A 70,903-nucleotide genomic window follows, 5' to 3' on the forward strand; every position below is an offset into this window, starting at 1 on the left:
CTGGTGAGGCTGAGGCAGGAGGATTGTGAGTTCGACACCAGCCTCAGCAACTCAGTGAGGCCCTAGGTAACTTAGTGAGAACTGCCTCAAAATTAAAAAAAAAAAAAAGGGTTGAGGATGTGTCTCAGGGGTTAAGCGCCCCTGGGTTCAATCCCCAGTAACAAAACAAAACAAAACAAAAAAGAATTAAAGACCAACAAGAAGGACAGACTTTTGAAAGAAAGCGTCGGACATTGTGCTCAGTGTCCTGTGATAGAGGCCAGGCGTGCGTGGGAAGCCTGCCATTTTGGATTCTTGGGTTCACAAATGCCTCGACTGTTTTAAAATCTGGAGCTGTGATTTAGAACCAAGTCCCAAGTCTTCTCATGGCTCAAGAAGGACCTCTGACATAATTAGGAGCTTAAAAGAGCCCCACTAAGTACTTCTTGTTGCTCGGGAAGGGCTCCCTCAATAATTCACGGGGCACTAGAATTGACAGACTTGTGGGCACTCCGGGCTCTCGTTTCTGTTTTGCACAGTTTAAAGCTTTGCTTCCTGACCTCTGATCTCCCCAGCATCATTCAGGTCTTTCTCCGCTCGGTCTTGGGCACTCATGTCGCCCCGTATCCAGAATCAGACCCTGAATGCAGAGAACTTCGTCTGCATTTGAACTCGACCAAGGAGGGCGACTTTGGGACCCTCCCACTTCACAAATCTCGCTCCATCCCCCACGGTGATGTCCCTCCTGTCCGCTGGCCAGTTTCCTTCTCCCCTGAGTCGCCTCCCACCGTGCACCCCCACCCCCCACCCCCACCCTGGGCTGGGCTGGGGCACAGGTTGCCAACAGACACCTCATTATTTACTGAACTTGAATCGGGACTATTTTCCTGTTTCTTGGAAACCTCCTTCTTTCTCTGATGAAAACGTCGTTCCTGCTGGGAGAAGTTCCGCTCATGGCCCCAACACAGCCCACGTTGTTCTCTTTCTCAAAGAGACTTTTTTTTTTTTTACCCCATTTAACTTGTTTTTCAACTGAGCTCAATGGGTTGGACTCATCTATTCAGGAGCCACCTGGTTAGCAGCCGTTGTCTCTTTCAAATAAAATTAGATGCTTTGCTCCAGGGCCTATATTTTGGAAACTGTCAACTCAAATAATCTTGAGGTCACTCTGGGTGGCTATTGAACACCGATGAGTCCTGCCCAACGTGCCACAGATCCGAGTCCCAAACCGCCCGCCATTTCTCCTGTGGCAGGTTTCACCAAGTGAGGCCCAGGGGTCTCTTACTGCTTCCGCCAGGAGGTCCCCCCCTCGGCTGGAGAAGTCTGCGAACTGATCTGCTGGCTCCCCGAGAAAATGCCGGGGAAGCGGGGGCGGGGCTCTGCAGGGGGAGCACCTTTGCCAACAGGGGTGGACCGGCCCCCGGGGCAGAAGAGTCAGAGGATTCTTGCACCGTCATCTCCAGGTGACCTAGATGCACTCAGTCTTCAAGTACTCGGCTCCTTATCCTAAGAATTCTCTCTGGACAACAAGTGGGACTCAAGGTGGTTGGTGAGAACTCAGTCGGCTCACGTCTCAGGAAGCCTGATAGGTCCCAGTTAGCATCTTCCGTGGCTTTAGGAAGGCCTTCCCAGTCTCTCTCTGACCACATTGCAGTCAGCACCAGGGGCTCTGGGTCTGGCAGAGGACCCCACTCAAGTCCCTGCGGGCAGGGGTCTAGGACAACTCTGAGATGGATCCCTGTGTCACTGCTGGAGGGTAGCAGCGGGTTGGGGAGCCACCAAGCTTTGGAGATGGTTTGTGACCTTATCCTATCTTATCTCCACTGATCCCTTTTCAGAGAGACTAAAGGGACCTGCATCATGTCACTACGGAGCATCTTCTGTGAGTCCCCCACCGGCAGGTATCACGGAATCCCCTGGAGCCATCTCGAGAATGTGGGTGTCGAGGACACGCTTCTGTGAGGCCGCAGCCTCCTCTGTGTTCAGCTGGTGAGCAGGTCCCAGTCCCTCCTGGGCCAGCGCGCAGTGGTCACTTCAGATCTGAGGGCAGACCATCTGAGCTCTGCCCCGAGTCGAGAAGACCAGGTGACCTAACCCACCCCGTGTGGCTGATGTTTTGAGATCGCTGTGGGAAGGAGCTCAGGTGAGCGCCCAGGTGGTCCCAGGAGCACAGCAAACCCCTGCTGAGAAGCAAGTTGTTTCTCTTCCCAAACATTCCAGCAACGTTTCGTTTTCACCATCCGAGGCCCGAGCTGAGATTCAAGGGCCACACCAACAGGAGCAGCAGCAGGGAGCCCGCATGCGAACACAGAGCTCTCCCCCTGGCTCTTGGGGGTTGCTGGGCACAAGGGTCACATTTCCCTGTGACCTGAAGACCCAAGGACTCGAGGGCTTGGCAGACGCCCTTCCACCCTCTCCCTGAGCGGGAGGCGCTGCTTCCTTTTGGTGGCGGTGGCTGGACTGGGCCGTCCCTCTGTCCCTTTGGCCTGGGCAGGTAGGTGGCTTGCTTTCACGCCCCTTGTCTACAGAGTCCAGGGCAGCGCGGAGGCGACTCCAGCGCGACCCTAACCCCCGCCACCCAGAAAACAAGCTCCCGGAGCTGCTGCTGGGGAGGGGCGAAGTTCCCAGAACCCAGGCCCTGGGAGAGGCCTCCTGGGCCGAGCCTGACCGGGACCTGCCGTCCCCGTTCCTGCCCTGTCCACGGTGTCCATGGTCTGTGACCGTGACTGAGTTTGGAGAGGCTTCCCACCCACGGCTTCCCTGGCCATACCTGGGGACAATCCTGCGTCTGACTTTGTCTCCCTGTCCAGGAAGTGGCCCTCTGACAGTCTGCCCTTTGGTGAAGTGTGACCACCTGTGATGGGAACGTCACTGCACACGAGTCTCCTCTGCCACCTGCCCTCCATAACAATGTTTCCGGGCCCTTATGGGCCTCCTCTGGCCTCTGCAGGGGTTGGGACAAGCTGAGGCTGATCTGGGCTCGGGTCAGCCCCTCCTTGGGCACCTCTGGCTCCCCGTGGTTCCTCTCGGGACCCCTGCAGGCTGTGGTCCTGGGCAGGCCCTGGGCTCAGGGAGCTGAGCAGGGTGGCTTGTGCTCCTGGTGTCCCGGGGCCCAGAACACTGATGGACAAGGGCTGAGTGAGCCGTGTTCTAGCTCAGGAGTTGGTCTCCCCCTGTCCCCGCTGCTCCTGGTCAACCTGCGCGACAGCCTTCCTCCCCTCCGTCCACGCTGGCTCCGGCCGAGCGGGTGAAATCCACCCTCCCTGCTCTGACAGCTCTCTCCAAGCCGCCCGTCCACTCTGGGGGTCTTAGTACTGGATCTTTCTGGAAAGGGTCAATCCCAGGATCTTGTGTGGAGGTGAAGGGTGAGGATGGAATCAGGGTCGGCCGGCCGCGGGCGCCTTGCTCCTGGACTGTGTGGCTCTCAGGAGGACGGCGGGAGGGACTGTGATGAGCTGTCATCCACCCTGTGGCCAGGATCCAACCCGGGCCAGTAAGCGCAGCTCCGTCTCCGCCTTCTATAAACAGCCTCGCGAAGGAGCCTCGTCTTCAGGAGGGTGGCGCTGCCAGCCCAGCCCAGACTTTCCGACTCACTTCTAACTCCTGTGGCCGCCAACTTTCCAGGTTCAAAGGGGGGGACTTCATCAAAGGCCCCGTTCCCATTTGACTGTGGCGGAGGCTGGAGCTGGGACCAAAACAAGTTTGTAAAAATCCCCGTGAAGCAGAGCTCCGGCGACACCAGCCAGACGGCAAGTGGCAAAGCTGACCCACGAGCGTGGGCAGATGGGACGAGGTCACCTGGGGGAACAGGCCCGGCTGGGACAGCAGGAGAAACCTGGGGACACCCAGACGTGTGGCGGAGGACAGTCAGGCCCCGGGAGTAGCAGATCCTCCACAAGAATGACTTCAAAAAGGTCTGAACGCCGCAGGCTGGCCAGTCCCCCTGCAGGAGCCCGCCTGTCCTCTCCCGCCGCCCAGGGGCACCCAGCAGACAAGAGGCAGAGTCTCGGTCTGTGCAGATGTCATCCTGTACCTGTTAGGCTGTGGGTTTTTCTTTTCAGAGCTCTGTTTAAAAGAACCGACCTACAGATTCCTTACGTTATGCCCACAGAACCCGCCTGAGGGGGCCAGTCCCGGGCCATCCCCTGGGGTTTCTCTCAGCTTTCCGTGTGGTCAGTTCGAGACTAGGTCTCTGCGTGCTGGAAAAGGCCAAGCGTCTCTGTCCCTCAGGGTCCCATCCAGGCCAAGGCCCGGGGAAGCCTGTTGAAAGTTCAGCCACCTGGTTTGAAGCATGGAAGAGCTAGAGGCCTCATGCATGGGGACAGTCGTCCCTCACGTCCCTGGGGAGGGTGCCAGAACCCCAGGGCACTGGAGTCCACCCGGGGATGCTCCCTCCCTTCTAGAGTTGCGGTGTCTGCACAGGACCCTGCCCGTCCCCTGCGTGGCTTGCCACCCTTCCTATGGCACGAGGGCTCTGTGAACAGTGTCACGCCGTGCTGCTCAGGGTGATGACGGGAGCGGTCTCCACGTGTCCCGTGCACACACACACGTTTCCCCTAAAGCCGTGGAAGCCGTGGACATGGGAACCCTGGCCACGGAGGGCTGGCTGTACTTCATCCTGTGGTTTTAATCCTAAAAATTAACAGCATCAAAGGAACTGATTACATAAAGAATAAAATATAGCGTCCCTCCTCCAACCCAAGCTGATAAAATAAAGAGGAATTTTTTTGGGGGGGGATGGAGTAGGGTACCAGGGATTGAAATCAGGGCACTCAACCACTGAGCCACATCCCCAGCCCTATGTTGTATTTTATTTAGAGACAGGGTCTCACTGAGTTGCTTAGTGCCTTGCTTTTGCTGAGGCTGGCTTTGAACTCATGATCCTCCTGCCTCAGCCTCCCAAGCTGCTGGGATTACAGGCATGTGCGACCATGCCCAGCAAAAATAAAGAGTTTTTAAATGAACACATTTATTTATTTTGCCAAGTGGTTCAAAAAAATTAAGGGTGAATAAAACTTTGAATAATATGATTAAGAAGATCACACACACACACACATCCCCCTCAATTATTGAATTCTGTACACCCTTCCCAAGCATATAAAGTACCTGTAGGACATCCTTTAAAAATTGGTCAACTATTAGATTACAAATAAGTCTGATAAATTGTTCGGAACTGATTTAATTCAGATCTTATTCTCCAAACACCGAATAGTTAATTTAGAAGTTTATTTTAAATTATGTAGAAAAATAAATCTCCATAATCCAAAAAATATGCAGGAAGAAATCTAACTAGAAATTAATAAAATGTAGACTTGAAACCAGGCACAGTGGCACACGCCTGTAATCCTAGGGGCTTGGGAAGCTGAGGCAGGAGGATTGAAAGTTCAAAGCCAGCCTCAGCAACTTGGTGAGGCTCTAAGCAACTCAACAAGACCCTCTCTCTAAATAAAATGTTTATGTTTTTAAAAAGGGCTGGGGATCTGGCTCAGTGGTTAAGTGCTCCTGGGTTCAATTCCTGGTACCAAAAATAAAATAAAAATAAAAAATAAAGAAAGAAAAGACTTGTGTTTCCCCTGTTGAATATTGTCTTGGTGCCCTTGTTGAAAATTGATGGACAGTGTAAGTATGTTTTATTTCTAAGCTGTCAAGTGGATTCCATTGGTCTGTTAGCACACCGTCTACATTCCTTTAGTTTTGTAGTTTGTTTGTTTGTTTTTGCACCAGGGATTAACCCAAGGGCACTTCACCCCTGAGCCACATCCCCAGTCCTTTTTACTTTTTATTTTGAGACAGAGTCTTGCTAAGTTGCTGAGGCTGGCTTTGAACTTGTGATCCTCCTGCCTCAGCCTCCCAAGCTGCCGGGATTACAGGCGTGTGCCACTGCGCCTGGCTCAGTTCTGTAGTTTTGAAATCAAGAAGGGCGACTCCTCTCTGCTCTTCTGCTCTTCTTTTAAAGATTGCTTTGGCTATTCTGGGTCCTTGGAAATTCCTTGTGGATTTTGGGATTGGACTTGTCCTGCCAAAAAGGGATTTAGACAGGGATTGTGCTCAGTTCTACTCCAGATGCCGAGAGAATAAGTCTCAAAAATGAAAGCAAAATAAAGACACTTTCAGGTAGATTAAAACAGACAATTTTGCAGCAGCAGATTCACATTAAGGGAATAAGAAGGAGAAAACTTTAGCCAGAAGGAAAATGATCCTAGGGGAACGTTCAGGGATACAGGATGGAACGGGCCGCAACATCAACAACCAAAAGCAAAGTGGATCTAAAGGAACACAGATTCTGTGGAATAAACCACGGTGCGTGACTGGGGTCAAAAGATACGTCATGACAGCTACAGAATCAAACCAGGTGAGGACCGTACAAACAGCAAGAGAAAAGCAGGCCCAGTTAGTGCTTCTAGTACACAGGGAGCGAGGACAGTCACCAGGCCCCCGACAGTGACTCTGCAGGGAAGTGAGGCACTTTTTGCAGGAGTGGAGGTGGAATGATTTTTTTTCCTTTTTTTAAAATTTTAACCCAAAAAGGAAGAAGTGACAGGGAGAGAAATGCCACAGGGCTGGTGGGGCATATTAAAAACACTAAGTCGGAGGACCTCAGCACGACGATACTAGTGATGGTGTCAGATGTGAAACATGGAATACACCTGCAGAAAGACGAGATCGTCAGACTGGATTTAAACAAAAAACAAAAACACAACAGTCCCACATGCCGCTACCGAGACACACACCTGAAATACATGATGCCAAAATACTGACAGTGAAAAGGTGGAGAATGTCCCACGCCAGCCCGAGCCAGCGGGAGAGAGTGCAGTTCTGTCAGTTACCACCGGGGTGCGGCAGCACACACCTGCGATCCCAGAGCTCAGGAGGCTGAGGCAGGAGGCTCTCAAGTTCAAGGCCAGCCTCAGCAACTTAGAGAGACCCTGTCTGAAAATAAAAAATAAAACAAAAATAAAAAGGCCCAGAGATGTAGCTAAGTAGCCAAAAAAAAAAAGTATTTTTTTTTTTATTGGTTGTTCAAAAAAAATTACAAAGCTTTTGACATATCATATTTCATACATTAGATTCAAGTTGGTTATGAACTCCCAATTTTACCCCAAATACGGATTGCAGAATCACATCGGTTACACATCCACATTTTTACGTAATGCCCTATTAGTAACTGTTGTATTCTGCTACCTTTCCTATCCTCTACTATCCCCCCTCCCCTCCCCTCCCATCTTCTCTCTCTACCCCATCGACTGTAATTCATTTCTCTCCTTGTTTATTTTCCCATTCCCCTCACAACCTCTTATATGTAATTTTGTATAACAATGAGGGTCTCCCTCCATTACCATGCAATTTCCCTTTTCTCTCCCTTTCCCTCCCACCTCATGTCTCTGTTTAATGCTAATCTTTTCTTCCTGCTCTTCCTCCCTGCTCTGTTCTTAGTTGCTCTCATTATATCAAAGAAGACATTTGGTATTTGTTTTTTAGGGATTGGCTAGCTTCACTAAGCATAATCTGCTCTAGTGCCATCCATAAAAAATAGTATTAAGAACATCAGAGGGGCTGGGGATGTGGCTTAAGCGGTAGCGCGCTTGCCTGGCGTGGTTGCGGCCCGGGTTCGATCCTCAGCACCACATACAAAGAAAGATGTTGTGTCTGCGGAAAATTAAAATGTAAATAACATATTTTAAAAAAAGATTACAGATCAGGGCTGAGAATATAGCTTAGTCAGTAGAGTGCTTGTTTTTTTTTTTTTTTAAAAAAAAAGAACATCAGAGATTTTATTAATATGAAAATTCATAGAACTCTGTCTCCAAATGCAACACACACAGTCCTTTCAAATGTACGTGAGCTTTGGCAAAAATTGACAGAATGCTAGGCCTCTGAGCAAGTGTTGGTGCATTTCAAAGGATGCTTCATTTTCTTCTGATGCAGGGATTAGATGTTGTATCTTCCTCTGGGTTCTCTCTCTCCACAACACCCATCTGGATGCGTCTTCATCATTTTCAAGACATTCTGAGTTTTGTTTTTTATTTCCCTACTTACTTAAGAGTTCTTAAGTTTCTAGACGAAAGTTTTTTTAAATTGCTGTTAATTTCTAGCTTTATTGTATTAAGATAATTTCACAAATGAGTCTGAGTGACTCAGAGAAGTAAAGCAACTAGCCCAAGGACACACAGGAAGGGGCAGGGCAGGGCTGGAAGCCCCAACGTCCATTTCCCTCGGCTCCCCTCTCCTGCCCTCACGCTTCGCTTCGTACCGAGATGCGCTGTTTAATCACTGCAGGCAAAGTTCCAGCCGCTGTCATCGTCAGACAGAGAAGCTTAACGGCTAAAATCGTAATGAAATATCAAAATTTAATTTCTGTGGGTAGGAACTTAAAATGTTGTTAGAAGTAATAATTAAGTATTTTTCTTTTCTTGAAATAACTCAAATTGCTCTGCCTGGGTTCTCTCCAAAGCAGCCGCGCTGGGGGGCGGGGTGAGCCCAGGGAGCGGAGGTGGGAGCCAACGTGAGCAGGTGTCACCCAGCGGGCCAGGAGGTCCCGTTTACCAGGACCCTCTGAAAAGCCTTATGAAGCGACGTCAGAGACGTCCTTCAGGAGGAGAGTGAGCAAGGCACCCACCAGCTCCCGTCCTCCGTCGGTCAAGGGTGGACCCTGGGCTCAGCTGCTCCACACCTCTGGGCTGGGCATGTTGATGGGTGGGTCGTGCCCCTGCATGGCTTGTGACATGTGCCCCCGGGGGAAAGTGGGCAGAAGCCCTCAAAGCCAACTAGAGAGGACACAGAGAGGATTTGGGTCCAGCAGAGTCTTGAATAGATTCTTCAAAAAATGGTTCTTGATGAAAAATTTCTGACCCACTGAACACGGTGGACCCCCACGTGGACAGGTAAGACTCCCGATGACGGAAGAGCTCAGCTGTTTTACGATGGGGAGGGGGTCATGTGTTTCTTCACCTGAGTGGGCTTCTGCTCTGTGGGTGGGTTCATCAGGGGTGAGAGTTGAGGCCACCACCAAGGAAGCACTGGTTATGAACAAAAATGAACGAAAGTATCAAAGTCTACTTTGAGCCGGGCGCTGTGGCCCCCCTGTGATCCCAGCCACTCAGGCAAGTTCAAACCAGCCTCAGCCACTCAGCAGGACCCTGTCTCACAATAAAAAATAAAAAAGGGCTGGGGATGTGGCTCAGTGCTTTAGTGCCCCTGGGTTTAATCCCTGGTACCAAAAAAAAAAAAAAGAGAGAAAGAAAGAACTCTGGCCATGAGCTGACTGGCCCCTCATGAGCTGGGCTAGGCTTGTCTCTGTCCACGCTTAGCTCCTCCTCGTTGAGTTTTCCTTCTGACAGCACGTAAGATCCACAGAAAGGAACAGGAGACAGAGCTTGTCCACCTGTATACACCTGTCCATCGGAGTCCTTGCTTCTGAAAGTTCATTCTGAGTCCCTAGTTGTACCTTTCACCTTGGGGCCAATGTTTGGAGACCTCCTGTATCTCCATGGTGTCAATGACTCATCTGTACAGTCGATGCAGCTGGTGAAATGAATAATGTCCACAAATGGCCAGATCCTCGCTCCACTGACACGCATTTTCCATTCCGTCCTCAGAGACGCGTCGCAGTTCTGCCTGATTCCCCTGAGAACGGGGTGGCTGACGGGGTGGGTGGCGTTCCATCCGTTATGAAATGGCAAACGCGGTTTTTCCTCCTGGGGTCACTTCCCCCGTGGCGAAGGCTGTTTTTTTCTCCTGACTCCTGCTCCGCCATGGCTCGGTCAGTGCCAGGTGCTGCTGTCCTCAACCAGTGGGCGCCAGAGAAGCCGGCAGCACTCGGGAGGAGACTGCAAGTGCAGGTCTCCCAGGGACACTGTGCAGGGCGCCCAGGGGTCTCTGCACCGGGGCAGCGAGAGCCAGTGTCCGTGTGTGTGGCTCCGAGCTCTCAGGGGAAAGCCACGTGCCAGAGACACGCAGCCCCCTTACTGGACTCCCCGCGGGAAATTAGCAAGGGCCTCAGTGGGGACCCAACAGAGAGGGGGGGGCCTTTGCTGTGGCTATTGTCACGATCACTTCTCAAGAACCTGGTTCCAGAGGAGCAGATGGGATGCTCACGGGGAAAAGGGCGTCCTTCTCTGGGCTTGGTGTGTAGTTGATGACGGTCACCCCACTCCTACCACCGGGACCCCGAGAGCCCCATCCAGAGATGGCCAAGGAGGCGGGAGCCGCCGCAGAGCACACTGCCACGGAGCTGTCCTGGCTGAAGGACAAGAGCGCCCTGTAAGTCTCTGGGTGACAATCACTCTCTGACTCATACACGTCACAGTTAGTATGAATAAGACTTTCCCAGATTAACTCAGATGGAGCCAATGCCCTGCGAGGAGGAGCGATTTTCATACACAGGAACCGTCACCAGCCATAAAGCTCACTGATGGCCGTGGCCTTCTGGTGCCCGCCGCGGGGACCCGCCTTCCCTTCCTCCCTGCACAGGGCTGAGCAGGCGTCTGCTCATCTCGGGGTGGCGTTCTGAACTAGCAACCCTGTCTCTTCTCCTCGGAGTGGCGCTTGTTTTAAAACACACACACGTTCATTCTCAAACTCTAATAAGATGTGTCAGAGAGACTCTGGGGCGCGTCGGTTCTCCCCAGTCCCGCGCCCTTGGCCTGGAAGGGCAAACGCTGGCATTTTCTTCCATTCTACATTCTAGATCCGTGTGGAAAGGACTGTGCCGTCTGCCCTCACAGACCTTCACTGGAAAACACAGCCGTCTGCCTTCTCAAAACCACGCCTGGCTCGCTTTGCACCCTGATGGAGGCTCCTGGCTGCTGCCATTGGGGTGACCGTGTCCACGGTCCCCAACTCCACCAGCTGAGTGGTCTTACCAGGTTCCCTATCAGCAGTCTCAACAGGGACCGTTTCAAATGACATCCCCTTCCTCCAGCTCCTGCTCACACTCTTCCCTCAATCGTACAGGAGTCCTGGTTTCCAATGTTACACAGAAAAATGGCACTTTACCAACTTGGACTGAAACTTCCGAAACCATGGGCCAAAACAGACCTTTTCTCTTTTTCAGTTGCTTATCTCAGGTGTTTTGTCACAGTGATGGAGAGCTGACTAACACAGCTCAGTCAATGCATGCTTGGTCTTTGTGTGAAAGAGAACTAAACCTTCCATCTTGTCTAGGTCGATGTTATCTGGTCTACGAGAAAGTGGCCCAGTCAATACATTAATTAAGATTTTTATCTAGTGGGAATGTAAATGAGTACCACCATTATGGAAAACAATATGGAGATTTCCCCCCAAAATTAAAAATACAACTACAGTGTGATTCAGCAATCCTGCTCCTGGGTATACAATTCAGTTAGTATCTCAAAGAGGTATCTGCACTCCCAGGTCCTGAGTAGGCAAGATGTGGAATCGACCTAAATGGATAAGAAAATTTGGCACCCATACCCAGAGAAATACCATTCAGCCCAAGAAAAAGAAGGAAATGCAGTTACGTGTGACAGTTTGGATGGGCCCGGGGGACATTGTGCCATGTGAAATAAGCCAGGCCCCCGGTCGTGACTCCACGGGACCTCACTCAGGTGTGGGGTCTGAAGATGTTGATCTCAGAAGCGGAGAGTAGGGGGTTGGCAGGGGCTGGGGCCAGGTGGCTGAGGATGGTCCTAGGATACGACTTCCATGGGACAGGAGGACGAGGGGAGGGGAACCTGCGTTCAACAGTGACCACAGCTAGTGACACACTGTGCACTCGGAAACTGCTGAGGGATATGTTGAGTTTTCTCACCACAAAAAAAAAAAAATATATATATATATGGTAAATACGCGAGGTGATTCGTTTCCAGCCACCCCAGAGTGTACTCACAGGCCGGGTCGCACACCGTAATGTGTGCAGCTTTTATTTGACAACAAAATTAAGTAAGTAATGATTTCCCCAAAGCGACTGCCCTGCTGCGTCTGCTCCCAACGCCCAGGGACCGGCTCACCCCAGGCAGAAGGCGCTCCTCCCCTCAGGCCCCGGCTGTCCTCTGGCCTCCACGCCCCTCACTGTCTCTGATGCTGCCACCTCCTCCTGGGTTCCTCACGAGGACCTTCCCAGGGCCGCTCTCTGCCACCCTGTGTGCCACCCCCCGAGACGAGGGCTCTGGCTGGATTAAGCCGATGGAACATGTGAGAAGGACACGGAGCAGCTCATGGCACCGCGGGGAAAGGGTAGAGTGGGACAGCAGGCGTGGCCACCAGCCCTGCCACGTGCTCAGCTCAGGCCATTTAAGGTTTTGTGTAAAGATCCCGATTTGGGGGGAGCATTTGTATCAGCCCTTGGCCGGGCAGGGGGGAGCCTTTCAGGCCAGGACAGATTCCTAAACGTGCTGGCGCACAGTGTCCGAGGACAGAGCCATCGACACCAGGAGGGGCAAATGAGAGGGGGTCATTCAGGTCCAGCCCGGGCTGCCCAGAGCTCCACTCCGTATAGAATAGTCTCTGAACTGCGTTTACAGAGACAAGTAGAAGCCGAGCTCCTCGTCACCAACACCAGGAGCCACACCACAGCACCCAGTTTCCATCGGGGATCTGAGGGCAAGCTTGCTCCTCCTCTCCTTCAACCACAAGCCCTCTCGACCCGAGGCCCACCGTGGTTGACAGGTCAGTTGCTACCAGGACGTGTGCCCCACGCAACATGAAGCAGAGGAATGGGGCAGATGCGCCTCACACCTACCTGCACACAGTCCCGTTCTGCCCTGGGACAGCGTCTCCTGTAGCTCCTACTTCCACGCTGGCCTGGATGACTCAGGTCTCATTCCGGGGAGACCTGTGGCCATGTCGTCCTCCTACCCGGACAAAGTTGTCCCCTGGATGGGACATTCTTGGGACAGTGTTTTGAAGCTATAAACATTTGAAGGGTCTGGACATGACTGAAATTTGGAAGAAATATTGGTAATAAGAAAAGACAAGACTGGAAATTGAAATTAATAATAGCGTCCAGAGCAAAATAATAAAACTATCTTCAAAAATTCAGTCGTAGGGACCTGGGGACAGCTCAGTGGTAGGGTGCTGGCCCAGCACGTAGAAGGCCCTGGTTGGTCGCAGCACGGCACACACTCACTGCAGTAAAGATGTGTCATGGGATGGGCACCTTTGAATGTGGCCAGGGCCTGCAGAGCTAGGGACGGCTCTGTACAGTACCAGGGCCTCAGAGGCCCCAGCTCCAGACGAGGTCTTACCCCTGAGCAGCAGCAGCCTCCTTCCCTCGACAGCTTTGGCCATCTCAGCCAATGTTACAAACCTGCGCATCCGGGGTCTCCACGTTAGGAGTCTGGTCGGAGTCTCAGGGTGGCTCCCTCGGTGTGTCCTTGGGAGACTCCAAGGTGGTCGGCAGGTGGCAGAAGGGACAGGAAGAAAACAACAGAGAGTCAGAGGGTGGAAGAAGAGTCAGAGCCACGTGCACCACAGGGTCCCCTGACACGCCTCCGTCCGCTCCAGGGAGAGCACCGAGCTGGACAGTCCTGCCTCCTGAAGGGCAGCTCCCTCCTGCACTCGCTTCTGGTCAGGCGACCACACACACCTTACCTGAGCTCCTGGAGAGTGCTCCTCAGCACCTGAATCAGAGATGGAGAGACAGACAGGCAGACAGACAGACAGAGACTGGTCTATTTTAAGGAATAAACTCACGTGACTATGGAGGTTGACAAGTCCCAAGATCAGCCGTCAAAAGCTGGAGACCCAAGGTGACGCTCCAGACCAACTCCTCAGGCCTGGGCGGCAAGAGACCCAGGAAGAGCTGAGGCTTCAGTTTGAGTCTGAAGGCAGGAGGAAGACCCATGTCCCCACTCCAGCAGGCCAGGCTGGAGGGGTCACTCTTACTCTCAGGAGGGTCAGCCTTTCACTCTATTCCGGTGAAGTCCCAATCTGTTTGACTCCCTCTGCTGATGTAAATGCGAATCTCATCCCCCAAACACTCAGAATAATGTTGGACCAAATATCTGGGCACCCCAAGGCCCTGTCAAGTTGATGCACTCTATTAATCACAGCATCCTCCCAAACCAGTGCCTTGTGGGGTCTGGTGAGACCCATGCCTCTCAGTGGGTCTTAGGTGCTGAAGGTCAGAGCCTCTGCCCTCTAGCCTGGTCCCACTGAAGGGCCTGCTGTAGTTCCCTGGCCCTCTCCAATCTGGTGGCTTTCTTGTGTCACCCAGTATGTGGGGCAGAATATGTCCTCTGAATGCAGCATATGTGGCCTCCAAATCCATTGGCCTCCTGATCATGTGCCTTTCTTATCTAATGCCGGGTGACCCCAAGTGCAGCACCTGGCCTTTAAGTTTGGAGGGAAGATCCTAGTACACTCCAGGCCTCCAGAGCCCCAGAAAGTTCCCAGAAACGGCATCCTCTGCACCTTCAAGGGAGTTAACCTCCCCCGGATGCCAAGTTTTCCCCCAGTCCCCATCTACACAGGTCCTTTTGCTAAGTTGACACATGATCCTCGTCCATATTTATGAGGTGCATTGCGATTTTTCATACATGCGAACAATGTGTAAAGAGGAAACCTGGGTAAATAACCGTCCTCATCTGGAACTCCTTGCACTGGGAAACTCTGGGCTACCGCTGTTCCGCGTCATCGATGAGTTCCAGGTCAGCAGGGCTCGGGAACACAGGGTGCGGGGACTGTATCACCGACACACTTACGGGAAGAGAAAGAATGGAAAATGCATTGTGAACAGGAGAAAAATCAGCTCAGCGACTTTACCCTCGGAGCTGAAATGTGAATGCACCATGTCCGTGGGCCTTGTGGGAAGCCTGGTGTTTTGTCCATTGACTTTGGCTAATGAGGGTAATGAACTTGGAAACTGAGCAGAATGCCTGCCTGGGCAGCTCCTCCAGTTTCCCCGTACTTCTTTTCATGTGGTCTGTTTCCTGGTGGTAATAACATTTGTTTACCTTGAAAATGAGAGGAGACACTTTTATGGCCGAATGTCTCCATGGTGCTCACAAAGCTCCCCGGGCCCTTCCTGCGAGGGAGGAGCGGGGAGGCGGGGAGGGAGCCATACTTCAGTCAGAGCAAACCAAGGGCCAGATTTATTCTCCCTCCTGTTCTCCAGAGCACTCCTCTCATCAGGATGCAGAGGCCGTGGCCCAGAAGAGGAGCGGCTCTGCTACCCTGAGTGCCGTCTGGGTTTCCAGATCAGGAGATGGGGCTTTAACCCCTCTGTTCTCTGCCAGCAGGTAATGCACCTGCAGTTTTCAAGTTCTAATTTATTTATTTTTCTTGTACCAAGGATTAAACTCAGGGGCACTTGACCACTGAGCCACATCCCCAGCCCTATTTCATATCTTATTTAGAGACAGGGTCTCACTGAGTTGCTTAGCACCTCGCTAAATTGCTGAGGCTGGCCTTGAACCCACGATCTTCCTGCCTTCACCTCCCAAGCTGCTGGAATTACAGGCGTGTGCCACCACACTTGGCTCAAGTTTTAATTTTTAATCTACAGGTTCGGGAATAGCTGCCCTTCTTGAAATAGTTGAGGTTTCAGTGGGTGATTGTGTGTTGAACATGTCTCCACCTTCGTCGTGAGGCTGTTCCTATCACACAAAAAGAGAAAGGACAACACGATTTCAAACACCTGCTGTTTTGAAAACCAAAGTTCTGATATCACGGAACCACCAGTTGGTTCCTTCCCAAGAGAAACACAAACACCAGCAAGAACATTCTCCACCGCCAACTGCCCAGGACAAGTGTCCCGTGGTCCCGTGGTCCCGTGGCCCGTGGCCCCTGAGTTTGTGAGGAGGGTATTCTGGGAAGGGAGGGTGGTAAGACGTTGATTTTCACGATGAGAATCTTTTGAGAGATAGTAATAAAAACCGACAGCTTGCTTAAGTTTTCTGCTTGAATCTTTTCTGAAAGGTTTGTGCTGGTCGCATATAAGGTCCTTTCGAGGTCTGAGGGATTCTGGTTTCTAAAACAGTTTATAGCTGAGACCACAGATAAGGTTTCCATGGAAAACAGAGAGTAGCCAACAAGGGTGGATTTTAAGAGCAGCTAGAAGGGGATAATATTTCTTAAAGGAGGGACAGGCCACCTTTTTTAGACCATTCTTTTTAGAAAAGAATCAAGCGGACAATCCCCTGCTTCCAACTAGAGATTCTGGCACATGAGCCTCCGCATTTGCATGGCAACGTGGCTATAATTCTTCCCACTTTGGGCTCTTTCTCACGTTGGGAAAAAAAGTTAAGAACAGAAAGGACAGAAGGAAGACCAGTTAATCTGATTAGTTGGGGCAATTAGAGAAGAATATTCTCCTAAAGAAGAAAAGCTGCTGGCAGATTGGGGGTGCCGTCTGGAGGGGCTGCTCACGGCAACGGCGTCCCCAACCATCCTGGGCACAGAGAAGCAGACCCTGGACCAGCAAAGGGAGTTAAAGACGACCCGGGGACGGCAACACCAGACATTTGCTTTAAGACCTATTGAGAAGTACCAGAGACTCTTTACAGTGGAAAATGCCCAACATACAAAACCGGTACCCTGATCTTTTATGCAATGATACCCCTCCCTTCCCTCATTCCTACCGCAAGGCAAATTCCAGATGTTACTGCATCAGTGCAGAGTTCGGTATCTACCTCTCAAAGGAAAGGACTCGAACAAAGCAAAAATCCCACAAAAGGTTATTATACCAAAAAATTAACAAGAATTCCCCGGATTAGCTGGGGGCAGTGGCACTGCCTGTGATCCCAGCAACTTGGGAGGCCAAGTTCAAGGTCAACCTGAGCAACTCAGTATGACCTTGTCTGAAGACCAAAGGGCCTGGGCTGTGGCTGGGGCTCAGTGGCAGGGCGCTCGCCCAGCATGTGTGAGGCACTGGGCTGGATTCTCAGCACCAAATATAAATCAATAAAATAAGGGTCCATTGACAACTAAATATAGATATATAAAGGGCCTGGATATGGCTCAGTGGTAGTATACTCCTGGGTTCAATCCCCAGTACCACAAAAAAGAAAAAAAGAAAAAAAAGAATCAGGGCTCAAATTTTACTGCTTACTTGAATCAGAATTTTCAAATGAGATTCTGACATTGCAAACAGGCTCTTCAACATGATTTTTTGGAGGTGGGGCTGGGGCATTTGGGGTGCTTGTGTAAAAACTCTGCATGAATGCACAGCAGGGGTCTCGGGTGACTGAGTCAGAGGTGAGATGGCTCTTGGGCTTGAAGGTGGCAGAGGTGGTGGCTTTAGCGGAGTAGCTTGGGGTCTCCTCTCTCTCCTGGACAAAGCTGAACCGTGGTCGGCTTCTTCTTGGACCAGGGCCTGGAGGAGGGTCCTCCTTCTAGGGATGGGAACCAGACACACGGCCCAGATCCAGCTGTGGCCTTGCCTGGCCACCTTGCAGGCCACGGCATGGCTCCTGCCTGTCTTGTCCCCAAGAGCACTGCCTCCAGGATGGTGGCACATGCACAGCAGCGGCTGCTTCCTTGGGGGCCTCGCTGTCCAAAGGCCACAGGGGTCCAGCACAGGCTCGCTGGCGAGTGGGTCTCCTCCCTCACAGGTGGGTGATCCAAACTGCATCCTGAGGGCCAGCCAAGAAGAGCAGGGGCCTCGCATTCCTAAGGGGCAGTAGAAGAGAGCACCTCCTCCCCAGGATCGCTCTCCACACCCCTGACCAGGTAGTGGCCTGGCAGCTCGGCCTTGTGGCCGCACTCTCCCAAACCATTTTCTTGGAAAGTGAATGCACTCTCCAGTTCTCTTCAGTTATGGCTGGATTTGTGGCCATGACTGGGGGGTGGTGATGAGCACAATGTCCAGGACAAGGGGCTCGGATCCCCACCTCCTACCCCTGGGGAAGCTGCTTAGCTCCCGGCCTCGGCTTCCTCATCCCAAGGAGGGATTTGAGGAGGGTGGACGGGGTTAGAGCAGGAAGAGGGCCTGGTCCAAGGGGGCCGAGGAGCCGGCTGCTGGGACCTGTGGCCTGCCCTGTCATGCACTTCCTTCTGGAACCAAACTCACGGACTTTGCCGGACACCCTGACATGTCCACCCAAGACCCGACCTCTAGGCTGACTGTCTTCCCTGTTCCTAGCTCAGCCTCTGGCTTTCCTCAGTGGTCAGCACTTGGAAGTCTCGTCTGGGCTGGAGGGTAGCTCTGGGTAGAGCACGAGGCAGGCATGGGCAAGGCCGGGTTCCGCCCCAGCGCTGCAGAAAGCCCAAACAGGCAACCCACCACCCTCCGTTATCTGCAGTTCTTCTCTCTCTTTCCTTGGTCCATCACCACAGCCCCCTCATGGATGTTTTCATCTGCAGGACGAACTGCTGTCCCACGTCCCCCGGCCCTGGCTCACAGGCACCTCTTGTGGCTATTTCACAGCTCTGTGTGCCTGGGTTGCCATCGTCCACTAGAGATGCAATTTGCCAATTTATTTATCTCAGCATTCCCGACTTCTGTACCACTGATTCCCTGAAACTGAAAAAACTTCTCACGTTAAACAGGGTCTGTCTGTGTGTGTAGGGGACAGGAACTTAGGTATTCCGCTGGACACAGTTGAAAGAGCGATGGAAGGACCAATTCTAAATATCTATGCTCCTTTATAGAAATGACCTCTTGGAGTATTTTTAGGAAAGATGAACTGTTCTAGACGTTGACTCAAGGAGTACGCAGGGCCCGCGGCTCTACACAATCCCGCGAGGGGGTCCAGGGGCAGGAACCTGGGAGCCGGTGGCTCTGTGCTGCTCCCCATAAAGACGACAGTAACCCGTTTGCTTTGCTGCCTGTTGATGGACGTTCAGTTCTTCCCAGGTTTTCACAGCGGAGGACGACCTCTGTGTGTCTCCTGCTCCGGGGCCAGGGCGCCTCCAGGTTCTGCTGGAGTGGGGGCTGGACAGCAGGACGTTTTAAATGTCCCTGGCTGTGTTCAACGGTCCCCAGTGCTTGCCCTGCCGTGGGGTCAGCCTTGCCACAGCGTCAGTGCCCTGGTCCGTCACATCCTTGCCCGTGATAGGCTTCCTTAGGTTAGGACTTTCCATGACCAGGCACTGTGCGAAGTCAACCCAACGAGAGGGACGCGTGTTCCCAGGACTCACGGTGGGACGAAGGACTCAGATGACTTTCTGGACACCCGTGTGTTGGGTTCCCTCTCCCCCCCTTTCCCATCCTGGGTCCTCCCCAGGGAGGTGCGTGTGGTGGCAGTTATCTGGAAGCCCCCCACTCCCTGAACTCTGGAAAGGTCGGACTCGCTGGGAAGACAGCTGGCTGCCCCTCACTGGGAGAGAGTCCCCGAGACAGGTGAGTGGGGGACACTAGGCTCCATGAGGACAGAAACCCGTGCCCCCTCTTGGTGGCACCTCGGGCTCCATCTGGGCCAAGATTCCAGTGCCAGGGAAGCATCGGGAGCTGGTGGGCTTGAGGGGCATCGGGAGCCACCCAGCACGGCCTTAGTCACAGGGAGTGACGTTTCTCTCCGTCTAGGACATTGGCCCAGGACGGGGAGAGTGCCAGGAGCCCCAGGACAGGAAGGGCACTAGCCTCCGCTTGCTGGGAGGACGGGGCTCAGAGCAGAACTGGCTGAGAGGACTGGGCACCTGTGGGCGGGTGAGGCGCTCTGAGAGGGGCTCCCCAAGGTCACAGTGGGCTCTTGACAGGAAGGCAGCGGCCACAGTGAGGTCGGACTCAGCCCTGGGCTCAGGGAGGCCCGGGGCGCAGGGGACCCGGAGGCAGGCAGCTGCGGGGAGAGGCGAGTTGGGGGAGTGGAACTCGCCGGCACACGTCCAAGAGGCTTGTTTCCTCCCCGGGCAGATTCGCATCCTTGAAAGGTCCTCGGGGCTGCGGTGGGACAGCAGGAGAGTGAGCCTGGCGCCACCGTGAAAGCAACAGAGACCGTGGCACCTGGGCCACGGCCGTAGCCCGGGGACAGCGGCCGCTGCGGGGGAGGTGGTGCCCGCAGCCCAGGAGGAGCCCGGGGAGCGCCCACCCGGCTGGGAGCTGCCGGCCTCTGACTGCAGGGCCCAAGGGGAGGGTCCCCGTCTGAAGCCCAGGAGTGGGACTGGGCGCTGACCGGGCAGCCTGGGGTTGTCCCGCTCTGTGGAGGGCAGATGGACTCGTGGGGTGACGGTCACCCGGGGTAGGGAGAGGCGAGGGGACCTGGGAGGGACGAGGTTGTTCCTAATGAAGCTCTGTGCCCAGCGGCGGCCTCTGCCTTCCCCAGCACCTCACGGCCAGTCACCTCCCCTGCGCTTCATGCAAGCGGCCACCCCAGAGCTGCCTCCTGCTCCCAGTGACCTTCCAAGTCCAAGAAAAGCCGAGTCACGAGGGAGAAGGGCCCTGTGCGGGGCTGGGACGGACTTCCAGCCACAGTTTTGAATATGGAGACTCTTGGCTCGTGGTGAGCTTATGAAGTTCCAGTTGAGTGGGAGGGGAAAGGCATTCACTGTTTATTTACATCAACAGCCTTGACAGCCACGCCGGGCGCCTCGCCACTGGCACCATCCTGAAGCCCGGGTGCCGGCTCCACTCTAGCGCCGCGGGGTTGGCGCTACAACACCCCGAACCTGCGCACGCCCGGCGGGCGCTCCTCCTCAAGGCAGCACGCGTCACCCAGTGGGTCCATCGGAAGGACACAGCGACTCTCCTTTGGGAACAGGACGCTCTTGAGGAGGATGAGGGGGTCAGCCAAGTCACCTGGAGCCAAGTTTGATGAGTGGAGAAGTGACAGAGCTGTCCCGTCCCAGGGCCGTCCCCACCGCCCGACCTGCCAGGTTGTGTCTGAAGCTGTCACCATCCTGCAGCCTAAAAAACGACTTCATTAGAACACCGTTGAACTTCAACGTCCCGCGTGGCCTCTCCCGCCAGCCCCGGCACCCCATCGGGTTAGTTTTCTCTAAGACCCAGAGCGTCCCACTGCACCCCCTCCTGCAGCCCGCGGGCGTCACCGCCTTCGCACAAGACTCCTGGGCTCCCCGCCCGGCCTCCAGGTCCCGCCCCAGAGCGGCCATCTCGGGCCCTCAGCCCAGGGGCCGTCACTGTTACAGGCAGCCAGGTTCCTGGCCAGGCCCGGCCCCTGTCCAGGCTCCAGGGGGAAGATGGGCTGGACCCTGTGGGCTTTGCTTCCATCCCTTCCCTTGCTAAGGTCTTTCTTCCCCACTGCAAATACTGACCCTTTGGCCGGGACCCTTTTCTCCCCTTCCCAGGGCTGCTCCTGTGTGGGTAGGGCTTTCCGTGGCCGCCATGCGAAGTACCACACACTCGGTGGCCTAAGACAAGGGAGCTTCGTTAGTCTCACGTCTGGGGACTGAAGTCTGAGGCTGGCTCCTCCTGACATCTTTGGAGGATCCTCCCGTCTCTTCCAGCCTCTGGCGCGGTTGGCGCCCTGGGCCTGGAGACCTGGTGGAACTGCCTCCCTCTTTACGTGGCCTTCTTTTCTGCAGGCGTCTCTTCTTGTAAGGGCCCCGCGAGACTAGATTAAGGGCCTGGTGTGACCTCACCATGAGGAACTACGTCTGCAGCACCCTCTTTCCAAACAAGGTCACATTCATGGCCCCAGGGTTGGGACTTGGATGTATCTCTGGGGGGTGCAGAATTCAACCCCGAACAGTGTCCTTTAGGCTCAGCATCCCTTGCCCTAGGTGGTGAGCTGCTGGACTTTTGGCTGCTGGCTCTGCCCAGATTTCTTTGGCGGTGCTTTTCCTGTGTCCAGTTGACGTGTCTCCACGTCCACCTCTCACCACAATGCACTCCCTGAGTGTGGGACCCGTGCACCCCTGTGTCTCCAGAAACAGAGCCTAGGCAGAGTGGACGTTCAGTCCACGTTTGTTAACTGGACTTGAGGGGGCAACACAGGCTGCAGTGAGGACTTTATGCACCAAGGCCTGTGTTGCTCGCCTGCAGGACGCCAATCGTCAAAGCCTCCAGTTCTGCAAAAGAGTTTATTCACCAGGCGGCCAAACGTGAGGCAGTAGGAGCCCTGTGCCTAACCGCCTCCCAGGGAGAAGGTTTATTGGGTACAGAAACCGACTGAGGTGTGGGAGAGGTGACTGGAGACAGAGAGAGAAGCCCCTGGTGGTCTGTGCTTGTGCAATCTAACCTCAGGGCTCCCAAGAGAGTCCAGAAAGTGGCCACGCTGGGTGCTCTGAGAGAGCAGGTTGGGAGCTCCTGGCATGAGAAGGTCACCTGCTGGACCCTGGGACTCCAGCCCACCCAAGTGAAGGAGCCGTGGTTTCAACTGGTTTGAGTTGCCTTAAGTTCCCGGAAAACCATCAAGGCAACCGTTACCACGGTGACACCCACATCAGAGGTGTCATCTACAGCAAAGTGGGTGGGACCATTCTGCTTAGCTCTGAAACCTGTGGTCAAAGCAAGTAAAAGCAAGTGTGGCCAGAGGGCTGTTCCGGTTTCCCTCGAGTGTCACCGGGTGACGTAAAAGGACAACTCGCATCCCAATCCACCTTGTGCTCTATCCTTTGCCATTTCACATAATCCACGCGGCCACCCTGCCCGGGAGGCCAGGCAAGTCTGAACGTCCAGGGAGAAGAGCGCAGAAGCCACGCTCCCCACCGGCGGAAGTGCTGTGGCTGGGTGGACTCCTCCAGGTCATGATGGCCAGAGCCAGAGGCACCCTTGTGAAATACATTTCCCAAATGAGGAGACGGGCCACGGGACAGAAGTATCCATGAGCACTCTCCTCACTGCTTACTGCGTTCAAAAGAGATTCCTCGAATTTTTTATCAAATCCCAAGAAAGTAATTCCAAGCATGTTTGGGGAATGGCAGGGCGATTGGAATGAACGTGCCCTCCTCCCCAAACAATGACGTGGTGGGGAGACCGCCTTCTGGAACATGCGGAGCCCGACTGCCTGGGTGGGAACTCTGACACCACCCTCTGGCTTGGTGACCTTGAGCAATCCTGTAAACCAATTTACACTGAGGTGCTGGTGATTGATGGGACATCTCTTCCTGTCGAACCTACTGTTTAAAAGAGAATGCCTGGGGGCTGGGGATATAGCTCAGTTGGCAAAGTGCTTGCCTCACATGCACAAGTCCCTGGGTTCAATCCCCAGCACCAAAAAAAAAAAAAAGAGAATGCCTGGAAATCTTTGGCCCGAGGCACAGACCTCTGCACCGAAGCCTCACGATGTACCCAGCATAGAACCAGCACAGTGGGGGTCCCGAGCATAGAACCAGCACAGTGGGGGTCCCGAGTTGCAGGATCGACCTGCCCAGAACTCCATGCTATGCTCTGCATAGTGACCTTCCTGCGTTTCCCACGTGTGTAGGGATTGTGAAGCCCCCAAACTCATTTCGAGGCGGACAACTTGAATTAGGGAAATGTGGCATTGAAATACGAATTCCAATTAGGATAAGAAACTCTATTGTATCAGTTTCACACAGTTAGAGGGGACTGTTGCAATGGAGGCATTGGCTCAATAGCTTGCTGTGGTCAAAAATTCATAAAATACAGCAAAAAGGATCTTGCAGCCGTTCCTGGTGGTGAATGCCTGTAATTCCAGCCACTCCAGAGGCTGAGGCAGGAGGATCGCAGGTTCAAAGACAGCCTCGGCAACTTAGCAAGACCCTGTCTCAAAATAAAAATAGAACGGGCTGGGGGTGTGGTTCAGTGGTAACAGGCCCCTGGGTTCAGTCCCCAGAACTAAAAAAAAAAAAAAAATGGTGGTGGGGGGGAAGGGGTTGTGCAAAGGATAGCAAGCAATTCAAAAAGAGGAGAAGCAAAAGGTCTAAGAAATTAAATGCAAAACATATGCATTAAATTATGATATATAAATACACGCAGAATTAAATTCAAGTTAGAGTATAACAAGGCAGAGTTGCCAGAAAACTTTTAGAACTGGTAACTTTGCAAGTAGAAGAGGCTCAAATAAGAGATTAAAAATATGTTCTGATCCCTTGAAAATTAGTTTGTGGACAGAGGTTCCTAGCCTGTCAGCTGTTCCCTAACCTGAGATTTCTGTTCTGAAGGTTCAGAAATTCATTGCTGGCATCGTTGTGAGGAGGTAGAAAATGCTGAGCTGAACTGGCGCACAGCCCGGCCGGGCTTCCTTATGTAACAATGACCTGAGCTAGTTAGAATGAGACTTTGCGAAATAAAAGTTAAGAGCGGCCAAAATCAATATGCGGCCAGGTTCCTGCCAACTTGGCCAATGTTTCTCTAACATTCACATTGCACAGACACAGAAAAAAGAATAAAAGAGAAGCCTGTGTTTTTGCCACAAATCATGCCTGTGACCATTGTTCACGGGTCCCCCCTTACAGCATTTCATTTTCACTGTCCAAAGCTGGATAAAATGGTCCCATAAACATTAGAAACACTAACCAAGGCGAGCAAAAGTCACGGATGGAGAAACTCGTGGTCCCTGTTGTTTTCTCTGTTGTAACTAATGTTGGATCTCTCTAGCAGGCGCCTAGAATGCGCCCATCTCCAGGAATCAGGTATGCGGGGGCAGGTGATCTGTTTGTTCAGCATCCCATACTTTGATTCCCAGAAGAGAAGGCATGGGACAGAACACTCTGTCAAATAAACAATTGCCCAAGGTCTTGGGCAAGAGAAATTGGGACAGGAAGCAGACGGTGGACTCTTTGCCCCAGGTAACTGCCTGATAAGGTAAACACGCCCCGTACAATGAGTTCCTGTCCTCTGTGTGATAAATATTTATGTGCTGAGCCCTGTGTTGGAAAGCACTAAGCCACTTCTCAGTGTGAACATTGACCTTTGGATGCAAAACACAGGGCTAATTTCCTAGGTGATGTAATTAATTTTTGTGGCTCAGAGCTGTACTGGGAACAACAGAAATTGTTGTTTGGTGATTGTTTAAAAAAGTGATTCAAGCAGTTGGCACAGCTCTTAGGTAACAGTGTCGACATCTAGATGGAAACTGCTCTCAGTCCCACCAGAAATAGAAAGATCTGGGGATGGTGACGGCGTGGGAGTCCATCACCAGCAAACCCAGGCTCCCCTGGTGTTTGAAGAAGTGTGAGCCCAGCTTTGGCTCTGGATTATGTCTGAGGAAACTGAAGAATTTACTTTGAGGATATTGCTTCAACCTAGCTGCAGATTCCTGGGACCTAAGTGTGTCCTACTTTAGCGTTAGTCAAATATGCAGGGAAAACGGTTTTCTTAAAGGTGAGCTAAATTGTCCTCATCCAAAACAAAAGTAAAAGGCAGAGGACAGGTGGGGACATGTATCTGCCATAAATCAGTGCCGCTGTCTGGGGGTACCAGGCCCGGCACCGCCACCCCCCTCTCCCTCACCCCCAGTGTCCAGTGCATCTCAAGACGCTGTCTCACCCCTGAAACAGCCGCGTCTCCCATTCTCCTCTGCCTTTCCACAGGCACCCACGTGCCAGAGAACTCCAGGTCTGCCCCAGAGCTGGCCGCGAGGGTTCTTTTCTCAATAGATGGCGCCCTCCTTAGCCCTGCTGGCCAGGACCTGGGGCCACAGCCTGGCTCCCTCCCTCCCCTGCGCTCCCTCCCTCCCCATCCTTCAACAGATCTTGCTGATTGTTCTTCTTGAACACATTCATCTGTCCATGCCTCCACCCCTTACCAGGAGGCCTGGCTTGCTGCCTAGATCACCCCAATAGCCTCTGGTCATCTCCAGGGCCCCCTCTGCTGCCCATTCCACTGTGCTCAGCAGAAGAAGCCAGGAGACCTTTCCCAACCCCAAGTCCAAGGGGGAGCTTCCTGGCTGAAAATACTCTGTGATTTCCCGTTGCCCTGAGGGGGGACAGACCCGATCTCAAACTACAGGGCCCACGGGACCCAGCTTCCCAGCCACCTCGTGCACAAGGCTCTGGCAGCAGTACTCACACTCTTTCCTCTTTAATCACCCTTAGGGCCTTGCTGAATCTAAGATTAGCTGATGTATTTGCACATTTGCTCTCTGCCAGTCTCTCCTGTCCCCGAGGGCCAGACTCGGTTGACTTTACTCACTGCTTTGGCCCCAGCAGCTCAGAGCAAAACTTGCACATCTCTGGGGGCTCGATGAATATTTGTGGAATAAATGGATGGGGGATGAATGAACCAATCAAGGCAACCACCAGGATGGTGGGTGATGAGTTAATTCTTCCAAGAAAACAGCAGAACTTCGGCTGAGTGCAGTACCGCTCAGCTGTACTCCCAGAGACTCGGGAGGCCAATGAAGGAGGATAGCAAATGTGAGGCCAGCCTGAGCAACTTATAGAGACCCTGTCTCAAAATAAAATATAAAAAGGACTCAGTTGTAAATGCCCCAGGGCTCATATCCAGTATGGGGTGGGTAGATAAAAGGAAGAAAGTAAGTCACAGAACTTAGAGTGGAAGAAGACCACCCTGAGCCACAAGCCTCGACCTCGGCTGGCTGACTTCTCCACAGCTGAAACGTGGGGTCCAGAAGGGTGACATGAACACTCCTTGCTGCATCTCTGTACATCCGGATGCCCCCACCTTTGTCTGGACTCCCTTATCCCTGCACTCCACCTGGGCTCCCTTTACCCCTTGACCTTCACATTTCCGATCATGACCCCATGTCCCTGGACACCAGCTCCTCCCAGGCTTGGGGCCTTACCTGCCCCAGGTAACTGCCTGATAAGGTAAGGGTGTCCTCTACCTCGAGCTCCACCCCTCGCCATCTTTAGTTCTTCCTTCTCTTAGCACAGCGTGCCTTGGCTTCCTGAGCGGAACCTTCCCTGGGCCCCAGACACCATCAGTCCCCTCAGCACTCTGGTCCCGACCATCATTGCCCGAGCATCATTGATCCCAATCCGCACTTGTGGATGTGGAGAATCCTCTCACTATGGTCCAGAGTGCAATTTGGAAATCTTTATCAAGACCTTAAGCCAGGTGCGGTGGTGCATGCCTGCGATCCCAGTGACTGCAGAGGTGGAGGCAGGAAGATCACAAATTGGAGACCAGCCTCAGCAACGTAGAAAGACCCTGTCTCAAAACAGAAAAAAAAAAAATCTGGGGAGGTGGTTATGCAACCCTGGGTTCAATCCCCACTACTAAACCTCCCCCACGGCCCCTCCATAAAAAAAACCAACAACAATTTAAAACATTTTCATGGTTCAGCCTTAGAAGAAGATTTAATGTGTGCAGATGCTCAGATGTATTCAGGGGATGGACGCAACAAAACGTAGGGAATATGCTAATGAGGCCTGCAAAACACCCACTTGGACACACGGAGTAGGCGAGCAGACACACTCGGGGAAAGGCCAGAGCCGCGGTCATCCACCTCGAGGTGGCAAAGCCCAGGGAACCCAGGCAAGCCCTCCGCACCGACCCACTCCAGCAGCCCTTAGCTGCCTGCTGCTGGTTGACTTTAAAAATCACCACTGTCCCTGGTGTAGACCACACCTCAGGGGCTGGGGAAGCAGCTCAGCGGCAGAGCCCTCGCCCTGCACAGCGAGGCCCTGGGCTCCATCCCCAGGTCACAATTCTGAGGGCCCGGGCGCATGCGCAGAACCAACCTCCAAGCCCACCTCCGCCGGTGAGGCCCCGCCCCAGCCTCCAACAGACGGACTTGAGACCCGTCCTCCCATCTCCGCCCCTGGCCATTTTGGGAATAAACTTTTTTTTGCAAATGTGTGGTGTCAGCATTTGGCATCCTGCACGCGGACAAGAGACAAGACGGGTCTGATGCGGGAGCAGAGGGTGGGGTGGATTTTTATCTTCTTCCTATTGTCACATTGTCACTCACTCTCTCTACTGGGCTGAGGGTTCAGGCATCCCGGGAGCTGATAAGGGCTGCCGGAGACAGAGCCGGCCTCCTGGCCTTCCCTTTGATCTCAGCAGCAGGCTTTTACATCTGAATGTCAGACATCCAGCTGTGACAGTTATGAACGCAACAATTTCAAGCTTTCCAATAAGGCTAAGGCAGTTTCTGACCTGTCCCTCTCATCATAGAGGACAGTGGGTGGGGGGGGGACCTACGGGCTGGATGGACCTCCCAGGCTGGACCCTGCCCTGGCTGTCATGCCTTCCTGGGCCACTCTGACCCTTTTCCATGCTACGGGTCAAGGAGCCCAGGCTGCACTTCTAGCTTGGACTTTGGTTCTGTGGGATCCCAGAATCCTACCCCAAGTGGCCCAAAGCCAGCCTCTGGACCCACCCTTCTGAGGGTGAATGGGCCACACTGGTGTGTGTACCTCTAGGACAGAAGGGTGGCCAAGAGGCCCCTGGGCAGGGGGGCAAGAAGCAGCCAAAAAGATTGAGTGGGCTGCTGGGGTGGGGCAGGGCCCAGGTCGGGAAGCAGAGGGACACTGCGGGGGAGGTCCATTAATAGTTCTTGGCTTCATGAAAGTTTGGGGTAGATATACATATTTTATTTTATTTGCTGTAGCAAATGGATTTAGAATAATGAAAAATCTAGACCTAAGGAACAAGGGCCCCCCGGGACCTGTTGTCCAGAGTCCTCTGAGTCCCCGCAGGTTTGGCTGTCAGGGAGGAGGGGAGAACTTCAGAAGGACCCGCGGAGGGTGATGGTATTCTCACTGTTGATTGTAAACTAAACAGAAAATACTATAATACAACACTTAAGCATTCTGTCCTCTAGTCTGGTCTTGATGTCAAATATGTCCCCTCCTATGGGTTCCAATCTGAAAAGCTGAGCAGAGCCCCCGCTGGCTATGATTGACTCAGAAACTCTCTCTGAGGAGGAAAGAGGCCACCCAGGACCCCAGACCACTTGCTGCTCTGCATACCCCCTGGGCAGGGTGGCCAGGCTCCACCAGCCCCAGCCTGAGGGCCCTGAGTCTGTGCTCTGCTCTCCAGCTTCCCTGGACCCCCACCTGGACCCTGCAGAAGCCTCCACAGTCCCCCCTCGGTCCCCATCTCCACCTGGCCACTCAGCCAAGGAGGCTTTGCCAGCGGGAAGTCCAGCCTGTCACTGTCTCTCTTAGAGCCCTGGTGGCTTTCTGTCGGACATGGACAGCCCAGTCTCCTTGTCTCAGCTCCCGCTCACCGGGCTGCCTCCTGATCCCATCTCAGCTCCAATGTCGCCTCTTCAGAAGGGCCTCTGGGACGCCCCTCAGTCTGGGGGCTTGGTGAGTGACCCACTGGAGTGCTCTTTTTGACTAGGAGAGTTCTTGGTCTTACATGGCCATGTGAAGTCCTAAATCAGTCCCCAGTGCGCCCACTCCCCAGGGGCCATGACCTTGCACAGGTCATTTGATCTTTCTGAGCTTTGGTTCCCTCTTCCATGAAATGAAAAGCTTGACGCGCAGGGCGTTTAAAAGGAGGTATTTATCGGGCTTAGAGAAGGAGAGGAGAAGTCAAACCCCTCAGAGAAAGAGGGCTGTTTTCTGGTTCCCAGAGTGTCCTGCCTAAGCCGTTAGTTTCAGTGCTGTAGCTTTTGAATGTTCAAGACGGTCCACAGCCCAGACCCGCCCCAGAGTCCTAACAGAGCCTTTCTAACAGGGGCTGTTTGATTGACCAAAGAAAAACCTGATAACAAACCAGCCAACAGCTTCAGGCTGGCACCGAATTCACTTTAAAGCCCCAGAGGTGGAATCTACAGAGGAAACACAAAGATCTCTTTGGCGTTTTCAGTCTAGACTCTTGTGAAACGTCTGAAAGCCGGGACCTAATCATTAACTTTTATTGTGGATGTATCAGGCTTTATTGCAGAAATCATGCAATTATTTGCGAGCTCTCCATCACCTCCCAGTCCCGCAGCAGGAGGATGGACGCCAAGCGCTGCCAGATTCCCAGCCGAGGTTTTCCGAGAGACTTTCCAGTTGTTACACCCAAGGAGAGGCCATAAAATTGATAATATCCGGCACCAAGTCACTGTTACAGTTGGGAGAAAATTCTCTCAGGTGAAGACAGCCAAAGCTGCTGTGTCCTCATGTGAGGAACGGAGGACGCCCCAAACCCAGTCCTCTGTGGCCACCCCGCTTCCTGCTGCTCCTTCCTCTGAGTGGCAGTGCCAGCCACCAGCAGAATTTTGCTTCCTCTGCCTTCAGTTGTAGAGGACTACCTGGTCCCTTCAGTGGGCAGGACCCTTCTCCTCCTCCTTCCCTCCATCAACTTGCCCTGGGGGAACTGGAATCCTCTCTCTCTCTTCCACATCCAAATCTGTGCAGTTGAAAAGGCCACCTCAGTGTAGCCGCTGTTCCTTAGCAACACCCAACTTGTCTAGCCGGCTGCCCTCGCTCTTCTGAAAGGCTTAACCTGAGCTTTTAAGAAGTTTGTGCTGGCGGCTGCATCCGTTACTGACCCTGCTGCTGCAAAGTGAATATTCACAGAATGAATACACTTTGCCAAGTTATTTTTAAACGGAAGCTTTTATTTTTAGCAGTTATGTTGAGATACAATTCATACAATGAACAGCTCACTCATGTAAAGGGATTTTTAATATACTCAGAGCTGTGCGACCACCACCACAATTGGCTTTAGAACATTTTCATCTTGCAGAGAACCCTCTGCCCCACTTAGCCATCGGGCCTCCCACCCTCCCATCGCCACCAGCCCCGGGGAACTACCACACTGCTTGCACTTTCTGCACACCTGCCCCATCCTGGACGTTTCGTGTAAATGGAATCCTGTGCTGTGGGGCCTGAGTGTCTGGCTTTTTTCAGTCACCATCGTTCCACACCCTACCTGTGGTTGCAGTCACCCTGGGTCAACCGCAGGCTTAAGACACAGTACAAGCTGGGCATGGTGGCATGTACCACCAGCTTCTTTGGAGCCTGAGACAGGAGGATTGCTGGAGCCTGGGCATTAGAAGCCCTTTTGGGCAACATAGTGAGCACCATCTCTTTAAAAAAGTCCAATAAAATATTTGAGAGAGGGAGAGAGAAAAAGGCACATTCATATCCTTTCATTCCATTACATTGTTAGAATTGCTCTCTTTCATCATTGGTTGTTCTTAATCCCTTTCTGTGCCTAATTTATAAATTAAACTTTATCACGAGTGTGTATGCATAAGAAAACCCACAGTGTATATGTAGGGTTCAGTCCCATCCAGGTTCAGGCATTCATGGGGGTCTTTGGACCTGAATTTGGGGCCCATACCGGGGAACTCTTGGACTGTGCTACCCAGGGCCACCACTGTTGTAGCAAGGTCCACCACTGTTGTAGCAAGGTCAGACTTCATTTCTTTATTTCAAATAACATCCCATCGTGTGGATCTGCCACATGCTGTTTATCCACATCAGTTTATCCATATTACTGAATTTTGACATTGGAAGGGATGTGGGGGTAGTGTAGACCCTCTAGGGGAACCTCAGTCTTCTAAAGGTGAGAAGAGACTGTCTGCAGTTGTGGAAGACAGAAGAGGAAACTTATCCCGTGATACAGCCAGACTGGGAGATCTGGCACCAGAGCCTTGGTTTTTCAAATTAAAAAATGTTTCCAGCACATTGAAAAATACAGGAAACAATTAGAGTGAACATACATGGGTGACCACCCAGCTTTTAAACATTTCTCCATATTTGCAGGTTATGTCATTTAAATAAATAAAATGTTGAAGATAATTAAAGCCCCAGGTGTACCCCTTCCCTGATCCCAGAAGCTAGTCCCTTGTTTCCCAGTGGGAATGACTTTCCAGAATTTGGTATTTCCATGTACATTTTAATTCTATTGCTGCAAACACTCATATCCATAAAGGTGCACATCATTTTACACAGGTATTCAAACTTCACAACTTATGGAATGGCCTCATGCTGTCTCGTTTGTAACTTGCTTTTTATAATATCATATGTTTGAGATTTATCCATGTCCAATACATGTAGCTATGGCTCTCTGTTTTTACTGCTTCTTAGTATCTGCCTTTTAAAAAGGCACCAGCATTTATTTATCTACATTCTCCAGGGTGTATTTAGATCAGAGGTCAGCAAAATGTTTCCATGTTTCCACTACATTATATTCTATAATATAATGCCACAGACTGGACAATTGACCAAGAACAGAAATTTATTCCTGGAAGTCCAAGATCAAGGTGGCAGTGAGGTTCCACTTCCAGATACCATCAACGCCTGAATTTGGGGCCTAAGTTTCTAACAAATGAACTTTGGGGAAATTATTCAAGCCATAGCACAGCCAGACTGTATATATCTTAACTAATTAGTTAATCTTATTTATTTTTTTCTCTGCTGGGGATGGAACTCAGAGCCTCACACTTGCTAGGCAAGCACTGTACTACTGAGCCACATCCTCAGACCCTTAGACTGTGAGTAGCTTTGCTTTGGGGGTCCATCCCGTCTCTGATTTAAGTTCTCGGCTCAACTACTATAGTAGGAAAGTAGCGAGGGCGGTATGCAAATAGATGGGTGAGGCCGTGTTCCAATTGGACAGTATGCAAACAGATGGGCGTGGTCACGTTCCAATTGGACAATAGGCAAGAAATGGGCGTGGCCTGCCCCCAATGAAACTTTATTACAAACTCGGGCAGTGACAGGATTCCGTCCTGGCTTGCTGACCTTGATTTAGGTCATTCTCAAATTTTTGCTAGTACAAAAACAGATGGGTAGAATATTGCTTTGTCAGCCTCCTCCGGTCCCTGGGCGAGGGAGTCTCCAGGACGTGGCATTGCTGCTATGACGAAGGCACACCTTCGGCCTTACTGTTGCTAATGGCCCTCCCAAGGGTCAGGCCTCTGCTCTTGCCGACCCAACTCTTCCCCCAACGTGATGGGTGTGAAATCGTGCCTCACTGTGGCTTCGAGGTGCATCTCTCTATTATTTTGAAACTGAGTTTCTTATGCATGGGTCATTTGGGCTTCCTCTTCGTGAACTCTGTAGCTTTTGCCCAATTCCGTTTTGGGTTCTCTTTAATTAACTTGTAGGAGTTCTTCGTAGATTCCAGATGTGAATCGTCTGTTAATTATGAACTGCACAGATTGGAGAAAACCCAGTTTGTGCTTTGTATGATCCTTTGGTTTTCATCGTTGTTCTTGTTTGATTGACACAAGTTTTAGATTTTAATAAATTGCCAGTTTTTTTATTTGTGGTTTTTACTTTCCATGCTATGGATAATGAAAACTTTCTTACTGTTCCTCCTAACTTATCTTCCAGATGCTTTCAAATGTTGCTTTACTTTTAATTCACTTGGAATTCATGAAGTACAAAGTAGGGATCTAATTTCTTTTTTCCACGTGCATAACCACTTGTCTGGCACCCATTATCAACCAGTCTATCCTTGTGTCCATAATTGATGCTGTGTCTGTCACATCAGGTAAAAGCGGGTGTACATTTACTTGGGCTCTGTTTCTGTACCAAGGCTGCGCATCTTGATTTCTGTGACTCTATGGTAATCCTTGGTATCTAGGAGGCATGCTCCTCTACTTCCTTGGTGTCTTTCTTCAAATGCTCTTCCTAGTTTGTGCTGTTGGCTCTCTCATCTAAACTTCAGGATCAACGTGTCCATTTCTCAAAAACCCTTTGGGCTTTTGGGTGATATTATGTTGAATTTAAACACTCATATAGGACGTACTGATATCTTTATAAAACATTGAATATTTCTAGACATGAAGATGGTGTACAGCTTTCTGTCTTTTATGTTTTAACACCTACATCTTAAACAACTTCGTAAATTTTGTGGGCCGGGGCTGTAGCTCAGGGTAGAGCACTTACCTGCATGCACCAGGCCTTGGGTTGCATCTCCCAGTGCTGCAAAAAAAGTTACATAATTTATAAACAACAGTCTTGTAACTAGTTTTATAATTTTTCTTACAAAAGTCTTCCAAGTCTTTTTTATGTTCATTCTGTTTACATAGATTTTCTTGTTCTTGTAAATGGTAGTTTAAAAATGATGTCACTGTGCCTGTGTAGGAATGCACTTGGATTGTATACATCTGTCTGAAGTCCAGCAACCACGACCAGGTCTCTTCGTTCCCAGAGTGCGTTAGTTCCAGAATGCTCCTGGACTTCTCTGCAGAGGGCTGTGTTGTCTGTGAACCATGGCAGCATGACGGTTTCCTTTGCTTCCTGGGCCTTTGCTTCTTGCTTTGGGCTCAGTGCACCAGTCAGCTCCGGACCCTGGGGCTATGTGACATGGTGATGATGAGCACCGTTGGCTGGTGCCCGGCATTGAGGGAATGTTTTCCATTTAATCTTAATATTTATTTATTTATTTTTAGTATTTGGCAGACACAACATCTTTGTTTGTATGTGGTGCTGAGGATCGAACCCAGGCCGCACGCATGCCAGGCGAGCGCGCTACCACTTGAGCCACATCCCCAGCCCCATCCATTTAATCTTTAAGTCTGTGTTTGCTGTGGATTTTTTGGCAATGACAAAGTATGGCATTTGCTCTGGTTTTGAAAAAAAATTGACTAATTGATATTTTAATTATACAAGTTAGATAGGATCATAGAAGCAGAAATCAAATAGGTAAAAGGGTAGAAATGCCCCTTCCTGGTCCTAGCCAAGCCATGCTCTTCACATGCAGACACTGCTAACATTATTATTATTATTTTTTTAAGTACTGGCGATTGAGCCCAGCAGTGCTTTTTACCACTGAGCCACATCCCCAGTCCTTTTTTTATTTTCTTGAGACAGGGTCTCACTAAGTTGCTGAGATTCTTGCCAAGTTGCTGAGGCTGGCCTTGAATTTTCAATCTCCTCTCTCAGCCTCTCAAGTCGCTGGGATTATGGGCATGTGCCACAGCACCTGGCCCACTATTAACATTTTCTTTCCTTGTAAAAATTTCAATGTTCATACAAGCTCACATTTTTATGCTATTGTTTTTCTCTACACAAAAATAGCTCACACCATGCGTACCATTCTATGATTTTTTTTTCAAATAAAGTATCTTAGACGTTATTCGAGATCCATGCACACAGATCTGCACAGCACACCACTGCCTGGATGCCCTCACCACTTTCCCTGCTCACAGGAGGCGGGATCCTTATCTGCTGATTAGCCTGTTATCCACTGTTACCAATGCCCCCTGCACCTTGCAAGTGTGGCTGCAGCTAAACGGCAGAATTCCTGGTTACGGACTGTTTTCCAGACCCCCACCCAGCTCTTCACTGAAGGAGGCTCACACAGGCTCTGAATTGCTTCATCAAGATCCTCAGGCCCCTGCCTCCTCCTCCCTCTGGGGAGAAGGCATCCCTGAGGTGGACAGCTGGCCCTGTCTTCTAGGGCTTTCCCTGTGGACCTGTCTCCTCTTTTTCCTGTCACAGTCTTGTAGACTTTGGACCCAATGGCTTATCTGGTCCCAGCATCTGCTGCTCCTTCCTGTCCCTGGGGCTGCCTGCCTGGGTGCCTGGTACCCTGGGCTCCTCCCCACTGCCAAGGACAGCCTGGCTCCTGGACTTGGACCCATGGTGGCTGCTGCTCTTCCTTCCACTGACGGTCAGTCTGTCTCCATTGGCGATACCCATTTCCTCCTTCCTGCAGTAACCTGCCTCCTCAGCCTGCCCCGTGCTGGCCCAACCCCAGGCACAACCCAGTCCCACTAGCCCACGAAGCGCACCTGCTCTCTTGGCTGCACCCCTAACTTACTTTTCTACTCTGCAGCCAAGGCCAACCTTTAAATGAAAGTCAGCTCATGCTATTTTCTTTTTAAAGATCTTTCTGTGCTGTTATGATTTGAACGTGTCCCCTAACAGTCATGGATTGGAAACTTAATTCTTAATGCAATGGCTTTGAGGGGTGGGGATAAAGTCACCGGTGGGTGTGGGGGTGTCTTCTCCTAAAGACAGATAAACGCTGCCCGCTGAGGGGGGGCTCATCTGTCTGTGGGAGAAGACACCCCCACACCCACCCGTGATGGAGGGATGTGTCTGGTCCTCTTCTGTCCTCATGTGCGCGCATGCTCTTTGGCCCTGTCGCCATCCACCATGGGATGACAGAACAAGAAGCCCTCCTTAGAGAAGGTCCCTCCACCTTGGACTTCCCAACCTCCAGGAGTGTAAGAAAGAGGTCCCTGTTGCTTATAGGTGACCCCATCTGGGGAACAGCCTGAGACTGACCCCTTCCCGGTGCACCTGGAAACACCTGGCCCTGGATCGCGTCTTGCCCAGCTGTCCGTCTCAGGGGTCCTCAAGGTGTCTCTCTCCAAGCCCAGCTGCCCACTTTGCATTTGCGGGACTAGCCCCACCTCTGCGCAGGCTCAGATTCGCCCCCACGCCCCTTCCCCACCCCGAACAGGACATCCCCTCCTTTCCTCCTTGGTGGCCACCAGGATATTATGTCCCCACCAGAACAGAAGAGATTGTCCTTGGAGGAATGACCTGTCCCCTTGCCTGGTGTGGGTCAATGCCCACCTTCCCAGAGGTGGAGCTGGAGCTGTCAATCAGACCCTCCCCTCTGGAATTTGACCCTTGAACTCTGTGGCAGTAGAATTTACAACAAAACAATTGGGACAGATTATGCTGGGAAGAGGCTGTCTCCCGGCCCAGCCAGTCCACCCTTTACTTAGCTGATTTCCGTCCTTTGCCCTCAGGGAATCCCGCGGACCCTCTCCACCCCTGGGGGCGGGGGCAGGGCCAATCTACCCCACGCAGCCCCAGCCCAGCTCCGGTCTGCACCGAGGAGCCTCTACACTCCTCCGGAAGGAGCAGCAGCCGCTAACAAGAGCCGGTGGAGGAGGAGGCGGCGTGACGGGATGGGGTGGTGATGGCCGGCGCCCAGGCTAGGAATTGCATCATGTGGTTTTGGTTTGGGTTTTGCTGCTTCCTGTGGCACAGACTCCGGCCTGGGCTTCCGGGAGACACCTGGAGGCTGGAGGGACGGAGCCCTGAGGGCCTGGGCCTGCAGCCTCCGGTCCCGCCCCCTCCTCTCCTCGGGCGGGTCCCCAGCGGGAAACCCAGGGCGGTGCTTTCCTTAGGACAGAAGGGGAAGTTTTCCCGGAGTGAGAGGGACAGTGACAAGGGACCGTGACGCACCTGTCCAGCTTTCTGGTGGTTTGCTAAAGGCTGGAGACCACGGTTCATCTCTCTTGTGACACAAACTAATTCAGTCCCCTCTTCTGCACTCCAGCAACTGACAGGGAGCCATGGAACCATCCCCGACGGGCACTTCCCAGATAAAGGTGAATGTGCTCAATGGAAGTGCTGTGTGGGGACCTAAACGCCCCCAGAGGCCCAGGCATTAAGGGCTGGCTCCCCAGCTTGGCTCCAGAGAGAGGGTGAGGAATATTTAAGAGGTGGGGCCTGGTGGGAGGCCTTTAGGTCATTGTGGGAGGGCCTCCGGGGAATGTGGGACCCCAGACCTCTCCTCTTCCTCTCTTTCCTGGCCAGGAAGTGAACAGCTTTGCTCCTCCACAGTCCTCCCTCCCACATGACGTGTAGCCTCACAACAGCCCAAAGGCTATGGGGCCCGGGAACCACAGACTGAAACCATGAGCCAGGGCAAACCTTTTCTCTTTACAAATTGATTATCTCAGGTATTTTGTGATAGTAGCAGAAAGCTAACCAACACTTATGAGGGAACTAAAGGTTTCCATCCCAAACTCCCCAGGGACCCAGGAGTTCTATCTGTGGCTCTTTACTCTGTGGGCTAATGCCCAGTGCACTGTAGGAGCCCTAGAAACATGTGTCCAGTGACTGGATTCATTTATCTATATTTTAATAAAAAATCCCCCCCCATTTGAACATAATTTAGAACCAGCATAATAAAAATCCCATGGTCAAGGATGCAGATCTTCCTTAAACTACAGACCAGACTGTGAGTGCAGACAAAACGAGTCCCTGCTCTTAAACCTGGTTGCTCCTCAAGTGTTGGTAGAGACCCAATTCTCCTCTCCTGCTGGAGATGACTGCTGCCCCCATGCCCAGCTGGGCCCTAGGACTCTGCCCTGTGGCCCCCTCCTTGTGTCACCAGCCAGCCCCAGATCCCTTCCCTGGAGACTCCTCCACCCATTCATAAAGCAGAGATCCCGGGTGCTGGGTCCTGGGCTCCCTTCTCGAACCACTTGAAAGCCCACGGGAGGGGCAGAAGTCCTCTAGGAGGAAAGCCGCGCCCTCTGCCTTGATCAAGCACCGCCATGATACCCACGGTGCCACCTGTTCAGGTGTGTGGGGGCAGGTGTGCCACGGCAAAGCCAGCAGAAACCTCGGCCCTCCCGGGCTCCATCCCCAGCTCCGTCCTGGGCTTTAGGTGGTGCACACAGGCCTTCTCCTGTCCCTGAGGGTTTTAAGCTTTCCCTCCTGCTGTGCTTTCTCTCCTGAGATTATTCTTCGGGGAACCTGGGGACACAGTCCCTTTATTTAAATATCTTCCATGTGGTGCTGAGGATGAACCCAGGCCCTCACACTTGCTAGGTGAGCGCTCCACTGCTGAGCCCCAGCCCCAGCCCCTTGGATGCTTTTTGAAATCCCCCCAATAAACACACCGAGCCTGTCCGTTAGCGACATCGAGAGCCCTGAGGTCACCGTGGCCTTAATCCCAGGCCTGGATCCTTGCTGCTCGGCTAGCAGCCCCTCTGCAAGGTGGCCGTTCTCAAGGAGTAGTCATTTTGCCACAAAAAATAGCTCGAAAGGCCGACAAGATTTCCTCAGAAGCCCACACAATCCAGTTTCCACACAGCAGCAAGAAATTCCTTCTAGAAACTGCAAGTGCTTGCTCCTCGGCCTCCCTCATCCTGCACGCCTGCTGCCCTCCTGTTCCGCTCCTCCTCGAGACACCACACGTTCAGTGGCCACTGCAGGGACAGAATCCAGCGGACGGTGTGTGGGGGCGTGGGGTGGGTAGGGCACTCCAGGAAGTCGACACATCTCCAGGGCGATGTGGGGAGCACCCAGTCCCATGACTCATTTCCTTCTCCTAGGGAAAGTTCTGTGGACCTGCTTCTCTGAAGATGCAGTTTCAAACTGGCCCTCTTCCTTTCTGGCACCCCACCCTCATCTGACTCTGACTTTGACTCCCTTAACCCTCGGTTAACATCAAATAAAATTTACATGCCTTTTCACCTGCTACTCTGTCTTTTCTCAGTCTAATTTGCACACCCCCATCACTGAACCTAAGTGAGTAGAGGAGGTTTTTCCCCTCCTCCACGGATACAATGCTGTTGGCTTGGAAGATTTCCTCCAGAAGACAGCTAGGAGCCCAGAGGTCTCACGTTTTCATCAGCTCCCGGGAGCAGCTAGACTCTCTTCTGTGGCAGTCCTCTGCTCTCTTTCATCTGGTCCTGGGCTCAGAATGACCCAGATCTGAGAGAGCTGGTTTCCCCACTCTCCGTAGCATCCACCGTGCTGGCTCCCGGGCTCTCCCCATTCTGTCTCCTTCCTCCCCACCTCTCAGCGCCTACAACTCCAGATACTGTCCCACTAATGAACAAGCCCTTTCCGGGAACTCTTCCTCCTCTCGGAGAAGCCCACACTGGTCCTGAGCTGGTGTGCCTTCTCGTAGGACCTGGAAACAGCTGACATTGTAGTTCTCCTCATCCACGGTCACTGTTGGTCCGGGGGACTGTCATCCTGGGTCCAGGCTAGCATGGAATCCCAGGGGTTCTGCTCCTCCAGGTGCACGAGGTGTGAAGTGGCCTGGGCTCTGGGCACGGTGTCCCTGGTAAGGAGGAGGGAGGATGAGGCGATGGTGAGGGCCTCCCTGGGGGCTGGCCACCCGACCCCACCCAGGGAGCCGAGCTGCTCTCTTCCTACACTCGCAGATCTTCTTCTGCTGGGTCAGGAGTAAGGGCCTGGCCCTCAGCATGGATCAGCGCAGTGGCCAGGCAGTGATCCCCTGGGAAGACCCTCCGAGGGAGGAAACTCCAAGTGGGTTGTTTGAAACTTGCCAACCACTGCAGTTGGGAAACGTCTCTCAGCTGTTTGACTCTAGACTCGGGAAATGGATATCCTAGCGGGTGCTGGAGACATTTCAGAATGGTCTAGAAAGAATTCTTCAGGCACTGGGGCGTGCGCCTTGCCAGAGCTCTTGCCCAGCCTGTGCCCGGCTCCGGGTTCGAGCACTGTAAGAACAAAACAACCTAAAGGTTTGGATCTACTGGTGGTAATGATCATGATAATAAATTGAATGTTTTCCCCTCAACCTATTTACATAGGCTATGACAAAATCTTATAGATCAGATTAGATTACAGGAGCTCTGATCTTTATTCTAGTTAAAGAACACCATAGCAGAGCAAAGACAGCCTTCCTCCATCCTCTTATGTTCTGTCCCTGGGGTATGTGAAGGAGACGGAGGGAGACAGATTAGCCAGAGAAAAAGCCTCCATATTTATTTCAATTTTTATATGCTCAGAGGCCTTCACAGAAAAGAAACCAAGACTCAAAGATGTGGTTGAACTGGGCCAGGGGGAGGGCTCATATATTGTTTTAACAAAGAGAGATGAACTGTGGAGAAGTGATAAGGGGAGAGGAAAGGAGTGTGGGCTCCAGGAGCAGTAAATACGGGAGGATACCCCGTGAGGGAGCTGATGAAAGCCAGGGCTATCCTAAGGTTGGTGCAGAAGCTCCAGCGCCGTCCTGGTAGGAGGCTTCTCCCCTGTTGATGTGCAGGCTTTCTCTCAGTTGCCTTCAGCTTAAACTAATCCTTCTGCCCTGGGGGAATGTTTTAGGGGGGCATATTCTGGTCCCCTTTAATGTTTTTAAAGACATTTAGTGGTTCTTCCTTAGAAGTGTATGAGAACCCCTGCTCGAGGAAGCAGAATCAGCCCCTCCTGGCACCGGGGTCTATTAGGGAACCAACCGGGAAAGGCCCTTTGGATCATCGCTGACGTACACGCGAGGGCTTCTGAAATCCCGACAAACATGCTTTTCTCTTACATAAATTAAGTGCTTCCCTCTGATCTTTCTTGCTCCGTGAAACCCTTTATACAACAGAAAGGTAAATTATTCCACACTTCAAACTAGCAAGGTTGAAATACATGATGATTTGTACGTGTATAAATAAATCATGTGGCTGTCATTATCGGGGAAGGTGGTAAGAGGTGTAAGAGGAAGAATCTCTCATTTCTAGGTTTCCTAAAAAGCCATTCCTTGAGTGCTCTGATGGAGGAAATGAGGCTCCCTGCCCTTGAGGGGCTTTCCCCGCCCACCCCAGCCTCCACAGCCTGTCTGGGGACTCAGTCCCAGGGTCCCTGACTGGCTCTCACCAGCAGGTGTATCCCCAACACCCAGGCCTCCGCCCTTGAAGGCTGCATAAGACACAGCCACAGAAGTGAATCGCTGGCAGCGAGCGTGGCCCCAGGCCTGGCCCCTTCCTGCAGCCCCAACACTCTCTGGTCTAGGACACCAGGAGGGAGCTGGTTTGGAATGCCTCCTTCACAAAGCCCAGTGTCTGCAACATGGCCTCTCGAGCAGACCCATCCCATCTCCTGAAGTGTAAAAGCAATAACGTGGAATTAACTTCATTACCCGCCTGAGCAAATGAGGCTGAAATCACAGAGATCCTTGCAGTAGGCCAGGTAGAGCGCAGACCTGCTGTCCCTCTGAGAGCACTTTTGCCTTTTGAAGAGTTTTATGACATCTGCTGCTCAACAAGGAACACTCTACATTAATAAAACATAAAGGAACAACCCCAAGAGGAGAAAACATTGTTCTAAGCAGCCCAGGTAGAGTCCAGGTTCAGCAGGAGTCCACCTTGCCCACGCGTCGGGATGGGTCAGTACCTTAGATGACGCCCAGGGCCAGCACAAGGAGGCAGCTCTCAGCAAGGGTCCAGCTGCCTGAGGTGGCCCTGATCCTCCTCCAGGGCAGGAGGGAAGGAGGAGGGGACTGACCACCTGAGGCTGGCTGCTTGCGGAGGTGGGCAGGTCCCGGGTTCCCAGGCAGAGGCCGGTGGGAGGCGTCCAGGCTGAGTGGGGCCTGGCTGGGAGCTCTTGGTCCTCCTGACAATGAGTCCTTTCTGCCCAACCCTCTCTTTCAACGCCTCTCCACCTGTCCTCCTGATAGGTCCACCCTGATAGGGTGCCCTCGGGTGCTTGTGAAGTGGCAGAGCCCAGCCTGTCACCCTAGGCTGAGAATCTTTTATTATGGCTTGTGATCCATCCCCTCCCACCCACGGACCCATTTTCCAGAAAGGGTGAAAGGAAAACCAGACGGAGGGGTGTCGTACTCAGTTCCTTTCTTTTGAGGGATCCTGCTAGCAAGGGGGTGTTTCAGCACAGAGCAGAAAGAGGCGTGCCAGGCACCCGCCGCGGACTCTCGGAATAACTGGAAAATAAGTTCAAAAGGCCCCAAAGACTCACAGGACAGACAGAGCGTTGAGCCACTCTGGCAAATGTAAGAAAACCAAGATGGGTGTACTCAGTGTTGAGTTGTGCCTTGTGGCTGAGAGTCCCCAAAATGACCCTCACAGGCTCCATCGGGCCCCAGCAGGCCAGACACATGGCAATGAACACTCAAACATGAATCCAGGGGTTTTGCCAGAATTGTCTTCTAGGACTGGGAGCTCTGCCCTCTCTGGGCAACCTCTGGGAGACTTGTGTAACTCACTGTGGCTAATACATGCGGCTAGGGGAGAGTCAGTGTGTACACACACTCACACAAAAGGTTTCTGAGGCAGAGAGAAGTCCCATCAAATGCCACAGTTGGAAGAGAGGGAGTGGTCCCTCATGGGCCCTCCTGGGGTGGCTCCAAGTCCTTCTCAATGCCACAGGCTGTGGGATTCCATGTCACTGCACTGAGACCCGAAGAGACAAGTCGAAGGCCATGTCTCTGCCTGACCTTAAGGGTGAGTCAAAATCTGAATCATGCTTTTCCACCAAAGTCTACCGACGGGGCTCTGCCCACAGAGGGGGAGTAAAGTGGTCTGAGGCCGGGATTCTAGACTTCCATTGTCTGTAAATCCCAAGTGTCTTTCTTGAAAATGGTGGTAGGAACCACAGCTAGACAGGAGCCATTGGGAAATAGAGCAGAAGGGGCAATGCCCGGTGTGTGTAAATGTGTCTCAACTGCAATTTTAAATCTCTCTCTCTCTCTTTTTTTGCAGTGCTGGGTTTGGAAACCAGGGCCTAGCACATGGCTAGGCAAATGCTGTACCACGGCGCTGCACCCCCGGCCCTAAACTGCAAATTCTTGGGGATGGGTTAAAATCCTTTCCACCACTAATTTTTGACAGCCCCAAGTGTCTCAGCTGCCCAGACCTGGTGTCAGGACCCGGGGTCCCCTCCTGTCCATCAAAGGGCAAGGCAAGGGCAGTCTAGGTCAACTCCTAGGTGAACCTATTTTTCTAAGCTATGCCCTCAATAATGGACACCACCCACTGGCCCTTCCGGCCTGGGCCTGTGTAGCGGTGGGGTCTGATGGGGACGGCAATTAACCGGCTGCTTGCCTTCTCTGTCACCCATGTGTCTCATGCAAATTTTTGATATTTTGTTCAGAATGAGTGTTTGCATTAATCTGAATTTTTAAAAACGTTACACTAAAATGTAACTTATCGAGATCACTCGGGGTTTCGCTCCCCCTCGCCTCACCCGGGTCCCCCATACTTGGGGTTTTGCAGCTGGAAGGGGGGACACAAGAGCAGCAGGTTCTGCTGCGACCAAAATGCACTGCGGGAGAGGACGGTGGCCACAGCCCCGTTTTGCTGCCCCTGGCCCCCGCACCCGTCCGCGGCGCGGTCTAGCGCAGGCGAAGGCCCAAGTCCCGAGTAAAAATAAACGCGGGCTATAAATAGGCCTGTAAAAGTCTTCAAGGCACCCGCGCGACAGGAAGGAGGTGCCACCGCACAAGTGCTCACTTGAAAACTTCCCAACGCGTAAAAATAACTTTGATAAACGCGGGAAGACGCCTGGCTCAACGGAAACGAATGGACCCGCGCGCAGAGCCCACTTCCTGCGCCCGCGCCTCCCTGCGGTCTCGCCTCGGGGTCCGGCGTGGGCGTGGTGCTCGGGGCGGGGCAGCGAGCATGGGCGGGGCGCGGTGTGGGCGTGGTGCTGGGGCGGGGCAGCGGGCGTGGGCGGGGCGCGGTGTGGGCGTGGTGCTCGGGGCGGGCCAGTGCTCGCTGCGCTCCAGCAGTCCTGACTCACCGCCCCACGGGTACCTTAAAAAGGCAATGGGTTCCTGTGGCGGGGGGGGGGGAGGCGGAGGTGTCTAGCCGCCCGGCCTTTGCTGGAGCCCCTTCTCAGCAAGGGGTAAATGTCCCTCCTTCCCACCTCCTTTGCCTTCACTCCGGAGAGCATCCCCCTATCACTGCAAGGCTCACCTCTGGGCGGGAGCCTACAATTTCAACCTGCTTGGACTTCCCCTCCGGCTTGGTTTTTTTGTGGTGCTGGGGATTGAGCCCAGGGCCCTGCTGTGAGGCAGGCACTCTACCAATTGAGCTATATCCCTATCTCCTCCCTCCCACTTCTTACCCTCTCTTTCCCTGCCTTTCTTCCCAGGGAAAGTCGTTTCTGCCCCCAAGCTCGTCCAAGCACCCACTCCTCCAGGTATCTCTACAAATATCCCCTCCCTCATGTTATCCGCGCCTACCTCTTCCTCCTCTTCGCCCTCCAACTTCTCCAAAGCGTGGGCCTCCAGGTCGCCCCACTCGGTCCTGCCACTCTCCTCAACGTCGTCTTTTTAAAAGTGGGAGATTTTTGCATTTACATCATTTCAAACTTAAAATTTAAACCAAGAACACAGAGAAGTGCAAGTTTGAGACCAGCCTCAGGACTTTAGTGAGGTCCTAAGCAACCAAATGAGATGTTATCTCAAAATAAAAGAATAAAAAGGGTTGGAATGGAGCTCAGTGGCAAAGCCACCCTGGGTTCAATCTCAGAACCACCCCCACCCCCCAAAAAAAGAACGCTGTCAGGACCTTTGTGCTTTTTCTCCTCCCAAGAGCATATGCCACACTGCCTTTGCCACTCTAACTACATCCAAATGCGTGGGCATCCATGGACTCTGCTGTGGATTCAGACACCTGCAGATAGATACAAGATATTCAGGAAAAAAATTTCATCTCTACTAAATGTGCATGTCATTATTCCCTAACCAATACAGGTCGACCATGGTATAAGCAACATTCACCTGTATAATGTCTGAGAGGCCGTCTGAAGGTTTAAAGTGTGCAGGAGGATTGCGTAGGTTTGTGCACCTCCTACACCACTTTATGCAAATGGCTTGAGCATCTCAGGCTTTGGTATCCTCAGATGGAGGGGTCCCAGAACCAGTCCCCGTCGATAAAGAGGGGTGGCTGTATACACAAGAATTGCAGGCGTCATGCTCATATTCCTAACTTCTCAGTTGTGTTTTTACTAACAAAGGTATGCATTGCAGAGTTAGGAAAAGACTCTTTTAGAGATTTCCCTGAGGTGCCCAATTCAATGACCTCTCTGGGCTCATTGGCTCGACCTTCTGCTCCTGGTGCTGCTGTCTCTGTCTCTCTTTTCCGTTGTCCTCTTTCAAGGGCTCCTCTTTGCTCCTCTGAGGTGGGTTCCGTCAGGGTCAGGTCTTGCTTCCCGTCTCTTTTCAGCCTCTCCCTGGAGGAGGCCTGCCACCCACGGCCCTGCACCTGGGTTTCCGTGGCTTTCCAGGAACTAGCACTGGAATTCCTCAAGGTCCTTTCACTTGCCGCTATGAACTCACCACTCAAAGAACTGAACACACCCCGCCCCAAACACAACCTGAAACCTCTGAGAGAGCAGGACACCTCCCTCAGCCTTGAATTCTGTCCCCTTCATTGGTCACTTGCCCTGTACCCCACCCATCTCTTCCAAGGCCTTGAGCTCTACCCAGTCTGGGCTTCCATCTTCTCTTGAGAGCGGCTCCTTCGCCTGAACTTGCTCCCTGGAGCCTGGTTGGCCCATTCAGTCCCCTTGCTTTCATGAGGGTCTCCTCTGACCTGAGCAGATCCTGCTCCATTGAAATCCCTGCCCTGGAGTTCCTTCCCCTGAGCTCCAGAGAACAGATTATCGGGACCCTTGAAATGTATTCAAATGTGGGGGCAGGGGAGCACTTTCTGGAAAAAAGGTTATACCTTTTATTGAAATTTTAAAAGAATTTGTGTCATCTGTCTCCCCAAAGAAAAGAAGCAGCCCATTGCTGTTACGGTGACGTTACCAGTGTTACAGTCAAATTCCAAAGCTATTTACTTTTAGCTCAATCTGGTGTTCCCAGCTCTGATCCTGTATCTTCCACCAACAGTCAGAGGGTCCAGCCCAGCATTTAGCAGTCTTGCTGGTCATGAGGATGATGGGGGCACTAAATAAAATTTCCTCTTCCTTGGCTCCTGCCCTGTGGGTTCAGATCCACAGGGTCTGAGTGGTGGTGTTGGGTAGGGGTGGTGTGAGCCAGGAATCTGGGCACGTGACAGAGCTTCCGGCCTTTCCCAGGGATTTGCAACTCTCCCCCTTTCCCCAGGAGAAGTTCAACTGTTCCTTGAAGGCACAATTCAAATGTCAGCCCTGGGACAAGCTTTCCTGATGGCACTTGTGTTAAAGGCAATGCTGACATCCCTGAGGCCCTGAATGCAATCCCAACTGAGATAGCCATTCATTCCCCACTTCCTGTAACAGCTGGAGGGTGTGGGCTGGCCAGGAAGCTCCTGTTCCCTGTCAACTTCCAGGGACTTCTGCTCCTCCCTGTGATTGAAGGTAGGTCCCCATTAAGCAGCCCTGGAGGAGGAGAGAAAGTAACTAAGGGGATCATGCTCAAGATTTAAGACCCTCCCAGGAGGCTGCACGGCTCCTCACCTTGCCAGAACCTGGCCAGATAACCCTGAAGTTGCAAGGGAGGCTGGGAAATGTAGTTCCAGCTGGTGGTCCTGCACCCAGCAGGACCAGTCACCAGGGAGAGGAAACAAGTAACAGATATTATCATGGTCATTTTCCACCCCCACCTCTTTTCGTTTTTCATTTTCATATTTTACCAAGGCCAGGACTTGGCGGGGAGCAGGAAATAGAACTGAAAGCCACATCTCGCTACTGACTGCTTTCCACGGCTCGCCCCATCCGCAGGCCAACATAGGTTCTGGTGGTTGTTGCTTCTTACACGCCTGCCTGGCCCGTTCGTGTGTGCTTAACAAGTGTGAGGCGAGGTCGTGAATCGGGGATTCTTAAATGAGCTTCTGGGAACTACACAGTGCCCCATCATCGGATCATGGCAGACAGTCACTTTGGTGGCCCTTTTTGTCATTTCCTGTGTCTGCTGAGCCGTGAGTAGCTCTCAGTCACTGCAAGAGGCCAAGGTGAGTCTGGGAGCCGCACCCAGCGATGCCACCATGGGCCAGACAGACCCTCGCAGGGGAACATTCTGTTTCCCACCACTGCTACCCCAGTTTCTTGCCTTGACAATGATTCGTCGTGATCCGCTCTTCCCGCAGTGATCCTGTGCCTCCCCGGCCTGGTGGGAGAAGGGACAGCCACGGGGGACCTGGGGAAGCCTTTTCCCAGTGGAGGGAACCAGCCCAGAGTGGGGACGAGCTTGGCCAGTCTGAGGTTCCTCAAAGTAGCCAGTGCGGCTGGGACAGAGGGCTGGGGAGGGGCAGTCAGGGCCGGGTGGCCTGGGGCAGCCCAGACCCGGAGGGACGGGCCCTCTTGGCTGGGAAGGTGAGTCGTGCTGAGCTGTGAGCAGGGTGGCAGTACAGCTTGATTTAGATTGTTAGGCAGTTCTGGGTGCTTTTGTGGAGCCACAGTGGAAGGGACATGATTGGATGACTTTTGAATGGTCACCAAAGAGCTGGCAGAGGTTTTGCCCAGGAGATGGTGGTGGAAAGGAGAGGGTGACCCAGATCTCAAGGGCGGTCCCCAGGCCTGGCTGGATGTGGTCTCTCCAGGCAGCTACCACCTCCCACGGCGCTGACGCTCCCTTTCTACTTCATCACTTATGGGAACTTCTCTCCAAGGGCACCGCTCTGCAGCTCGAGGCGGCCCTCCAGCCCCTCCAAGACGGCTCCTGATCTTGACTGTGCAGATTATACTCACTGTTTGAGTAGCAATCACTGTGGAGGATCACAGACATTGGCCCTGCTTGCATTCGTCTTGTTGGGGGGACAGAAAATAAACAAAGATACAGAGTGACCTAAAGAATGACACCTGTGAAGGAGAGGTACACAGTTAAGGAGAGGTTTGAGGCAGCCCTGAGGACCTGAGACTGGGAAGGAGTGGGGTGGGGCAGAGAGCCTTCTGGGCAGAGTAAAAGCACATGCAAAGGCCCTGGGGCAGGAGGAACAGGGCTCCTTCTAGGAAGCTTTGCTGAGCAGATGGCAAAGAAGGCAGGATGGCGCAAGGGTGGGTGATTTTTTTGGTAGCAGAAGTCAAGGCAAACTTGGTGACTTCTGTATCATCTGTGAGGATGAGACAGCAAGACAGAAGGTTGAGAGAGGAGAGAATGTTTTAAAAATGCATTTCCCGGGGCTATGGCTCAGCTGTAGAGCGCTCCCCTAGCCTGTGCAAGGCTCTGGGTTCGATCTTCAGCACCACATAAAAATAAATAAATAAAATAGAGGTATTGTGTACACACACACAAAAAAAGATACAAAATGCATTTCCCAGAACATTTAAAAAATGCGTTTCCCAGTATAATACTGGTTTGGGGAAAAGTTCTGTGGCTGAAAGGCATATTTGGCCTGGAGATAAGTTTTATTTGAAGCGGATGGTTTACATAAAAGATCCAAGTTTCCAATCTCCCTGCTTAGCTCAAAAGAGAGCACACAGTCAGTCTGACGTTGATAGGCACTTATGACCTTGACACCTTTGGACAGGATTCCCGAATCATTCCAGAGAAAGGAGGAGAAAGGCGCAATGCCCCAGAGGCGGGATGCACCAAGGACTTCAGTTATGATTTTAGCCTCATGAAAATTCCAGGGAAGTCCAAAGTTCACCAAAATCTGCCGTAAACCAATTTAAAGGAGGTCTTCCATACCTCTAGACCTGGGGACCCGCACCTGCTACACTTTTGTCTTTATTTAAAAAAAAAAGAGGAATGATTCATTATGCTAATGCAGATGAACACAGATGACACCCCTGTTTATTTTTGTTATTTATTTATTTATGTTCTCAATTCCCTTGAAGCACGAGAGAGAGAGAGAGAGAGAGAGAGAGAGAGAGAGAGCGCAAACCCCGCCCACCTCTTCCTTCTTTCTTTTTAAGTTCACTGTGGAGAAATCGCCGTATTGTAAACTGGTGGAGGGCCCGCCAGTTAGAAGAAAAAGGTCTCTATGACCTAAGCAATGCCCGTAAGAAGCAGAGCTGATAAAACATGGAGGAAGACAAGAAAACATGGAGGGAAGAAGGTGCCGAAGTGTTTTAAAATTAAAACAAAATTTCATGATGAAAAGATCACATTTCAACCCAATTTAAGAGGTGGAAGAGCAGCAGAGGAATCAGGGCACAGAAATTCAGATTTTTTTTTTACCCTCAACAGGACCTAAAGGTCTTGATGTCTGAAGAACCTGGAGGAACCGTGTTGATGCTTAAAGAAATCCCACCCCCAGCCCCAAAATCCCTACCTGGGAATTTCTACCAAGGACATAATTTGAATGAAAATAAAAAAAGTGAGTTTATACATGAGCATGGGTGGATGTTTGCTGCTTTGCAATTTGCAACATTTAAAAGAAGACTTTCTTGAGGGGGGGGCTGGAGTAGTGCATCACTGTGTGGATCAAACGGTCAACCGCAGTGGGGCTGGAGGGAGGCCCGTTGGTCTGAAGGAGGAGGGGGCCTGAGGTTTGGGAGGGTGTTGTCGAGGGATGTTTAAAGAGTCATTAAATGTATATAGGGAGAAGGAAGGAAGATTCTAGAATAAGACTCAGCCTGGGGGTTTGCAGGTTATCCAGCCTGGGTCTGCCTATTGATGAGGGCCTGGGTGAAGGGGCACAGGGCTAGGGAGCCTTAAGCCATCATTTGCATTGTCCTTTCTCTACAAAGCCAAATAGTTGACGTGTACTGAGATGAAGGAATTCCTTACCAAAGCGAGATCCCCGGGAGATAAGGTTGTGTAACACATTTTCCTCTTGTATTCACATATCCGAGCAGTGTGTCTCCGTCTGTGTTCTGCTGCTATAACAAGATATCAGAGTGGGTAAGCTATAGACAGTAGTGTTTGCCTCAAGGTTCTGGAGGCTGGGAAGTACAAGAGCAAGGTCCAGCTCCGACAGGGGCCTGCAGCTTCATTAGCACAAGGCAGAGGCGGAGGGGCGAAAGGGAGGCAGGGAGAAACCAGCCCACACTCATCCTGTCTATTGGAGTCGCTGCTGAGATCATCAACCCACAACCATTCCTGAGGGCCCCCAAGTCCTAATCTCTTCTTAAAGGTCTCACCTCTTAATTCCATCACAATGGCCATGACATTTCAACGTGAGCTCTGGAGGGTCATTCAGACCACAGCACCACGTCCATCCCTATGCTACCACGTACTGCATTCCCCTGAAAGCCACACTTTTTTTAACTCCCTGTGATTGGACATGGAATGTATTTCCAGGTTGTCTCTAATCTCCTGCTTTAGATATTTTTATGCCTTAGTCTCTGCTTGTTTATTTTCTAAAATTGGAATGACTGGGTCAAAGAATGTGCCCAATCTTCCGTTTTTAGTAGAAGCTGCAAATTATCTTCTGAAACATCCACCAGTTTATACGTCCACCTTTTTGGCTTTTCCACCTATTTCAAAAACCCTGCGCCCCACGGCAGGCAGTGTAGGGAGCAAGAGGAGCAAAGGGAGGGAGTGGGGGAGCCGCAGGGCAGGTGCAGCCCGGGGACTCTGCGTGACCGCTCTCTGCCTGCGGGGAGCTGGGGTGAGGCGCGGCTCCGCCCAGCGTACCAACCCTGGCTCCCTGGCCTTAGGTGAGGCTTCCTGTCTCCAAACTTCTGTTTCCCCATCTTTAACCGCAGAGGAGCGTAGGGCCATGTCACCGGTTGTCACGGGGAGGCCTGGCGAGCCCTTGGCCAGCAGCGGGCACACGGCAAACCCTCAGGCCTGGCGCCTGCCCTCCTTCCCCACGATGCCCGCACACTCTCTGAACCTCGGCGTCTTCGCGAGCCTGGCTTTCACAGGGACCTGCGCCTGCAGCGCCACTCGGACTGTCAGCACCCCAGCTGGTGTTTGCGGGGGTCACAGTGCCATCCGGTCTTACCCAGGTACAAGCTCCCCTGCCTGTGGGCCCCTGTCATGCCCTCTGTCCTCTGAGGCACCGGTACACACCAGAGCACCTCCCTGTTAACTGGGTTTCCCGCAGTCCCTGTGTCCCCTCTACGGGTGTGGCTGGGGTCCGAGCACGGCGTCAGTCCTGGCCCAGCAGCCCCCGTGCTGTTACCTCCCTTCCCTGAGACTCAGTTTCTTCATCTGTGAGATGGCCGATAGCAGACCTGCCACTTAAGGTCGTGACTGATGGAGGAATGTGCTCAGCACGGTCACACGGGGCTCGGGAAGGGGGCTGGGAGGAGCCTCGGGCTGTTATGGTGGCCATCTTGCTTGTTCCCGTGGCCGCTGACCTTCGAGCCCTGTCCTGTCCACTTGCAGCTCTGAGGAGGCCTGCTAAGGTCCTCACCTTCCACCTGTGCCGGGCCAAATTCCAACATCACCCCAGGGTGACCTTTCCGAGGCTTGTCTGGGGCGTGTCACCCTCTGCTCAATATCCGGACTTGTCCTAGCGTGGTTTGAATCTGGCTCCAGGGTCAGTTCTAATGTGGTCATTTGTTCACAGCACCCCACCCCACCGTCCCTTCCAGCTGTCCCCAGGCTCTGCTCCAATCTCCCTCACCTTTCCCACCTGTCGGTGAAATGCGCCCAGCCCCTGGGCAGAGGCTGATTTTCCAGGTCCCAGCTGGCCCCACCTGGTGCGGCAGGCATCGCCCCTGCCCCTGGAGCTCGCCCCCCCCCATGTGTCCTGGAATTCACTCCCTGTCCTCTGAGCCTGGTCCTTGGTGTACCTCATGCTCCTGAGGTTATGTCTCCATGTGACATTGGTCCTCCTTGAGGGCAGATGTCCCCACGTTCACCCTCTCATCGTCCCCCTGCCCCAGCTCCCTTCCCAAGCTCTTGACGTGTGCTCAGGGTCCTGTCCATAGATGACATTTTTTTAGGATTCAGATGTGCAGAACTTTACCCCCAGACCAAATGCTGGAGAGAGATGGGCGTTACCCTTCCTGTGACTTACTCCGAGATGATAAGGACAAAGAATTTCACACATGGCAATGCCTGTCACCCAGAATGGGTGTGTCTGTAGATGTGCAAGTGTGTTCTGGAACAGCAGGACGGGCGTCACATGCCCGAGGAGAGGGTTTCCTGGCCCTGGAGGGGTAGGGACGGCTGCGGTGCTTGCCTGCTGGTACGCGCTCTGCTCTGGAGGGAAGGGAGGCCCTGGCCCTGCGCTCCCGTCCTGTCCTAAAGGCATGTGGCTTTCATGTCAATTTGTTTGGTCCTGTTCCGCTGTCATGCAGCATGACTGGAAAGGAAGTGGGTGGTTGACTTGCTGCTGGGAGCTAAGGAATGTCACGTCGCTCCAGTGTGCTTCACATTCCCAGAAATACGCTGAAAGGAGGAGGGTGACTCAGAGTCCCTGACTTTCCACAGCCCAACCGCTGGGCCTGGGCGGTGCTGAGGAGGACGGGAACATGAGGTGCCCGGACGGTGCCCCCACCTGGGCTGCTGTGGCCAAACCAGGTCAGCTCAGGGGTATCTCCTGGCTGGAGAGGGCCCTGGGTCCACTGGTGCTTGCAGGTTTCTAGCTGTCCCCAGGTCCTGCCGAGGGATGTGTCAGGGAGGAAAAGAAGGTGGTGTTGGGCCAACATGGGGAAATGTCTGACCGCGGTTGTGATTTCCCGCTGGGCATGAGTGAGGGAGGGCCTCTGTGCTCGGACCTAGCCTGGCAGTACTAATCCCTCTTCACCGACCTCCGAGCTTACGCTCCCTGGCTCTTCCTCCAGACCCTCCCATGGCCTCCCTCCCCCCTCAGAAAAACATCTTTCCTGGTAGAAAGGCCTGGAAAATCATTTCGAGGGCAAGAATTTGGCCATGATCCCTGAAAGGGAAGCCCAGGCTTTGCAGGGGTTTCATGACGTTCCAGAGAGAAGCCACCTGGTGCTCTCTACCCACCTCTGGGCGCCCGGCCACCCGGCTAACGAGCCATGAGATGGGTCCAGGGACCAGCCCGCCCTGCCAGAGGCCGCCTCACCCCAGCCGAGGATTCCCGCTGCTGGCCCGTCGGTGCGCCCTGTTCCAGGGTCCGCAGCCCAAAGCAGGGCTGAGCTGGGGCACCCTGGGCTCTGTCTCCACGCTCAGGCCCCGTGTGTTTACTCACCAGAAAGACAACTCCCACTTCCCAAGGCTGCCAATAGGAACCTTCCATTCAGGAGCGCCAGCTGGGGCCTAGGAGAGCCCTGAGCTTCTCCCCAAGCAAAACTGGTTCGCACTGAGGACACCGGAAGGAGGCAGGCGGGCGCCGGCTCCAGTCCTGCACCCCATCTCCTCATCTCCCACTCGCTATCGCTGAACCATCTTGCCCCGTGACTCACCTGCACGGGCATGTGGCAATGGCACCTGGGGGCGGGGCAGAAGCCACACAGGTGCGGAGCCCAAGTTCTAGGGCCCCGGGGCCCCCAGACCTCGGCTGGCTGCTGCTCCCGCTTCCTGGCCGTCTCGGCCTTCACCCTCTGCATCCGAGGACCAGGAGTAACAACAGCACGGTCTCCTAGGGCTGCGCACTCAGGCACGGCTGCTACCAGGTGGTGCTTCCAGGTGTAGGCGCCCCCCACCCCCAGGCTCAGGGCTCGTGGCCTTGAGTCTTGCCCTGTGTCTCTGAGGGTTCATTCCGTCAGCCCCACTATACCTGAGTGCTCAGCACCAGCTCAGTCTGGCAAAGAGCAGGGAACTCAGAGTCACTCGGAGACTCAGCAGACATGAGATGGGGCACCTCTGACACCAGAAGGGGCCAGCTTCAGTGGAAAACAGGCAGGGACCAAATGAAAGATTCAGATGACGAGGGGATGGGACTCCTTTCCACATCTCTCAGGAGACTACTATGCTAAGACGTCACAGCACCAAGGGATTGAGTCCCCAGTACCAACACCCATTCATACACACACACACACAGATTAATAGGTACAAAGAAATCCTACCAGTCTGGGTTGTGGCTCTGTGCTAGAGCACTTGCTAGCAGGCCTGAGGCTCTGGGTTCGGTTCCCAGAACCACACACACACACACACACACACACACACACACACACATTTCTTAAAAGAGAAACGTATCATTCGCCTTCTAACCTGGGAATTCTTTCAGTCACAGCTAAGCTAGAGTCCTCCTCCAAATTCTTTCCCGCCTGGGGCTCCTGACAGTGGGGACTGGAGAGGCCCCCAGAGGAGGCTGTCCCCAGAGGCTGCAAGGACTGAGGCTGACTTGCTTCCTCCCCTGTGTCTGTGTCTCTGCCACCCCTGGAGTCATCGCAGGTACGTGAAGCTGCATGCACATTTCTGGTCCAGCTTTCTTGGCCTGTGGCCAGTGCAGATGAGGAGACCCTGCACTCAGAGGGGACCCTGAACTCAGAGGGGACACTGCCCAGGGATATTAAGCTCTGCAGTGGCCACAGGTACCCCAAACAGAGTCACAGCAGGGCTCTGGGCATCTGGGATGGTCTGCACTCCCAGAGAGCTCTGTGAGGTGCCCCATGTCCTAAGAAGCACCCCATTAAGCAGCAAATCTAAACGATCCTGACAGGTCAAGAAGGAGACCCTGGAGGAGAAGCAAAAGGCCTGCCTCCTGCTTTGGAAGAGTCCCACAGCTGGGGACTAGCAGTGACACAGTGAGAAGAGCTGGCTCGACTGGGCCTAACTCCTCTCCTGTGTCACGTCTCACCTCTGCTGGAGACACATGGACTCTCTGGGTTCTGCACTTGAGATTTTGTGCATTACAGAGCGGAGGACGAGCTCCCTGTTCTGCAAGGACACTCCAAGGGACGGAGCGAGTCCAGGTCAGTGTAGTACTATGATAGCCCAGGGCCAGCTGTCACCTGATCCCAGTCTTGACTCCCTCCCCAACGAGAAGAGGTAGGACAACATGATTTTCAGGATCTTTTCTAGTTCTGAGAATATCTGTGATTCCTGGGGCACCACACGTCTGATTTCTGCTCCTGCAAGCCCCGTGCTCAAACAACAGGGGCTCCTCCTTGTCCCTGAGAGCAGGCTGCGGAGCCTGTGCTCATTTGGAAACAAAAATTTCTGAGTGGCGGTTAGAAGCAATGGAGAGGGGGGCATGTGCTGAAGTGCGGTTTTGTCGTTGTTATTATTTCTGTACTGTGATGGCCCTGATGTGCTGGGTCCCAGGATGCAAAATTGCCTTCGCAGAGCGGGCGTGACAGGGATTTCAGAAATTCTGTTATTTCAGATCACCAGGAGAAGGGCCAGGAGAGGGGCCAGGCAGTGTGGGGAATGAAAGTAAGGGAAATATAATTGCACAAAAAATAACAAAAGGCTTTAAAGAATGCCATACAACAGGACGGGACCTTGAAATCCTTCTGGTCCAGTTTCCTAAGACAGTGAAAATAGCAATGAAGGTGCAGTCGTCTCTTAATATCCTACTAAAACCCTCAGACGCTCAAATTCCCGATATAAATTGGCACAGCGTTGCATAGAACCTACACACGTCTGCAGGACACTTTAAATCATCTCTAGGTTACTTACAGCACCTAGTGTAATGCAAATGCTGTATCATAGGGTGTTGTGCTGTATTGCTTAGGGAATAATGACAATACAAAGTCTAGATGTGTCTGCTATAGGCATAATTTTTCTCCCCCCAAATATCCTTGATCTGTGATTGGTTGAATCTGTAAGCGCAGAACCCTCAGACACCAGGGCCAGCTTGAATTTCCTCCTTTACTCTGAATGAAGATTTGGTGTCAGACCCAAGATCCCTTAAAGAAAGACAGAAGCTTCAACTTGAGCTCTCTTTGGCCCTCAGGAATCTCTAATTTTGCAGCAGGTGCAGTAACTGGGGTGCAAATAGTTGATGAAGAGGAAGTTTTCTTCCTTTTCAAGATGCAATTGGGTAACAATTCCAGGGATTAGTCAGGAAGGATCTAGCTAATTCCGTGGTCAAAAACTTCTCCCACTTTTCCGGCACATTTTGGAAAAATGACTAAAATGTTCTGTACATCCATTTTCCCAAGTAGAAATTCAGAAAAAATTATTTCAACCTATTTTATAGAAGGATTGGAAGGATAACACAACCCGGGATTAGATGGAAGAAACTCTTGGCTCCGATGGTCCTGTCCTGGGGAAGATGGCCGGGCCCCAGGGAAGCCCATGTTGTGTAAGTTGTGGCCTCTAGGACAACTGGTCTGATTAGAATCTATTATCAGGGCATTGGTAAGTGTCCCACGTGGGCCCTGGAGTGAAAGTGTAAGGGGAGCGGGTGGCCTGTCCTCACCCCAGAGCCAAGCTCTCAGCCCTGTGGGCCTCAACTAGGCAGCCAAAGCCCCTGTCCTCTCTCAGCCCACCGCAGAAAGTCTTTTTATTTTACCACACGCACATTTTCTTCCCTCCCTCGGCAATGACTCAGAGCACTTTACAGCTCGCAGTTTTAGGAATGTTCTAGCTGTTTCTCATTTTAGGGAGGGAGCAGGTTCCGGGGCTGAGTGCGACCTGATCTTTCTGAGTCAGATCTCCTCTCAAGCCAACCTCAGCCAGCTGTTGCCTAACGACACTTGCTGTGCGGACACCGGACACCCGTGAGGACATACACAGACCCAGAGGAGGGGCCTGCATCGCCTCTGGGTCGCATGGTGTGGCCTATTATTAAATTTTCTTCTCTTTCTACTTTTCAAACTTTTTTGTTAAAAACTAGGACACGGACCCCACATGAGCCTGCGGCAGGAGCTTCCATTCTGCTGTGCATCTTGTCCCCCTGAAGGTCTGGGGGCAGCAACTTGCAGGGAGCTGCTATCTGTGACAGCGATGCCCTCTCCTGAGGGAGACGCCTGCCTGACAGGTAGGTAGGTGTCCACTCTAGAACAACAATCAAGGGCAAGTCAATACATCAACCAGCAACAGTCATCGGTTTCCATTTTCAAGTCTGACTTGAAAACGTGCCTGTACTTTACTGAATGCCCTTCCGTGTGACTGGCAGTGCCATGGGCTCACTTTACCAGGACCACCAGAGACCCGAGGAGGGCGTCATGCTAAGACATTGCAGTAGCCACGGCACCACCTGGCCTTGGGAACTTCCCAGCTCCTGTATGACCTTATGGACCCACAGTCCTATCATTGAACATAACGCCCGTATGCAGTGCTGGACTGAGTGGCCCTGAGGGTCTCTGGTGGTCCCTGATCACTTTTCCCACTGCAGGCCCAAAATGTGCACTGGGCATTCCTCCCTGGCCTTTGTTGTTTTTGTAGAAGGTTCTCAGCTGGCCCAGTGTAGCCACATGGGCCAAATGCCAGAGGGCCAAGCTCGGGACCTTCAGTCTGTGGACAGCAGAGAGCAAAGCCCGAATCCACCACTGGCCATAGAACTCGGCCATTTCTCCCATTAGCTTGTTCAGTCCTCCGGAGAGCCCAGGGAGGAGGCCCCTGACTCCCATTCACAACCAAGGGGAAGGCGGACAACCAAGGGGAAGGGTAGCAACTTCTCCAGATCCCCAGGCTTCTTGCTGTTCCCCCAGAGGCCACTTCAGAGACGTCATCTTCCTGGCAGATGATCGGGCGAGGGCTCAGGGAGACGTCAGGCAGATTCCTGACCCTGCAGGGTAATCGGACTCGCCTGAAGGAGCGAGCAGACAGCACTTCACAGGCCTCGGGCCTAAAGGTGCAGTCAACAGGATGCTGAGCCCTGAAGCCCTTGGACCTCAGGGTCTCCTGTGCCACTTGCTCCCTGTCTTGTGCCCAGGACAGATGGGTCCGGCCATCTGGGGGCTTCCTTTCTAAGAGTCTGAGCACATCAGTGACTGATGTTGCCTTGACTCTAGATCCAGGGCCTCCCTCCCTGCCCCGGGTTTTAAATTCCTCTTAGGAAGAACAGCTGGTCACTGCAGGGTCATGTGACCCTTGAACACCTTATGAGCAGATTAGCATCACAGTACAGACTGTGTCCTTCATTGGAAAACTTGGGACCAGAGTGTTGTAGAGTTTGGATTTTTTTTTTCCAGATTTTAGAAATGTTTGCATGTACATAATGAGATATCTTGGGGATAAATGCAAACTTCATTTATGTTTCATATGAGTGTGTACACATGGCCTGAAGGTAATTTTATACAATGTTCTTACTAATTCTGTTGCATTCTGCAACCCATCGCAGGAGGTCAGGTGTGGAGTTTTCCACTTGTCGGGTCCATGATTCAAGAGTTTCAGATTTGGGGCTTGTGCTAAGGATGCTCAAGGTCTACAGAGGAACAAGCAGGGCAGTCAGATGCCTGGGCCCGAATCCTGACTCCCTCGCACACACCAGCAGTGTGAACACAGGCGGGTCCTTTGCTGCTTCCTGCCTCGGTTTCCTCATCTGTAAAAGGACAGGGATAGCAGTGCCGTCTTGCAGGGCTGTTTGAAGATTCGATGAGTGCTTGCGCATGGAGGCACATGGAGCCGCGTGGGGGCAGGAGTTGGCACCATCTTTGATCTGTACACATCTCTTGCAGCACTGGGCAGAGCCCCCCTGAAGGGACCTCAGGAGGACCTCGTGCAGGCTGGGGACATTCTGTCTTCTGAGTCGAGCTGCTCTGTCTAAGAAAATTCTTCCTACGTTTTGCCAAAAGTCGCCTCCCTGCAACTCCTCCTCGTGGGTCCTGGTTCTGTCAGAAGCAAATGTCAAACAACAGTCCTGAAGGAGAAGACCTGGGACATCAATAGTCCCGATGGAACTGGGCTGGGTGACGGCATCTCCTGCAGCGGCCATCCCCGTGGCTCTTAGCCCCAGAGCCAGGCCCGGACTGAAGTCAAGGATCTTTCAGTGAAATCTGAAAAACCAAAAAGTTCTCAGTTCTTGGATGCTTCTATTAGCAAAGCATAAAACAGCTTCTTTCTCCACTCTTTCAGCCCAGAGCGTGCTGCCAGACTGGCAGGAGGCCAAGGGGAAAGGCACTCTCCTTGTGCAAAGATGACAGTCACACGGCTCCGGAGCCATGACCTCACCTCAGTTAATACGTGCTGTCCGGCCTGTAATCACTGAGCATCCAGGGAGTGGGCCAGCGAGGTAGCCACCCGCGTCAGGCCTCCTGTTTACAGAGCCTTTCTGGCGTCAGGTGTAAAATCATGACCCGCGAGTCCCCTTCCTGCCTTGCCTGGCAGCCCTTTGGAAGCTGGCGTGTGCGCTGTGACACAGGAGGAATGCACCCGTCTTTTTTTAGATTGATAGCTTGGCTCTCTGATGACTCCTGTTAAAAACAACTTGTACACTTGAAGTTCACAGCATCAGAGTGGGGAACCTGCATCAGGTGCCTTCGGGCCGGGCAGGGGGAGTTTGGTCTCCGGAGTGTGGGCAAAAGAACGGTTGCATTATTTTTCTAAATCAGAGGTCATCTGGCAATATCAGTCACTATTTGGTTACTTTGTCCATCCAGCTGCTCATCCAAGAGGAAGCGTACTTTGGGGCACTGTGGCCAGGCCTCTGCTGCCCTGGCTTCTGGGGCCGAGCACTGCTGTAGCTGAGGGTCCCATGAATCTCAGGCTCTTGCGAGTGCTCCAAGGACTTGGCCCCAGAAATGCCCCTCCCTGGGTCAAGAACCCACAGGTGTCTGCAGCCTCTGTCTTTCCCCGCCCAGGTGCCGTGTGCAGAAAGGCCTCGCTCCAGTCCTGGTGTGCCCCCTACCCTTTTCCCCTCAGGCATGCAGAAGCACTCTGCCAAGGCTGCCCCTGCCACTTTGCATGAGCCTCCCTTCCTCCCTCCCTCACCAAGGGACAGTCCGATGACAGAAGTCCTCCCTTTTTCAAGGGGGATGTATTTCAAGAGCCCAGACGATGCCTGAACCCGGGAATAGTACCAAACCCGGGACCTACTGTTTTTCCCCAGACGCTTAGACCCACAAGAGTTTAGGGCCGTTTCCATCCTGACCAAACCCTACCCCATACGATGGCTACAGCGTTCGCAGCGTGAGGTGGGACAGCGACGGGGCGTGGGTTTCTTCCCCTTCTTCACCGCGTCATGGACAGACAGACGCTCCTTCTTACCCACAGATCTTTGCAACTTCAGTTCATGGTTTGTTTCCTTCTTAAGTCAAGAACTTTCTTTCCCTTTTCCTCTCACAGGAAGCGCTTCATGGCCTATCTGACTGCCAGCGTCCCTGCTCTTGTGCTCAGGGGCCATGATTAAGTAAAATAAAGGCCGCCTGAACACAGGCACTGTGATCTGATAACAGGGATGGCTGGGAGGTGACTAAGGGCAGGTGAGGTCCTCGGTGCCAATGTCCAGGACGGTGTTCCTGGTGTGCGACTTGGGTGGATGGAGCCCAGTGCGATTTAAAATGTAGGCACTGCTTACTCCTGGAGTTTTTCCCTTCACATTTTCAGGATGAAGCAGGTCACTGAAAGCTCAGAAGGGAAATGGGGGAAGGGCCCAGAAAAGAGACCCCAGAACTTTCAAAATGGGGAGGCGCCCGTGGGAAAGGAAGCTGAGTGCTTCTCCCTGATGCGGGGCAGGACCACGGCCAGCCACACACCTGAGACACAGCCCGGGCTTCCCAAGCCCTGCCCTGGTGACCTGGTTTCATGTACATCACTGAATCCTGTCAGGTGCTCCAAGTCCAGGTTATCAGCCCATCTCTGGGTCCCAGGGTCAACCAAGGTCGCCTGAGCATCTCTTCTCAGCAGCAGGTTCTGAAGGCTCCATTCCCACAAAGTTGGTCAGCTGGGGACCAGCAGCTGCCATTCCTATTCCTCTATGTGCAGGGAGGGGTCAGGCATGAGACCCAGGCAGGGACAGCTTGGCCTCCATTCTTTAGAAAGAAAGCATTGTTTTTGATCCAGACAGATTTTATGTTTTCTGCATTTTAAATATTAGCTAGTGCTAGTCCCTCATCGCTTGACCTCAGGCATCAGGGCGGCCTTGTCCCCTGAGACCTCTTTTGTGAATCTGGGGACCTGTCTCCCAGGGCTGTCCTCCCCGGGCCTCTGGGGCACAGAGGTATTGTGTTTTCTCTCCGGCTTCTCTGAACACTTCCCTGGTGGGCTATCCCCGGCCACCTCTCCTCCCTCCTCCCCACAGGTGGACCGGTCCCAAGGTTCTGGCCTTGGACCTCCTGCCTTGGGTCATAACTGCTCCCAGTTTACTGAGGGCATGAACTCCCTCCTGAATCAACAGAGGACACTGACTCACCAGCAGGGGACCTCCTGGGCAGCAGACCTCTCTACGGTGGAGTGCCGTCTCTATGCCCACATCCCCCTCAGAGCCAGGCACCTCTGACCTGTGCTGGCTGCACATCACCCAGCCCCCCCCTCCCCGACTCCTGCCCAGCCCCCTTCTCCGTCTTGCTCCCAAGTCACAGGAGGCTCTAGAAGACACAGGCCTGCAGTCACAGGCTCTAGCCACTCACCTCTCACCCCTTCCTGGCAGAACTCCCAGCTCCTGCTGTGGGAGGTCTTTAGATGACCTCTGATTCCTTGTCCATCTTCCTTCTCAGGAGCCCATGCGGAAGCCAGGGGAACAGGCCTCCTAAGCTGCTGCTCCTCTGCCTTTCCATTCGTGCCTCGTCTCAGGGGGAGGTCCCCCTTCTCTCCCCACAGGCCCTGCTGTCTGCCCTCCCAGGCCCTTGCCGACCGAGTGCCCTGAATCTCTCTGGCCTCACTTCCTCCCCTGCACAGAGGAGCTAATCGAACCAGTGTGGGCACTGGAGTAAAGATGAGGGGGCACGGTGAAACGTGTCACCTAGAACCTCATGAAGTCAGTGCTCCCTCTCGGGAGGTGATGGTGATGGTGAGGATGGTGATGCCCAAAGTGGACTGTCCCTGAGATGGATCAACCTGAAGGTCTCCCCTTTGTCCCCACAAGGGGACGCAGGTCCACACACAGCTCGCTACACCAAGCCTGAGGCTTGACCTGTGCTCCCACACCTTCATACACCCGAGGTCAGGTCAGAGCACTGCCGTGTCCTGGTGTTGGTTCTTCTACCCATCCACAGTGTGCAGAATGAAAAGGTGGCCTGTCCATCTCTAATGCTGTGTTGGACCCCTCACCCTTGCTCTGTGCCCTCCCACTGCTGAGAGGTTCCCCAATGCTCCTCCACCCTGAACTCCGCCATCCCACAGTGTCCTGCCAGTGTCTCCCACGTGCCAGGCACAGTACTAGATGCCCATGCAGGAGCCCGGTTTACCGAGTACTCACTGCGCGCCAGGCACTGAGTGGACTCATTAGCACATGCTCATTTACATACATTTTGCATATATGGAAATGTCATCCTCCTAACAGATCTGTTTACTCCTCAGAAAACTCCTGAGAGGCAGCCGCCAGAGGATGGCCTTGTCACAGCCCAACTGAGAGGGTGAGGCTGCCCTGGTGATCCCGCCCTGCAGTACAGAGACCGCCGTGGTGGCCCCGATGCCCAGGCTCCGCAGCGGGCCACGCGCCGCATCCCTGGACTCTTACTGGCAGCACAGGAGCAGCTGGCGAGAAGGGTGTGGAGGAAGAGGCCGGCGGCTGCGGGAGGTGCCCAGAGGACTGCCCACTTCCGGAGGAGCAGGCCGGAGCCATGGTTACCTAAGGCAGGAGATAAGGAGGCCGGTTGCGCAAGGCGCAGGCGGAGGAGCTTCCCGTGACTCAACGCCCTGCCCTCCTGGATGAGGGCCCAGGGGAGAAGCCACCGGGGACGGAACTGGGATGCTCGGTGGAACTGGAACAGGGACTGGGATTGGGATTGGCCTTCGGGTGTCCAGGGCCCCGGTGCCTCGTCCACCCTCAGTGGTTCCCACAGAACCCGCACAAATGTGCGCTGGTGTGAGGGAGCCCAGGAGAGCCGGGCCTCTGGACCAGCACGGAGCTCCTGCTGGGTGGCAGCTTCGCGGTGAACTTGAAATTGCCCCTGATTAAAAGTTACCCCAGTACACACACGGCAGCAGCGCAAAGTGGAGACTCGGAACAATCTTTAAAAACAGGGTTCGCTAAGAGAGAGGGGAGTCGGGGAGAGATGGAAAGGAGAATGTCCAAATTTCACAAAAAGAAAAAGTCCAGAACCCGGGGACGTGTCGATGACCCTTATCTGCTCTCTAGACAAAAGGTGTGCGAAAGGAAAGCATCAGGGGGACGGGAGACACGTCAAACCAGCCCTGATGGTCCACCTCCAGCTGGACGGAGCCTCTGGTCACAGCGCACCTCCCCCGCAGGAGTGCCGAGGGTCCCATGGCAGCCACAGTGGGTCCTTCCACACCGTGAAGCTGAACCTTTCAAAAATGTTCTGAGTTGGAAATATTAAAAATAAAGCTTCCGACGGCTTATTATGTCCCAGAGGTTGANACTAGGTCGACGAAGAGGAGGAGGGTGTCGGGGGAGAGATGGAAAGGAGAAGGGAGGGAGGGAGGGCGAGGAGGGGAGGAGGGCTGCTGGCCCTTCTTGACCTCTCCCTGGAGTCCACCCTTCCTCTCCCACTTTGGCCTCTCATTTCTGGGTTGGTGACTGGCGCTAAGTCCGCCCTCCATGCCGGCCAAACTGTGGTTGGAACTGCGGGGCCTCCCACCATGTCCTGCGCTTCAGTGACCCAGAGGCCTTTGCTCTCCCTTGCTGGCCACTGCCTGGAGTCCTCAGGAAGCCCAGTGCTGTCCCCGACCCTTCCCCTCCCTCCTTCCTCCAGCGTCCACTCTGCTGCCACATCTGATTCCTTCTCCCTGGGACCTGCCCCTCTCCCGGCTTTTGTAGTTCCCACCCCCATCAGCTCATCCTGGGGTCTCTGCGGTGGCCTCCTGCCTGGCCACCTGTCCCCTGGCTGACTGGAGCCCCCTCCGTTCACAGACATGTTCCCACATGTGTCGCCATCCCCTTACTCCAGAGAGCTCCTGCCTGCTGTGTGTGTGTGTGTGTGTGTGTGTGTGTGTAGGACCAGCTGCTGCCCTCTGCAGCCTGGTCCTCTCTGACTCCTCGGCTGGAGCCACCCTCTTGCCTCAGCTTCCCAAGTGGCTGGGACCTCAGGTGTGGGCCACTGTCACTGGCTCCTGGTTTCCTCATAAAATACAAAACAGGGCTGGGGATGGGGCCCTGACTGTTGGGGGAAAGCCTTCTTTTGGGAGAGGATAAAACTGTTGTAAAATCGACTGTGATTAATGCAAACAACTACCAAAGTGTGTTTAAATTAAAACGTTAACAGTGTTGTCTTCGAATGTGGGGGTCATCCTGAGTCTCCCCTTGTGGACCTCGTGCCATCTTTGGCAGCATACAAAAGGATACATTTATGTAATGCACATATGCATTTATATTACAATCTATATAATATTTGTCTGTTTCAGGACCGTTTTTAAAACCCCCTAAGTCTAAGGACTCTTTCAGGGTGTGCCCCCCACCCCCACCCCAGCCATGCCCACACCTAGCAGGCACATCAAAATGCACCCAGACTCCACCGTAACTCACTTCTCCTTCCTTCCGTGGAAAGACAGGAAACATCGTTGAGAATTTTGCTCTTGAAGTTATTAGGCTCCACACCACTCATGTATGATGGGCTGTCAGCATGCAAACTTGGGGATTTGTGCCGGGGGAGAAGCGGTCACCTGTAGATAGCCTTCCAAAGTGACGAGACTTTTATGGATTATAAATTGTAAACTAACAATGTTGACATAATGTTGCATTTTATAAATATTTAAATATTAATTTAAAATTTTTTTTTAGGGTTTTGTTTGGTTTTCCGTGCCAGGGATCCAACCCAGGGCCTCAGGATGCTAGGTGAGGGCTCTACCACTGAGCTGCATCCCCAGCCCAAGTTTGTTGGTTTCTGTTTCAACGAGAGAAACTTGACTTCACACAGGTTCAGGGGCATCTGCCACCAAAGGCTGGTGTAAACGGCAGTTCTGGTTTAACCCTGCATCGGTGTACACATTTGAAACTGTGAAGCAATGATCCATTTCTACTAAAATGTGGATTAAGTCCATCCATTGGCCGATTTTGACATTTGTTGCAGACTTTATATTTGAGTCGTAGAGACTGAATTTTCTGTCTTCATTTTTCCTTTGGTGGTGCTGGGCATCTTACCAGGGCCTCGTGCACACTAGGCAAGCACTCTACCACTGAGCTGCAGCCCCGGCCTGAGGCTACATTTTTGTCACGAGGGGCAGGGTGGTGGGAATAACAAGACAGCTTCTACTAAGATAATGAGCTATGACATTTACTCCCCAGTATTTCTTTGGCAATACACATACTGGCTGCTCCATTAGTCAGCTTTCCATTACTGTAACAAAATACCTGAGATAATCAACTTATAAAAGGGCAGGTTTATTTTGGCTCACAGTTTTGAAGGGTTCTGTCCATGGTGGTTTGGCCCTGTGGTTTCTGGGCCTGTGGTGATTTTTCAGTCTTTGTCGGCTGCGGGCTTGCTGGTCTCTTCTCACCTAAACCAACTAAATGTCAGCACTTCCTGACTCTTCAAAGCCAATATCGTCTCCTACTTCTGTGCACGTGGGAGTTGCATGACACGAATCCGCCTGAACCATAAATGGAGCTCAACAAAACCAAACACTGTCACATTCTTGAAAAAGTGATCAAAATAACCTTTTATCGACTGTTTTGTTGAGGAAGCGATTCTAGTTTATTTATTTATCCACTAAGAAAAGCCCATTTTCATGATTAGGTCTCCACTCTGCCCAGTGTCTATATGTCCTTGCCAACCCCTGTTGACTGACACAAAACCCAGAAGAGGAGTTACCCTCCCAAGACACACTAGCCTTGCTCATTTTATTTCTTGTTTTTTACGCCGACTGCTGCTCAGCTTGTGGTCATCTTGGATCCCATGCTCTTTACCTTCTGACCTCAATTCTAGTTAAGTTCTTCCCTATTCCGTATTGGAATGATCACTTTTTTCTGCTGTCACCACTGTCTTGTAATTCCAAGGTGACTTTAAATTTTATTCTTATTTTACAAAATTGAATGACTAAAGGTTCAGTGAATGCACATTTTGGCCACATGTTGGATATTTAACCACGGGAGCCAATATCTGACTTCAGGTAACTGTTTCTCATGAAATCAACCTCTGGGACATAATAAGCCGTCGGAAGCTTTATTTTTAATATTTCCAACTCAGAACATTTTTGAAAGGTTCAGCTTCACGGTGTGGAAGGACCCACTGTGGCTGCCATGGGACCCTCGGCACTCCTGCGGGGGAGGTGCGCTGTGACCAGAGGCTCCGTCCAGCTGGAGGTGGACCATCAGGGCTGGTTTGACGTGTCTCCCGTCCCCCTGATGCTTTCCTTTCGCACACCTTTTGTCTAGAGAGCAGATAAGGGTCATCGACACGTCCCCGGGTTCTGGACTTTTTCTTTTTGTGAAATTTGGACATTCTCCTTTCAATCCATCCCGCGAGGCAGGAAGATTTCTTTAAGGGGCTTTTCTCCGAGAGACTCGTACTCTAAACGGATAACGATGAATGGAAAATAGCTCTCGAACGTCTGATGTCGCAGTATAGATGCAAATCGCTGGCCTATCCCAGGACAGTCGGGAGGACGATGTGATCGACCTCACTGAGTGCCATGTACACTTTTGACACCTTTGTGGCACGTGCTCTTCTTAGGGTCAGCCAACAGTGGCCCGTCTTCACTATGCCTGTGGCCAACCTGTTTCCCTCTTTATTCACCTTTGGGATGTTCTTCATTGTCTTGGCACAAGATCCCCGTCTCTCATGGTCATCAGTTACTGTAGCAGTTTTTTACTTGAAGTAGTAGCATGTGTATCTTCTTGGGGTGACAGAATTTTAAGATAACAGCGCGTTGGAGGTATTTTCTCCCGGGGGGCATCTCAAACACTTTCCTATTTTTTAAAAGGCAACAGACCAACAGTCTGCGATATCCTGGCTACATCCTCATCTGTGACCCTGACCCTGAGCTCTCAGGGATGGCCCCAGCCTTTGCCCCACGCGCCCAGGTTCAAGGGAGACAGGACCTGTCGGGGTGGGCGACTGGTTCCGGCCCCAAATCCTAACTGAAAGAATAGATTTTGGCCAAATACTGGGCCAAAGCTCAACTCGGGACCATCCAAGGGCCGGGGCAATGGGGCTGTGGCCTGGGTGAGTGTTCAGTGGGCGTGTGGCCTGGGAGGAGCTTCGCGGATCCCTGTCTCCATGGCTGTGAGATGGGAGGTGAGGACCTGCGCCACCGGCTGTTGCAAGAGCTCAGCGAGGGAATGCCCCTGGTGCTTCAGGACGCGTCCACGCTGGAGTGGGTTCTGTGCGCTGTTCCTGTCATTACTGGTTTGGTACCAGGGAGTCTTAACTCGTGATTTACTGCTTTTAAGCAACTCGATTCTCAAAATGATGAAGGGAGAAAAACCAGACCCCAAGAAACAAAGTTTGGAGCACGAGAACCTTCTGGATTGTTAAGATGATTTCTTCAAACAGCAGAGTTGGTCATGATCCTGTCCTTCTTTGTCCTCCGTAAGGGTCTTTCTTGATCTGAGCACACTGTTCTGGACTCTTAACCATGGAGACCGCCAACCACACACAGAGCAGCGGAAGAGCCCAGCGAGCCCAGCCCCGCCTGCCTACCCTGCCTTCCGCGCCTCCACACCGCAGTCCAAGCCCCAGAGTCACCGGCAGGTGACGTGACAGGCCAGCAGCTGAGTCACACCTCCGCCCGAGAGATGGGCAGAGGGAGAAGGAATTTAGCTCCTAGTGCAGATGTTCATGGCCAAGGACCATTTTTCACACTCTTAATTCCTGACAGAGGACGGCACGGGTCACCTCGGGTGACCTCGGGTGACCGTGGGTCCTGGCTGAGGTCACCAGGGCCGAGGACTTTTGCCGCCAACAGATCAAATAAAGCTCGAAACCCTTGGAGGTCAACAGACCAAGTCAAACTCGTACCCGTGGCCTTGGCTGCACCCACATGGCCACCTACAGAGAGGCAGGCCTGGCAGTGCCCCCAGCCTCGCCATCTCCCAGCCTCACAGAAGGGAAGTTCCACGGGGGGCGCCAGCAGGGACGGCGGTGAGAGGCGGCCGGCGTGGATCTGCCACGTCTTTGTCAGCCGGGACCTTGGGAATCTTTCTTGGTGTTGCATGAATCACCGAAGTCAGGAAGGATTCTACCAAGTGAGACCCGTGCCGCTGCCTCTCATCTGTGGTCTTTACGAGATGTTCTCGTCGTCGTCATCAGGGCCACAGGCCGGGGAAGTGCAGGGGAGAGAGGGGGACGTCCACTGAGCACCTGCTGTGTCCAGACTCTCTCTTGCCTGCCAAGAGTCCAGGTATGATCGTTCTTGGTTTCCAGAAGGAGAAACAGTTGGAGAGCTTAAGGAATTCACCCGAATCACGCAGCTGGAAGGGGCAGAGGAGGACTCGACCCTTTGCTTCCCCCAGCACCACGCTGTCTGTTGGGGTTTCTGAGAAAAGCTTTGTGGATTATGTGAGTTCACCCATTTCCCAAGGATTTGGTTTCCTCTCTATACTTAACCAGAAAATAGCATTTTCTCAAGATGCAAAACCGTTAATAGATGCACTATTGAGGGAGGGCCTAAGGTAACGATGTCCCCAAATGTCAGGGCACAGGCTCTGGTGAGGGGCAGGGAGGGACTAACTTGGCCTCGCTGTGCAACACCCTGGTGCTAAGATGGAGGGAAACCCTACGTTACAATATTCACAACCTACCAAACATACATGGGTTAAACCCACGAGTTAAAAGGCAGAGGCCGTCCCACCAGGAGAAACTGCTGGGAGAACACACAGCGAGGTGAACCAGAAACACTGAGGATAAGAGGATGGGAAAAGACACTCCAGGAAAGTACTCAGCAAGAGAACTGGCGTGACGACGTCGACCTCCCTCTCTCTCTCTCTCTCTCTCTCTCTCTCTCTCTCACACACACACACACACACACACTCTGAGAATATAATGCAAAATGTTTCAATTCACCAGAAAGACATGAGAATATTTCTCTCTCAGCAATTGGTAGGTTAATTAGAGCAAAAAATAATGAATATGTTTGGACAATTTGATTTAAAAAATCTTCCAAATGGACACAAATTAAGCCCGCCCCACCCCCAACCCATTTTATAACAATAGGTTTCTTACCTCTCACTTCTTTGAACAAAAAGTGATTTAAAAAATTATTTTTTGATACTGGGAATGAACCCAGGGCTCATACTTGGTAGACAAGTGCTCTACCACTGATCTACATCCCTAGCCTGATCAAAATGTAACGGAGTAGAGGTTAACAACAAAATGTAAATTAAGATGTTTCCATATTGTGGAATTTAAAAACAGAATTCTAAATAATCCATGTTTCACAAAGAAATTGTAATGAAAACTTAAAAATACTTAAAACAATAATAAAACCATGTAGAACTTTTATATTACAAGGAAAGTTGTGTTCAGAAGGAAATGCATACTCTTAAATACACATATTAGTTGCAAATAATAGAGACTGAATATCAATAAGCTAACTCCATCTAAAAATGGGGGAAACCATTCATATCAAAGAATGAGAAAGAGAAGATATTAAAGAAGAAAATGGGTGTATTAGTCCACCTTGCATTACTATAATTAAATGCCTGAGGCTGGGTAGCTCTATAAAGAAGAAGGTTGATTTAGTTCACAGTTGTGCAGGTTGAAGGGCATGGTGCTGGCATCAGCTAGGCTCTGGTGATGATTTCATGACAAACAGCATGTACAAGAGAAAGATGGGGAGGAAGAGTGTGATTTTCGGGGCAGGCTCACTGCTATTATTATCAGTATTATTTCATGTCACTTAGGTGTTGGCAGTATGGGGACTGAACCCAGGGGCACTTAACCACAGAGCTACATGTCTTGCACTTTTGATGTTTATTTTATTTTGAGACAGAGTCTTTCTAAATTGCCCAGGCTGGCCTGGAAATTGAGATCCTCTTACCTCAGCCTCCTGGAACACTGGGATTTCAGGTGTGCACCACTGCACCTGGGCCAGGTTCAATCTTATAATAACTCACTCTCTTGAGAACCAACTGGGAGTCCCAGGAGAATCACCTTCATCCCTTCTGAGAGCAGAACGCCCAAAGACCTAAAGGCCTCCCCCAAGGCCCCACCTCTTAAAGGTCCTGCAACCTCAACACAGCCACACTGAAGACCCAGCTTCCAACTTATGAGCCTTTGGAGAACAAACACATGCAAACCACAGCATATATATGATATTTAACTATAAACACAGCAGAGATTAAACTGATAGGAGGGCTTGAGGTGTAGTTCAGTGATAAAGCATGTGCTTAGCATGTGTGAGGCCCTGTTCCGTCCCTAGTACCAAAAAAAGAAAAAAAAAAACCTGAAAAATAAAAATGATAATAAAAAGAAAATACAAGAAGCAATTTCATGGATAGCTTTGAAAATTATATCAAAGAGAAATATTCCTAGAAAAATATAACATTCATGCTAACCTAAGAAGAAATAGAAATCTTGAATGATCCTAGAATTATTAAAGAAATTGAAATGGTTTTGAAATTCTGGCCACAACCACACAAGTCAGATTTCACAGCTGAGTTCTTCAAATCTTTCAGGGAACTAATTGCTCAATTTAACAAGAATCCTTCCAGCACAGAGAGAGAGAACACTCTCCAGCTCATTCTATGAACTCACACTAGTGAAGGACAAGATAGAGAAAGGAAAGTCCTAAGCAACCTCATTCACAGACACAGATGGAAAATCCATTTAAAGATTAGCAAAAAGGATCCAGCAACGTTTTAACAAGGGAGTTGTATCTTCCCAGGAATACAAGCATGGACCGACATCAGGAAAATCCATGTCACTGTGTAGCAGAGAATTTAGTTAAAGAGATTTCTGCTGTGGACATGGCACCCATCTGTAATCCCAGCGACCCAGAGACCGTGGCAGGAGGATCACAAGTTCGAGGCCAGCCTCAGAAAAACTTAGCAAGACCCAGTCTCAAAACAAGATATACAAAGGGCCGCAGATGTAGCTCAGTGGTAGGCACCCTGTGAAGGAACGACCGGACAAGGCTCGTCGTCGAAGAAGTGCCCATTTATTGAGGAACAGCTCTGCATATTTATAGAGTGTGTGGGGGGGCGGGGTTTGACAGTTATGACAGTTTAACAGTTTAAGGTTTGACAGTTGGCACGGGGTGCTTTCT

At 52.3% G+C, this 70,903-nt stretch overlaps 2 long non-coding RNA genes across 4 annotated transcripts; both read left to right on the top strand.

Moving 5' to 3' along the window:
- Positions 1-42,016: 42,016 nt before the first annotated feature.
- Positions 42,017-43,212, top strand: LOC125610778. The gene is made up of 2 exons (XR_007340791.1): positions 42,017-42,506; positions 42,765-43,212. It is a non-coding gene; the product is annotated as an uncharacterized LOC125610778 (long non-coding RNA).
- Positions 43,213-53,882: 10,670 nt separating this feature from the next.
- On the top strand, positions 53,883-60,016 carry LOC107155533. 3 transcript variants are annotated; one of them, XR_007340790.1, is made up of 3 exons: positions 53,883-54,660; positions 55,893-56,675; positions 57,349-60,016. It is a non-coding gene; the product is annotated as an uncharacterized LOC107155533 (long non-coding RNA). The 3 variants fall into 3 exon arrangements; XR_007340789.1 differs by having other exon boundaries at positions 53,883-54,139; positions 54,408-54,660; positions 55,893-60,016; XR_007340788.1 differs by having other exon boundaries at positions 55,893-60,016.
- The last annotated feature ends 10,887 nt before the right edge of the window (positions 60,017-70,903 follow it).

This window comes from Marmota marmota, unplaced genomic scaffold (genome assembly GCF_001458135.2).
Source record: "Marmota marmota marmota unplaced genomic scaffold, marMar, whole genome shotgun sequence".
NCBI classification, from domain to species: Eukaryota; Metazoa; Chordata; class Mammalia; order Rodentia; family Sciuridae; genus Marmota; species Marmota marmota.